This window comes from Papaver somniferum, chromosome 5 (genome assembly GCF_003573695.1).
Source record: "Papaver somniferum cultivar HN1 chromosome 5, ASM357369v1, whole genome shotgun sequence".
NCBI lineage: Eukaryota > Viridiplantae > Streptophyta > Magnoliopsida > Ranunculales > Papaveraceae > Papaver > Papaver somniferum.
The window spans coordinates 125,575,156-125,638,139 of record NC_039362.1 but is presented as its reverse complement, the minus strand read 5'-3'; the positions used below and the strand labels follow the sequence as shown (position 1 = coordinate 125,638,139).

At 37.7% G+C, this 62,984-nt stretch overlaps 4 protein-coding genes across 6 annotated transcripts; 2 read left to right on the top strand and 2 right to left on the bottom strand.

Annotated features, from left to right (window-relative positions):
• Positions 1 to 4,236: 4,236 nt before the first annotated feature.
• LOC113282619 (serine--tRNA ligase, chloroplastic/mitochondrial-like) lies at positions 4,237 to 6,494 on the top strand. Of its 2 annotated transcripts, none has more exons than XM_026531662.1 (2): positions 4,237 to 4,628; positions 4,937 to 6,494. In XM_026531662.1, exons 1-2 carry the CDS (start codon positions 4,287 to 4,289, stop codon positions 6,125 to 6,127), a joined length of 1,533 nt encoding a protein of 510 aa, XP_026387447.1. In that variant the 5' UTR covers positions 4,237 to 4,286; the 3' UTR covers positions 6,128 to 6,494. The 2 variants fall into 2 exon arrangements, with proteins under 2 accessions (XP_026387447.1, XP_026387448.1); XM_026531663.1 differs by having other exon boundaries at positions 4,501 to 4,628; positions 4,930 to 6,494.
• LOC113282621 (plastid-lipid-associated protein 6, chloroplastic-like) lies at positions 6,309 to 8,072 on the bottom strand. Its single transcript, XM_026531664.1, has 4 exons — positions 7,735 to 8,072; positions 7,380 to 7,616; positions 7,163 to 7,289; positions 6,309 to 6,721 (listed from the first exon to the last, which is right to left on the bottom strand). Exons 1-4 carry the CDS (start codon positions 7,996 to 7,998, stop codon positions 6,507 to 6,509), a joined length of 843 nt encoding a protein of 280 aa, XP_026387449.1. The 5' UTR covers positions 7,999 to 8,072; the 3' UTR covers positions 6,309 to 6,506.
• A 20,127-nt stretch (positions 8,073 to 28,199) lies between these two features.
• LOC113277775 lies at positions 28,200 to 30,744 on the bottom strand. Of its 2 annotated transcripts, none has more exons than XM_026526771.1 (3): positions 30,240 to 30,744; positions 30,056 to 30,145; positions 28,200 to 29,852 (listed from the first exon to the last, which is right to left on the bottom strand). In XM_026526771.1, exons 1-3 carry the CDS (start codon positions 30,315 to 30,317, stop codon positions 28,524 to 28,526), a joined length of 1,497 nt encoding a protein of 498 aa, XP_026382556.1. In that variant the 5' UTR covers positions 30,318 to 30,744; the 3' UTR covers positions 28,200 to 28,523. The 2 variants fall into 2 exon arrangements, with proteins under 2 accessions (XP_026382556.1, XP_026382557.1); XM_026526772.1 differs by having other exon boundaries at positions 28,200 to 29,842; positions 30,240 to 30,258.
• Positions 30,745 to 37,547: 6,803 nt separating this feature from the next.
• LOC113282618 (protein GLUTAMINE DUMPER 2-like) lies at positions 37,548 to 38,413 on the top strand. Its single transcript, XM_026531661.1, has one exon. The coding sequence runs from the start codon at positions 37,623 to 37,625 to the stop codon at positions 38,151 to 38,153; it is 531 nt and encodes a 176-aa protein (XP_026387446.1). The 5' UTR covers positions 37,548 to 37,622; the 3' UTR covers positions 38,154 to 38,413.
• Positions 38,414 to 62,984: the final 24,571 nt, after the last annotated feature.

Below are 62,984 nucleotides of genomic sequence, written 5' to 3'. Positions count from 1 at the left end.
TTTTTTTTTTTTTTTTTTTTTTTAACAGAAAATAAAATTTGGTTTTTTTGAATGGGAGCAAGCCCACTGTTGGTTTTGCGTTTGCTTTGGCTCCGCTTGGTTGAAAACTTTTGGTGGAACTGAGTCCAAAATCTCGGCCTAGAATTTGGGTACTCGGCCCACTAACGAGTTCAACTAGCGTGATCGGTTACAAGCTCAGCTGGGTTTAAAAACCCAGAATACAAAATACAAGTCCAAATTAAACAAGCTCACAAAAATTAAATATACAAGCCCACAAATTAAACAAACAAGCCCACAAATAAATTAATACAAACCCAACAGAAAATAAGAGAAGCCCAAAAATTGGCTTTAATATTACATGCCCACAATTAAAAAAAATTGGAAGCCCACAATTCGGGTTCTCTTAAATGGGTTACCTTTTAAGCACAGCCCAGCTGCTCTGATATTGTTGCAAAAACCCAGTTGGGTTTTGGTTCTTTTCCTTGGTGGCGTCCCAGCAGAGGAAAAACAGGTTCAGAACAGCAGGTCCAACAGCAAATGAAGTGAAGCAGATGCAGATGCAAATGCTATGCAGTGAAATGCAAAAATAGCTAACAAAACAACAAGAAAAACACAGCACCAATCCCCGGCAACGGCGCCAAAAACTTGGTGGGCCCGGGAACGTGTATAAATTATGAAGCGAAGAAACGCGGGCCTACAGTAATACCGCAAGTGCACGGTCGTCGGTTGTAGCTCGTGCAAGTACGGGTCGATCCACAGAGATCGGGTGTGTTTTGGAGTGTTCTAGCTATTTTGGGTTCTAGTTGTTATTGGGCTATGAAGCCTTTTGGCTTAGATTGGGCTTTGAGTACTAATGGGTTTGAATGCCCTTTGAATGAATTGGGCTCTGTAATGTGAACTGATGCTTTGGGCTCAGAGTTTTTGAAATAACAGTTATAATGGACTGGGCTTGACCTTTTGTCCTAGCAGTGAACTAGGCTTTGCCTTGAACTTAGGCTTGGGCTCAGTGTAGTGAACTGAGAATTGGAGAGGAAGCAGCAACAGCAGGGTAGCAGACAGCTGCAAGGGAAGTGGAGTGGCAGCAACAGCTGCAGAAACTCAGATGCAGGAGAAGGGAGGAAAAGGCAACAGGAGAGTTGCAGGGCAGATGGGTTGCAGCAGCAGCTGCACAAGCAGTGCACAGCAGCACAAGGCCAAGAAGACAGCAGCACAAGCAAGGAAGAAAAGCAATGCAGCAGTGCAAGGCAAGTGAGAAAGAAAAGATGGCAGTGAACAAAACAGTGAAGACAATAAAGAAAACAAGCAGAGAACAATGCAAGAACTAAACAAAGCAAATACTAGACAGCAAAGAAAGATGACAAAACAAACCAAGGCCTAAGGCCAAGGGCAGGGATGTGGAGAAGCTAACAGAGCAAAGCTAAGGCATTCTTCTAGAGTGGGAAGAGAACTAGCTTGCTCATTGTCACTAGTGAGCACTAGTTTCTCCCAATGCTCAATCAAATCAGTGCAACCTAAGCATACAAAAATGGAATGGCAAGATAATCAGCTTGCTATGAGCACTGATTTCTTCCATTACTCAATCAATTCAGTGCTTCAAAGGTTTCTAGCCTAGCATTCCATCAAACTAACAACAGTGAACTAAACATTAACATTACACAAACATCAACAGGAACATCAAGCATTAACAGTGAACAACATTAACCTAACATGATAAACTAACACTAACAGGGACTAAAACAGTGAAAGATTAAATCATTAACAAAACATGAAACAGCACACACATTGAAATTAAACATCAAAACAGGAAATTATCATACAAAAATTAAACATTAGTATCAAAACAGAATTAAAAATAAGAACATTAAATTATAAAAACCCTAAAATTGAACAGTTAAAATAAAGATTGGAATTAAACTAAAAATTGAAATTAAACCTAATTGGTAACTTGGCTAGTCCAAGAACAAGTTTTAACAGTGGCACCCAACCCTCAATTTATACCCAAACATTAAAATTAGGGTTTCCCCCAAATCCCAAAAATTAGGGTTTAACTTTCATTACCCAAAATCGAGGAATTGACTCTCTTATCTTCGACCCATTCCTCCTCTGATCTTCCTGCTTCCTCTGCTGTGTTCGATTGATGTCTAGAGCCTCATCTATTTTAGTGATTTCCAACCTAGGGTTTAGAATGGTGAGAAGTCACTAAAATAGATGGCTAGAGAGATAAAGGAACGGACTGGGGAGGTACTGATGATGTTGGTGAAGAAGTGATGGTGTTGCAGAGGTGAGGTGGTGGCTGGAAATGGTCGGGGAAGGTGGTGGCAGAGAGGTGGCTCTGCAAATGTCGGGGAAGAAGGAGCTCAGTTGATTTTGGGAGAAGGGATGCGTTTGTTTAGGGTGTATAGGGTTCCAGTACTAGGGTGTTGAGCGGTGCATCAAGATGGGTCTACCGCGAGCTGAAGCCGCGGGATGTGGAGCTGGTAGGTAGATCGGACGGTGATGCGGAGGCAAGCGAGGAGCGACCGTCGGATGAAGGGATACAACGAAACGAACGGTGCTAGATTAGGTTAGGTGTTGTAGTGTAAGGCGGAGAAATCAAACTTTGATGAACAGCAAGGGAGCAACCGTTGGATTCAACTACCATCTAATCTGAAGGCTTGGAATTTCAGCGCTGTGGTGCTTGGCAGAGACTTCAGATTTTGATGCTCTATGAAGGAGCGACCATCGGATGCTTCTGAGAACTGATTTGATGGCTGAGAACGGAGGCGTTTTTGTGTGTAGAAAATGAGGTTGTGCGCACCATTCTTCGCGGCTTCCTTGCGTGATTTCTCCCGGCTTTTCACTACTTTTATGCTCTTTTTGCTCCGCAAGTCATCCAGACTTTATTTATTACCTAAAAATGCAAAATTAAGTAAGAAAAATATTTATTCTTGAAAACAATGAAAATACAGAATATGGGATAAAATGTAGAATTAATGCGCAAAAGATGAGTTAAATGCCAACAAAAAGGGATAAATATATACAATATTTGGCACTCATCATCCGCCCAACACGATCTACAAAGAATATCACAAGGTTAAATACTAGAAAAGGAATATAATAGCAATGTTCGGCTAATTCGATAATCATATTATGTGCCGAACTATGAACATTTACAGGTTTCGGCTTATACGATATTCTCAATATGTGCCGAACCACGAACAATATTTTAACCCAAAAATTAACAAATTCATGTTCGGCTCATACGATAATCATATTATGTGCCGAACCTTGAACATTGAGAGGTTTCGGCTTATACGATATTCTCAATATATGCCGAACCAATAACAACATTTTAACCCAAAAATTAACATATTAATGTTCGGCTCATACGATTTTGAACATATTAGCCGAACCAGTAATTATTTTTATTCAGGGATATTCAGGATGTTGTTCGGCTTAATATGAAACTTTCATATAAGCCGAACTAGTGTCTAGCGAAAGGGTTGGAATTGAAAATTATAGGTACGGCGCATTCTGTAAACAGATTCGGTGAGTCGAACCGTTCATCATTTGGTTGATTCGGCTCATAGATGTGAGTTGAACTTCAACCTGGTTCGCCGAACCATGAAGCAAAAATCCAAACTTTTGATAATTTCGAGCTATAGAAGTGAGATTAAGCATAAGATAGAAGTGTACCTGTGTATTAGAAGTATTGGGTTCCTCATATATATACTCATCATCTGGATTTGCCTCATAAAAATCATCATCTTGAGTTTATGTTTGAGTTTGAGCTTGAGTTTGAGTTTGTGTAAAATCATTCTCATAATCTAAGAAATCAGTCATTTGGAATCATTGTTGTAGTTGATATGTATTTTTCTAGGTTTTTTATATGATTTATGACCCTCATCATCCTCCATTGAATCAAGAATTAAAATCTACTCACTTTCTCCTTCTTAACCAAAACTTTGATTTTTCCCCCCCAAATTTTTTCATCTAAACAACCTTTATAATTCTGAAAATTATCTTAATCACTAAACAAAATATTTAATCGCTAATCTAGATTACTAACACTAATACGTAAAGGGTAGATTTATCATTAAAAAAATTTGGGTTAAGGGGATATCTGGTTTTGTTATTTCACAATCCTTTTTTTTTTGTCTTTATTCAGTATGCCTAGAAAGATTTCAGCATGCCTAAAATGAGCGTTCACGATAAAATAAAATTTGTTTTCTGCCTCACTATCCCGAGTGTCGACCCTTGCGGTTAAATCTTTCGCTCTAGTCTAACCTCTGCTTCAAGTTGCATTCATGGCTTTCTCGTATAGAGGTGCAACACTTAGAACCCTAAAATTTTCGTCATGTTCTTCAATTTTAAGACCTCTACTATCTCCACCCTCCAAAACCCTAACTTTACATTCTCTTGATCATCACATGGCCAAAACTCATAAATTCCCTCCTTTTCTTACTAGAGCAGTTTCAGTTCCAGCGGAGAAAGAAACTGCCAAACCTTATCAATGGAAAGCTACAATTGATTTCAAATGGATTCGTGATAATAAAGATGCAGTTGGTTCCAACATTAAGAGTCGAAATTCGGTTGCTGATTTGGACCTTGTTCTTGATTTGTACGAGAGATCACTCGATCTTCAAAAGGTTAGGGTTTTTGCCTTTCTTTTCATTTCCACAAATTTGGGCTTCTTTGTTTTCATCAAAAATCTTATCTTTACTGATAATCTTGTAAAATCATTGAATATTATACCTATCGGCATTTCTTTTCAGTCCTCAAACAACAAATTGTAGGCTAATGTGTAGAATGATCTTTAATTTTCATCTTCAGTCGTATTTTTGATGCAATGCAGCTGTTTAACTGCCACCATCATATTTTTCGTCCTGCCACCAAAGATCTGAATTTGTTGGTATGGTTGAAATTATTGTACCTAATTTTTGCGCACAGATGACAGGAAGTTCAACGGCTCCGAGGGGAAAGAAATGTTGTTGCTAATAAAATGAAAGGGAAATTACAACCATTGGAACGCCAGGAACTCATTGAAGAAGGAAAAATTCTCAAGGAAGGACTTTTGACATTAGAAGAAGATCTTCTTAAACTTACAGAGAAGCTTCAGAAGGAAGCACAATGTATACCAAATATGGCACATCCAGAAGTTCCTGTAGGAGGAGAAGATTGTTCCGGACTAAGAAAAACGGTTGGTAGTCCACGCCAGTTTGACTTTCCTGTTAAAGATCATGTACAGCTTGGGAAAGAGCTAGATTTGTTTGATTTTGACGCAGCCTCTGAGGTCAGCGGGTCAAAATTTTATTATCTAAAGAATGAGGCAGTAATGCTGGAGATGGGTCTGACAAACTGGGCAATTGCTGAAACCATGAAAAGGGGTTTTACACCTCTAACTACCCCAGAGATTGTACGCTCGTCTCTTGTCGAAAAATGTGGCTTCCAACCTCGTGGATCAAATACGCAGGTTTATTCTATTCAGGACAGTGATCAATGCCTTATTGGAACTGCAGAGATTCCAGTTGGAGGTATTCATATGGATTCCATTCTTGCTGATTCTCAGTTACCCTTAAAATATGTTGCCTACTCACATTGCTTCCGTACTGAGGCTGGTGCTGCTGGTTCTGCCACAAGGGGTCTTTATCGGGTTCATCAATTCACCAAGGTAGAGATGTTCATCTTGTGCCGACCAGAGGATAGTGATTCCTTTCACCAAGAGCTTATTGAAATTGAGGAGGACCTTTTCTCGTCACTTGGACTTCATTTCAAGACTTTGGATATGGCAACAGGGGACTTGGGCGCACCTGCCTATCGCAAATTTGATGTTGAGGCGTGGATGCCAGGTCTAGGACGCTATGGAGAGATTTCGAGTGCGTCCAACTGTACAGACTATCAAAGCCGGCGTTTGGGTATTCGATTTCGACCTTCAACAGAACAAACCTCATCAAATTCTAAGAAGGGGAAGGCTAATGCAGGCACAACCCAATTTGTGCACACACTTAATGCTACAGCATGTGCAGTTCCAAGGATGATAGTATGTTTATTAGAAAATTTCCAGCAAGCAGATGGCTCTATAGTGATTCCTGAACCATTAAGACCTTTCATGGGTGGGCTCGACCAAATCAGACACAAAGGACAATGAGGTTGATTGATTGTTTTATTAGTTGAAATCTTATTCAGGGTTCCAATTCTGACATCCTCCAACAGTCAGGAGTGAAATCTTTTCTAGTCTCACTTGTTTTGAGCCGAGGTTTTGAGTCGGATCATTTATCTTTTACTTTATCGTTTTATTTTTTTCTTCTTTTTGCTCAAAACATGAGAAATCAATGGAAATTGCCAATTTGCTTAAATTTTAGGTATTTGAGTGTATATATGAAAGTTTGGGGTATATAAATTCCCCTGAATACAATGCTCTAAAGTATTGTCTTTGTAACATAGTAAAGACTTGTGTAAAAATAGTATTACTACAACAGTGAAGTGCACATTTACAAATGATATGTAATTCAAAATCGTGCTTGAAATTATGCCTTTACGAACACCCTCAGCTCACCTCTATCTCCCCTTGTGATACGAGTATCAGCATCCAGATATGTAATTTCAAATTCACCACTTCCTGTTCTGGATGAAGGCCTAAATGCATCTGGAATTCGAGGCACCTCGAGTAGTGGAAGCTGTGCTAAGTTCCCAGTAGTCTTCACCGTCGTTCTTTCGAATACTATTTTCAACTTGTTAGATCCTAGACATGACAACACATAATGTAAAGAAATGTTCCAAAAAAGTAGAAACACAGTAGTGTTTTTGCAAACAGTTCTGAATAACCCAACACAAACTTCAGTTTTTTAAACGGAGAATGGGCAATGAAACGAAAAATAAACGTCTGCTAGAGTTGACAAGAGTACAATGGCTGTATTTCACAACCCACGATGAAACCCACTTGGTGCTCATTGGGCGCGAACACAAAAGTCAGGTGAAGAGCTAAGATCCTGCACATAATCGGGGGCTGCTCTATGCAAGTCCCCCGAAGTCATGGCTTGTTTTTACCGTTTGAAGTCCGCCTCTTGTACTATATGGCCAGAGTCTTGTCTAATTTCTTTGTCTAAACTGTTCCTTTGTTTTCTCTCGTAAGCATTATGAAACAAAATCTGTTTGGTAAGATGGTTGTTGTAGAAACACTAACCTGTGAGTTCAAACTTGTGTTCCAATGTGGCTGTAGCTTCTATTGGTGGAAGCGGCCAAGGAGCACCCAATTGAAGCTCCACTATGTTATCAAAATCTTTGCTGAAGACATCAATTCTTTGGAAAACCTGCAACAGGAATAAATTAGTATAACGAGCATAACATCAATTATTTATGTTATAAGACTGTGTTATGAGAACTGATTATTACGAGCATACCTGGCCAAGTGTTATTGGTAGTAGCCTTCCAATGGGAGGCCCTGGACGGCTCCCACCAAGAGTACGCGATGAGAATCCACTGCTGTATACCAATTTCCATCTCCCTTGCAATTTCTCTTGGTCTTCTGAGATGTCAACAGTTCCTCCCGCAGCTTCGAGTTCCTTGGCAGCAGCATCTGCCTTTTCCATATCTTCTGCATTCGCAGCAAGTCCTTTATTCAGTCCTGCAACGATACTCTGCAATGATTTAAGCAAACCCACTCACTTTATGTGCAAATAAAGCCTAGTGTTAATCAAAATTCCAGAATCAGATTTGCAATTAAAGCAAAGTCAGCTACAGGTTTTAACAACTCACCAGCAATTTGACCTTAATTTCAGAGGTAGGTGTAAGTGCCTTTTCAACACCGTCAATTACTTTATCAACATCTGCTGGCAAATCATTTAGAGCCTTTTCGATACTTGCTGCTCTAAGAACCACACTTCTCTTTCTCTGAACTGTTGATTTTGAGGGTATGTTGCTAATACATGGAAGAGAACAAGAAGAAGAAGATGTTGAAGATGGTGATGATGAAGAGAATTTGGAGAGAAGAACCGAAGATTGTAATAGTGAATTAGCCATGGATGAATCTTTAGTAGTCTGAGATGAAGTAAAATGTTTTTCTAATTTTCTTGTTTTGTTTACTGTTTTTTTTTTGGTGTGTTGGGATATATAAAGGATTTGATTGGTTCACATTTTCCACGTAAACTGTGTTGTGGGGTTCCAGTACTAACTTGTGGGTAAATGGTGATCACATAAATTTTACTTGGTAAAGAGCCTTCTTGGTATATGCTGCCAATACAAGAGTCCCACCTTCTGTGTCGACATACTCGAGTTCTACATTCTTCTTTTGATAACCGAGGTGTTTGAATCAACATTGTTAAATCATTTTAGGTCTTTTTAACCTGGCGTTTTTAGGGGCCATCCCAAAGAATTTAGGGGCCATCAATTTATACCCAGCCAAAGACTCTAGTTAAGGGGTACCCTATATGATATTGAAGTTACATAAATGCCCTTCTGGTAAAACTGTATAAAAACCAAATCAAAAATAATTCTACTCATTTCAACTCTTCTTCTTCCAGTTTCATATTATCTTCCGATTGTGGAAGAAAAAAAAAATTTCCTCGTTCAACCGAAGCATCGCGGCGAATCGTAAAATCAAAACATCGTCGATTCGATTATAAAACAATGGATAAGAGAAATGAAACCCACAGACCTAGAACCAAAAATGTTGCTCGGGGTATCGATCCAAACATTGGAATTTTAGCAAGAAATAAAGAAATTCTTGCTGCAAATGAAGAAGAACGCGAAGAACGCGAAGAACAAGTACCCGGCAATGTAGTCGGTGGTGGCGATTCCGAGACTCAAACACTTCGTCAACTTCAAATGGCCCCAATTAGGTAAGAATCTATCATTTTTGGGGTTTATTTCGCTTTAATTCGACGAATCGAGAAAAAAAATTTCTAGGGTTTTCGGTTATTTATCCAGATTCGGACGATATGCATGCTCATTTACTTCCGAATGTAGTCGTGTTCTTCATTTTTCAAGAACATCGACAGTATTCGGGAGAAAGATTTGATGATTATCTGCCGAATATTGGTGGCCATATCTTCCTGGATACAAACTGCTAATAATCGGTAGTTTAATGAATTTTTTGGCTACCGAATATATTTAAGTAGACACAAACTATTCGGAAGAACACTCACTACCGAATATATATATATATATATCGAAAAAATCTCAAAATTTCTGATATAGGAAAAATCCCATTTTGGGGCCAGTATTTATTCGGAAGACAATATAATGTTTTATACCTCCGATTGTGTAGGATAAAATTTTAGAGTTTCTGAAGTCCAGTTGATGAATATTCGGTTGTAAACGTGTTTAGTTATATTCCGATTGTTTTTCATTCGGAAAAAATATGTGTCTTCTTACTTCCGAATTTGTACATTCGGGTTATAGAGGTGCACTTTTTCTTCCGATTGTGTAGGATGAAAAATTTACAGCTTCTGAACTCCAATTGATGTATATTCGGTTGCAAATATGTTTAGTTAGCTTTCGATTGTTTTGTATTCGGGAACAATATGTGTCTTCTTACGTCCGAATGTGTACATTCGGGTTATATTTTCATACTTTGTCTTCCGATTGTATAGCTTGTGAATATTGTTCCTTTCTTTGTTGTTTAGACAAAGTCGAGAAGGGAGGAAGAAAGTGACAGCTAGTGCTAGGAGGGAAAGGAGTGCCAAAGATAATTCAGGTGCTCAACAAAGCGAACAAGAACAAAGCAGTCAGCAAGGAGTGCAACCAACTGTTGAACAACAAGGCAGTGAACAAGGGGTGCGACCAAGTGTTGAACAAGCCGCTCAACAAAGTGCAGGACCAAGTGTTGAACCAGTTGATCCAGTGGCAATAGTAGAAGAAGAAGGACAACCAAGTGGTACCCAAAAAGCCAAAAAAGGAAAAGATGTTGTAAGGAAGGATATTGCTAAGAAAGCATCACATCTTGTCCCTCAGCACTTGAAGAAGAAGGGTATTCCAGCAGGCACAATCCTTGGACTACCAGCGGATGGAGGAAAATTGCTATTTGGATACAAAGACTCATGGGCCAGAGAAATATATGAAACCGAGGTAATAAAATTACTATTTTTTATTAATGTATTGTCTATGTGTTATATCGTAATACTTGTATTAAGGATTTTTTTATGTACTTTAATAGGATCATCAAGATGTGGTCCGTCTACTCAAACCTACCGCCGCACCAACAAAAATGCTTGCGTGGCCTTTATCCGGTGAATGTGAAAGGTTCAAGACAATTGTTGCCAACTCGGGGTTAGCTAATGCCGCCGAGAATTCATTGTTGGAACATGATCGTGTGGCCATATCGGCGTTCGTGGAGAGAATGTATCCTGAGACCGATACTTTCCATATGCCGTTTGGGGAGATGACGATCACCCCGGATGATGTTGTGCAGATTCTTAACCTTCCCGACCAAGGCACAGCTGTGAAGTTTAACTACACAAAGCAGTTAAGTTGGGCACAACTTTATTCTCTAACTAACAAGTGCTTAGGTTGGGATGAAGAGACAACAACAACAGAGTTTAGGAGGCATGTCAGTTATAGAACAAGACAGATCAACATTACAGCTTTGATGAATATGTTCCGAGGCACCTTGGAGAAGGAAAAGAATGGAACGTTAACTGATGAGCAAGTGAACCACGCTGCCACTGCATATCTCCTCTGTGTATTGGGATGTGTCATACTCCCCAATACTTCTGGCAACCGGATCGACGCCAACCTTATACAACTTTTGGATCCTCTCCATGAAGTCGGTGACTATTCTTGGGGCACGGCATGCCTAGCATTCTTGATGGAAGAGTTGAGAAAGGCGTCGAGGCTAGGAACCTGCCAAGTTGCCGGGAACGTGGCTCTATTGCAGGTTTTTTCTTTAACTCTATAACTCACTCTATATTTATTCGGTAGACAATACATATGATGCATATTCATAACTCCAAAGGACGCATATTCATAACTCCAAAGGACGCATATTCGGTAGGAATTGATCCATCTTATTTTCCGAATGTTTGTTATTCGGTGGCTAGGTACTTAGTTTTATTTACGATTATATATAATCGGAAATATGTTTTTGATATTACCACCGAATATACAGGCCAGAAAAACTAGAGGTTACTGAACTCCAAATGACGCATATTCGGTAGGAATTGATCCATCTTATTTTCCGAATGTTTGTTATTCGGTGGCTAGGTACTTAGTTTTATTTCCGATTATATATAATCGGAAATATTTTTTTGATATTACTACTGAATATACAGGCCAGAAAAACTATAGGTTACTGAACTCCAAATGACGCATATTCGGTAGGAAATGATCCATATCTATTTCCGAATGTTGGGTATTCGGTAGATAGGTACTCAGTTTTGTTTCCGATTATATATAATCGGAAATTATGTTTGGAAATTACTACCGAATATACACAATCTATTTACTAAAACTTGATTTCTTATGTATATAGGCATGGATCTATGACCACTTCCCTATCCTGAAGTTGGCCGGAGAGAACCCTGGGTGGTGAAAAGGTACTCCTAGAGGAACAAAGTATATATTTGAAGACAACCGTTCTAGGACAAAAGAGCAGCAGTTGATTCGCATGAGGGAGATTTTGGACCAATTGAAGGCCTCGGACGTATGCTTTGATCCATACAAGGAAGATCGAGCCAGTGTGCATATAAATTTTCGGTCGGACTTGTCCATTTATTTTGGACCATTGTGGCACCCCACAGGATATGTGATGTATAACCCCTCTAGGGTGATGCGACAACACGGGTATATACAACAACAACCTCTGGATAAAATGGGGGATTATTACAAATTGGAGTTGGAGTTGTGCTCTTCTAGTGGTGATAATCTTACAATTGTTCATACAGGCCCACCTACTGTTCTTGATAACTGGGATAAGAGGAATGACTTCATTATCGACACTGGTAGACGAACCAACCGAGGTGATGAAATTTCTCCAGACTATATGAGTTGGTATAACAAGGTATCACATCCTTTGGTTATCCGTGAAATCAAATCCAACACTACTGCGGCGGGTTCAAGTTATAATTGTATCATCAAAGACAAACCAGCTGGTTATGATAGACTGGTGCGTGTTCTTATATTTTTGTTCATTTTATATTATTCCTATAAATCTTAGGTAATTACCGTTTGATGTTATGTCATTACGTATAAAAAACAGGTGAATAGGTTCAAGCGTGTTTCCAAAATGTTAACTGCATGCTTGAAGAGCGGAGATCCCATTCCAGCTGAGAAGATCAAAGAGGCTAGAGATCTAGTTGATAATATGGATAACGAAGATTATGCTACCCAGTTTGGGGAGAAAGTCACGAAGAGGCATCATCCCAAGGTGGCAGTATCAAAGACGGGTAAAAGAACACGAGCTTCATCGAGCGCTGAAGCTGCTCCAACTGAAGATGCTCCAACTGAAGGTGCTCAAACTGAAGGTGCTCAAACCCGTGGTCGTGCAGGACTGGAAGGTAGTCACGGTCGTAAAGTAAAGAAGAGCAGATAAATGACAATGATTTTTGTTGTACATTCGGAAATTTGTTTGGGTAACTAAGTTAGACAAGTTCAAATGACAATGATTTGTGTGGTATATTCGGAAGTTTTGGTAACTAATTTAACGTCCGATTATTTCAAAGACAAAATTTGAAAAGTATAAGTTTTTCCAAATTCTGATTTTTGGGCCATCTTACATTCGGAACTTTATAAAAAACCTATCCTCCGAATATCACAAGTTCAAAACAAACCACGCCATGGCTCCAGGTGGTTCCAAGGGCCAATATTGAAGGTTAGACATCCCATATTCGGAAGTTTTGGTAACTAATTTAACGTCCGATTATTTCAAAGACAAAATTTGAAAAGTATAAGTTTTTCCAAATTCTGATTTTTGGGCCATCGTACATTCGGAACTTTATAAAAAAACCTATCCTCTGAATATCACAAGTTCAAAACAAACCACGCCATGGCTCCAGGTGGTTCCAAGGGCCAATATTGAAGGTTAGACATCCCATATTCGGAAGTTTTGGTAACTAATTTAACGTCCGATTATTTCAAAGACAAAATTTGAAAAGTATAAGTTTTTCCAAATTCTGATTTTTGGGCCATCGTACATTCGGAACTTTATAGAAAAACCTATCCTCCGAATATCACAAGTTCAAAACAAACCACGCCATGGCTCCAGGTGGTTCCAAGGGCCAATATTGAAGGTTAGACAACCCAAATTCGGAAGTTTTGGTAACTAATTTAACTTCCGATTATTTCAAAGACAAAATTTGAAAAGTATAAGTTTTTCCAAATTCTGATTTTTGGGCCATCGTACATTCGGAACTTTATAAAAAACCTATCCTCCGAATATCACAAGTTCAAAACAAACCACGCCATGGCTCCAGGTGGTTCCAAGGGCCAATATTGAAGGTTAGACATCCCATATTCGGAAGTCTTGGTAACTAATTTAACGTCCGATTATTTCAAAGACAAAATTTGAAAAGTATAAGTTTTTCCAAATTCTGATTTTTGGGCCATCGTACATTCGGAACTTTATAAAAAACCTATCCTCCGAATATCACAAGTTCAAAACAAACCACGCCATGGCTCCAGGTGGTTCCAAGGGCCAATATTGAAGGTTAGACATCCCATATTCGGAAGTTTTGGTAACTAATTTAACGTCCGATTATTTCAAAGACAAAATTTGAAAAGTATAAGTTTTTCCAAATTCTGATTTTTGGGCCATCGTACATTCGGAACTTTATAAAAAACCTATCCTCCGAATATCACAAGTTCAAAACAAACCACGCCATGGCTCCAGGTGGTTCCAATGGCCCATATTGAAGGTTAGACAACCCAAATTCAGAAGTTTTGGTAACTAATTTAACTTCCGATTATTTCAAAGACAAAATTTGAAAAGTATAAGTTTTTCCAAATTCTGATTTTTGGGCCATCGTACATTCGGAACTTTATAAAAAACCTATCCTCCGAATATCACAAGTTCAAAACAAACCACGCCATGGCTCCATGTGGTTCCAAGGGCCCATATTGAAGGTTAGACAACCCAAATTCGGAAGTTTTGGTAACTAATTTAACTTCCGATTATTTCAAAGACAAAATTTGAAAAGTATAAGTTTTTCCAAATTCTGATTTTTGGGCCATCGTACATTCGGAACTTTATAAAAAACCTATCCTCCGAATATCACAAGTTCAAAACAAACCACGCCATGGCTCCAGGTGGTTCCAAGGGCCAATATTGAAGGTTAGACATCCCATATTCGGAAGTTTTGGTAACTAATGTAACGTCCGATTATTTCAAAGACAAAATTTGAAAAGTATAAGTTTTTCCAAATTCTGATTTTTGGGCCATCGTACATTCGGAACTTTATAAAAAACCTATCCTCCGAATATCACAAGTTCAAAACAAACCACGCCATGGCTCCAGGTGGTTCCAAGGGCCCATATTGAAGGTTAGACATCCCATATTTGGAAGTTTTGGTAACTAATTTAACGTCCGATTATTTCAAAGATAAAATTTGAAAAGTATAAGTTTTTCCAAATTCTGATTTTTGGGCCATCGTACATTCGGAACTTTATAAAAAACCTATCCTCCGAATATCACAAGTTCAAAACAAACCACGCCATGGCTCCAGGTGGTTCCAAGGGCCCATATTGAAGGTTAGACAGCCCAAATTCGGAAGTTATGGTAACTAATTTAACTTCCGATTATTTCAAAGACAAAATTTGAAAAGTATAAGTTTTTCCAAATTCTGATTTTTGGGCCATCGTACATTCGGAACTTTATAAAAAACCTATCCTCCGAATATCACAAGTTCAAAACAAACCACGCCATGGCTCCAGGTGGTTCCAATGGCCAATATTGAAGGTTAGACATCCCATATTCGGAAGTTTTGGTAACTAATTTAACTTCCGATTATTTCAAAGACAAAATTTGAAAAGTATAAGTTTTTCCAAATTCTGATTTTTGGGCCATCGTACATTCGGAACTTTATAAAAAACATATCCTCCGAATATCACAAGTTCAAAACAAACCACGCCATGGCTCCAGGTGGTTCCAAGGGCCAATATTGAAGGTTAGACATCCCATATTCGGAAGTTTTGGTAACTAATTTAACGTCCGATTATTTCAAAGACAGAATTTAAAAAGTATAAGTTTTTCCAAATTCTGATTTTTGGGCCATCGTACATTCGGAACTTTATAAAAAACCTATCCTCCGAATATCACAAGTTCAAAACAAACCACGCCATGGCTCCAGGTGGTTCCAAGGGCCAATATTGAAGGTTAGACATCCCATATTCGGAAGTTTTGGTAACTAATTTAACGTCCGATTATTTCAAAGACAAAATTTGAAAAGTATAAGTTTTTCCAAATTCTGGTTTTTGGGCCATCGTACATTCGGAACTTTACAAAAAAATTATCCTCCGAATATCACAAGTACAAAAAAAATTGTTTCCTGGAACCAAACAACACCATAATCGGAAAGAAAGTTGACTCATAACATAACCGAATATTACAATCGGTAGGTTGTTTAACAAAATAATCTACCGATTTCGTATAATCGGCTAGTTTTTTTATTAATAATACTCCGATTACATCCATTACATAAAGTTCAAACGGCCTTAACCTTACAATTTCGTCAAAAGCACCTAAATCCATACTCCTAATTGACCATAAAAATATTAAAAAAGATCATAACTTCCAGTGACCATAGAAATTGTCCCTCTTGATTTTGTAGCATCCTTCATGTTCAAATCGTTTCCCGTAGAGGTCCACATACCGGCGATCCGCAAGATTTCTCTGAAATGACGAATGAGTAACAAGTTAGTACTAACTTTTGTTAATGTGAATTGGAGTTACAGAGATACTTACTCGTTTTTCATACGTCCACCAAGGAAAAGCGTTCCTAACAAACCGTTCCTCATCTTCAAGTTTGTCAATCTCCTTATCTAGCGCATTCTTTCTCATCTTAATGTCATTGGATGATCTTCGAATTCGATTACCATCTAAGGCCTCAAATACCATTAAGATACGGTTCCATATCTGCTCTTCGGATTCCGATTTGTGGAGCTTGTGAACAAGATCATGAGTAGTTACCACAACCCACGCTCTATAAATAGCACAATCTTCTTCTTCGGCAAAAGCAATATCCATGTTTTTTGTTATGAAAATTAAAACTGAAGAGAGGAAAGAGTTTGGTGCAATTGGGGTGATAGATGATATGAGTTTCTTTATATAGGTTAAGGGTCCAACGGCTCTTTTTGTTTTTCCTAAAAACTCCAACGGCTAATTTGATGAAAGTTGAATGTGGAGAAACCAATAATCGGTAGGTATTGGATTTAGCATATCTACCGATTATGGTAGCTTTCAAAATTTGAATTTGCGGCAACTTATAATCGGTAGGTTTTGTAATATATTTAACTCCCGATTAATGCTGAATACAAAACACGAACCAAGAAATACTGCACCTCGTATAATCGGAAGAATGGGAACGATTTTGGCTTCCGATTGCATTCGGAGGGTAACAATGTTATCATATCCTCCGAATATATAAGGGTAATTTCGCCATTACGAATTACGCGAGATAAGGGCTGGCTACATTTTCCCTTTGGGTGACCTTTTTTGTTTTATTGTTGGCCCCTAAATCCTTTTGAGTGGCCCCTAAAAACGCCAGGCTTTTTAACCCTCTACACTAACATTGTTAAATCATTCATTTTTTTTTTTAAAAAGAAAAACATTAACATATGAACTTTAGGATCAGAATTTCGCAGCAATAATATATCTCAGTGAAATTATTAACAACACAACACAACAGTGTCGCAGAACAATTTCAGAAATAACATAATAAATGACGTCAGCTAAATCATGAGAAAAATGTGATGATCCTGCGAAAATTAGAGAGTTTGCGAGATTAATATTTGTAAGGTTGCGAGAATGTCGCAAGCCATATCTGAAAATAAAGGACATATTAGTTGTCATCCACTATGTAAATCCCTATAAATAGTTGTTCAGTTGTAAAGGAAAAGAGAGAGATCTTTTCTGAGTGAGAAGCAAGTAAATAGGAGAGAGAAAATCTAGAGCAGTGATTATTCTTAATTCCTTTATCTTTTCTTGTAAGATTGTTCAAAGATTCATCAATAAAATTAAGATTGTTAACCTAAAATGAGTTGAATGTTAATGAAATCTTGTGAGGGGTGTAGTGTAGGATTTCCTGCAACTACATAATGGCGCTAGAAACAGGGAGGCTGAAGATTGAAAGTTGAAGATCGTTGTTGAGATTGTTCAAATCAAGAAAGTGATTAAACAAATCAGTGAACCAGTTAAAAGAAAAATGATTAGAGTCAATGAAGATGACAAAAGATTGGAATGTAATATGATAACAAAAACAATGGTTAATGAATTCCATGAAAACATCAAAGGAAGGATACATAAACGAAATTTTGAAGGAAGGAAGGTTATGGCGGTAGAAAAGACATCACCCTTGAAAGATTGGGAAAAGCAAAAAATCACATTCATGGCGACAGAAATACCAAAAGAAAATTTGAACCACACATCTTCATTGGTTATTACAGTACCTTTTACACGAAAAGAGAAGGGGACAATAACAAAATCCACGGAAGAATGGATATTGAACAGAACTTTAGTCGATACAGAGAGTTCAGTGGATATAATATTTTATCATGCGTTCAAAGGAATGGGATTCAAAGATGAAGAAATGTCTTGTGTAACATATCTTGTTCATGGGTTTGGAAAATCCACAACAAAACCTAAAGGAGAAATAGTGGTGCAAATTCCACTAGGAGAAATCGAAACACAAGTGACACTATGTGTAGTGGATATGGAATCACCATATAACATGCTATTGGGGAGGCCATGGATACACGCAATTAAAGCTGTAGCATCAACATTGCATCAATGCATCAAGTTCCCCATGCCAAATGGAGTAGGTGAGATTAGAGGAGATATTGACAATGCGAAATTATGTTATCAAGTTGAAGTAAAGCATTATGAAATACGAGCAAAAAGGCGACAATTTCGCAGAAAAATAGCAAAGGAGGCAAAGAAAGAAGAAGAATTTAGAGTGTACATGATAAGAGCAAAAGAAGGTAAAGGAATACCCAGCGAAATTTCGGAGGAAGGAGATGGACCTGCGAAGATGATAAAAGAGTCAACACCAATGGGAGAACCCAAGGCCAGTTACACTGCGGCATAACCAACAAAAGAAGTAAATGTTGGAACTATAGAAGAACCCCTAATATTGAGGATTGGAACCAAGATGGAGGCAGAAGAGGAAGAAAGAACTGTCAATCTTTTGCGGGAATATAAAGATATTTTCGCGGGGAGCATGGATGAGATACCTGGAATAGATCCGTCAATTGCATGTCATAAGTTGGAGATTAACAAGAATGTGAGACCATTTAAACAGAGAATAAGAAAAATCGCAACAACCTATCATCCTCAAATAGAAGAAGAATTACAGAAAATGCTTGAGGCAGGAATTATAAGAGAAGCTAAATACCCAGAGTGGATAGCAAACATGGTGGTTGTTCCAAAGAAAAATAAAGGGATAAGAATTTGCATAGATTTCACTGATTTAAACAAGGCTTGCCCTAAAGATAGTTTTTCATTGCCGGATATTCCTCAAATGGTTGAATCAGCAGCGGGAAATGATAGAGTATCTTCTTTAGATGGATACAAAGGTTATAACCAAATCTCCCTCGCTGAAGAAGATCAAGAACATACTGTTTTTTTCGCTCCAAGTGGTTTATACTGTTACACAAAAATGCCGTTTGGTCTGCGAAATGTAGGTTCAACGTATCAAAGAATGGTAGAGAAGGTGTTCGCAAAATGGATACACAAAACATTAGAGGTGTACATGGATGACATGTTAGTGAAGAGTAAAGAAGCTAAAGATCATGTACAATATTTGAGGGAGATTTTTGAACAGATGCGGCATTATAATATTAAACTGAACCCTGAAAAATGCATTTTGGGGGTTGCATCGGGAAAATTTTTAGGCTACATTGTATCAAAAGAAGGAATACAAGTTGATCCAGAAAAGGTACAAGCAGTTGGTGACATGCCAACACCAGCAACGGTAAAGGATGTACAAAAATTGAACGGACTTTTAGCTTCGCTAGGAAAATTCATTTCGCGATCATCAGACAAATGTAAACATTTTTTCAATATACTCAAGAAGGGTGCGAAATTCAAATGGACTGATGAATGTGAAAAAGCTTTTCAAGGGATCAAATAACACCTTATGAATACATCTATTTTACAAAAGGCAGAACCAGGAGAAGAACTATTGATCTATCTTGCGACAACATCACATGCTTTAAGCGTTGTGTTATTGCGAACAGACGAAGGAGTGGAAAAGCCCATTTATTACATCAGCAAAACATTTAATGTTGTAGAGAGGAATTATTCAAAGATTGAGAAGCTAATTTTAGCATCAGTATACGCCGCATTTAAACTTTGCATATATTTTCAAGCACACAAAATAAGGGTGCTAACAAAAATACCAATTGAATCAGTGATGAAGAATTCAAAAAGATCGGGTAGGGTGGAGAGATGGAATGCACAAATAGGAAATTTCGAAATCAAATATGAAATATTATTTTCACCAAAATCACAAGTTGTCGCAGATTTCTTAGCAGAATTTCCTTTAGAAGATAAAGCGGTGGAAGAGATGATGGATATAGAAGAAGAACATGGAGATCCAAAAGACTTATTAACAGAACCAAATAGATGGGAGATATTGGTAGATGGATCATCAAATGGGGAAGGCAATGGGGTTGGAATTGTTTTAATTTCGCCAGAAGGAACGAAGATGGATTTTTCATTCAGATTGGAATTCGCATCCACTAATAACGAAACGAAATATGAAGCTCCTTAAAGTTCGCAATAGAAATGAAACTAGAAAATGTCAGGATCACTAGTGATTCGCAGCTAGTTATTCGCCAAATAAATGGAAAGTACACTACAAATGAACCATCCTTGAAGAAATACAAGAAGCTCGTTGAAGAATTGTCAGCGAAAATCCCAAAGATAAAATGGAGGCACATTTCAAGGAAGGATAACAGACTCGCAGACGCTTTTGCTTTCATCTCAAGCATGATGACAGATCCAACTGCGAGATGCATAAAAATACAGACACTTTTGTCACCGTCAATCAATAAAGAAGAAGAAGTGAACGTGATGATAATAGACGGTGGAGAAGAAGAACAAACGAACAATATCGCAGACTGGAGAACAAAACTTCATGCATATTTGGCGAAAGGAGAAACACCAAGAAATAGATTGGAAGCACACAAGTTAAAAAGACGCGCAACAAATTATGAATTAAGAGATGGGTTGATATACCGAAAATCTTTTAATGGACCATCACTCAGATGTTTGACACGAGAAGAAGGAGAAAAGGTGCTAAAAATGTTACATAGTGGAGATGCTGGAAATCATAGCGGGGGAAATCTTTGGCACATAGAGAAAAAATGCAAGGCTATTACTGGCCATACATGCACGAAGATGCAAAACAAATATCAAGACGTTGCGAAGATTGTCAGCGGCACGGAAAGAAAATACATGCACCTGAAGCACCATTGTCATCTTCAACCAGTGTATGGCCTTTTGGAAAGTGGGGCTTAGATATTGTGGGGCCATTTTTACCAAGATCTGGACAAAGAAGATACTTAATAGTCGCAACAGATTATTTCACAAAATGGACAGAAGTAAAGGCAGTACAACATATTCGCGACAAAGATATCTTTACATTCATATTCGAAAATATCATTTGCAGATTCGGAATTCCCGCGCAGTTGGTATCTGATAATGGGAAACAGTTTGAAGGATTGAACATAGAAATGTTACTTAATGCATTTAAAATAAAATGTGGAAAGTCTACTCCTCTATATCCACAAGCTAACGGGAAGGCAGAAGCAACAAACAAAACAATTGCAAATATATTAAAGAAAAAATTAGAAGGACATCATAGAGCATGGTGCGAACAAGTACATAATGCAGTATGGGCTTATAATACAACTAGGAGAGAAGCTACTGGAATGTCACCTTTTTGTTTAACATGCGGATTTGAAGCGGTGTTACCAACAGAAGTTGTTATTCCGACAACAAAGAAAGAAGCATGGGAGAAAAATCTTAGTGCGGGTTTGATCTTAAGCAAACTTGATGAGTTAGAAGAAAAAAGAGAAAGAGCTTTACAACATATGGAGAATTATCAGCGAAGATTAGCCCGAGAATATAATAAACGTGTCAAAGTACACGAATTTCAACCAGGAGATTTAGTTCTGCGAGAGACACCAATATATCAGCGAGAAAATGGTGGAAAGTTAGCGAAAAAATGGGATGGACCTTACATCATTAAGGAGATAGTTGGGACATGAGCTTATAAATTAATGGATCCAGAAGATAGAGATGTTGGTCATAGACTTGACAGACCATGAAACATATTGTACTTAAAAAGATATTATCCATAAGAAGCTTTGAGAAGTTGTGGATTCTGAAAGAATAGTTGCGAGATTATTCATATCAAAACAAGATCATGATGTGCGAAATTTTCGAGAGATAATCATATAACAATGACATAAAAGAAAGGGGCGAACCTTTATGGCGTACACCCTTTCGCGAATAAAATTTCGCAAGAGGCAAATGTAAGACCTAAAGTACGTCATATAAGGGGGCGCCTGTTACATGAATCAGGGAAAAGGTTACACCGCCCCTGAAACCTGAGTCATGGAGATTTGGGGTCAATAAATCCCATCTGGAAGAGGCACCTTGGATTCTCAGCTTAGGCATATGACTTAGGTTGGGCGACTAAGGTAATAAGGACTCTTCCAAGGAGTGCAGAATCTGATCAAGGCGCCGAGGTACATGGTTGAGTCAAGAGTGCCAGGGGCGTCTGGAGCGTACCTTGCCATTCTTGACAAGTCTTGGTTTATACTGCACTCGGCCCGAAGAAAACCCCACTTAGGGTGCAGTCTCGTAACCATAAGCCCTATAGGCAAAAGGGATAAGAGGTTGCGAAAATAACTGGTTGTTGTTAAGACTGGATGGGAGGAGCTAACCTTGTATGGTAGAAGTATGCCTCCTTGAAGGGGAAACCAGGGGGAGATAAGGGAGGCACCCTCCATTAGGGAGCTGATAAGTGTCTTAAGACGCAAATGTCATGAGGCTTTTTACTCGCAAGGGTATTAATGCTTGTCATATTTGTGCAACAATCCTGAAGAGGCAATAATACTAGAGAAAAAGATAAGACGAGATCAATGGGTCATTACATGAAAGTGTAAAGACATCCTGCGATTTCGTCGCAAGACGGCAATGTAATGGGGCTTTATTTTCGCAAGAATATTTAGGCCTATCATATTGTCGCAACATTCCTGAAGAGGCAATAATACAAAAGAAAAAGTTAAGGCAAGATCAATGGGTTTTTGCATGAAAGTGCAAGGACGTCCTGCGATTTTGTCGCAATGACAAGAGGTGGCATAATAAGACCTTTAATTAGGAAGGAAAAATAAGACCACATGACAAAACAAAATATTTATAAGTATTCATAACAGATCATTTCTCGCAAGAAAGATAATGAGAGGCAAGTATGGGAATCAGTAAACAAGAGGCATTATCTTTCTCGCCTGCAAAATACTAAAAGAGAAAATTAATTCCAAAGTTGGTTGAAGAATATTATTCGCAAGAAATAATAAAGATGAAACAATTCAAGAAGATAGAACTAGATAAGAAGCTCATGCTTCAGTATTAATTCCAGTAGAAGGAGACAATGGACGCTCTTCGCCAATATTCTCATTATCGCCAACCTCTTCTTTATTTCGATTCTGATCTTCACCAACAATAATTCCTTTGAGAGGGACTTCTTTTTCGCCGCCACCTTGATTATCGCCAGCAATTACTTCTTTAGAAGAGATTTCTTTTTCGTTTCCATCTTGATTAGCACCAGCAGTTGCTTCCTTAGAAGGGATCTCTTCTGTATCTTCCAAAAGACTATTCTCTCCACCACTTTCATAATCATAATCACTGTCAGCAGGACGAGGAATTTCATCATCATCTACTTCCAAAGGTTCGATTGATGTAGGAGGAAGAGATTTGGACAATAAAATATCATTCACAAGAACTTCAGCCCGGAGATGAACTTGACGAAGAAGTGCTCTCTGATGATTCCTATCTTGAATATCCTTAAAGTAAGCAAGATAATCAAGTCTTCTTTATGCTCGGTCGTGAGAACCAGTAAGGACAGAGACGAGTAGTGCATTTTCTTTGCGAATTTTGGCATATTTAGCCTCCAAAATAGAAATGGAGGAATGAAGATTTTTCTCAGACTCTGCGAAAAGTAGAATACAAAATTTCAGTAAGATGAAGAACTCAAAAGGATATGACAAAGAAAAGATAGTTAAGGCAGTCAAACTATTATGACTACCTTCCTTTTGCGTAATAAGGTGTTGAATCAAGGTCAGACAACTATTCTCCCAACGGTCCATCGCATCATCAAATTTATCTCCAACTAAACCTCTAAGTCGAGACTGAAGATTTTTCTCTTTAGAAATAAGAAAGACATTTTTCTTCGCAAGAGAAGAATAAGATTCTTCTAATTTGGAATATTGTTCTTTAAGTTGGTTCTCCCTTACACTTAAAGCTATTCTAACTTGAATGAGTGTATCTCTTTCAGCGATAGATGACTCTGTTACTTCTTTAAGTTCATTTCTCAAAGAGCGAAGAGATTATTCTTCGTCATCACATACTTTCTGAAGAATGCTAAGTTGTTGCGAAGATATCGCCATCTTGTTTAAACAAATTCGCTTCTCTTGAGATAGAGTTTTATTCTCATCTGATAAAGATTTCATCCCTAGATTAGCTTTAGTTAAAGAATAAGAGAGCCGAGATATTTCATTACTTAATAAATCTTTCCTCCGAACTAATTGGGTATTTTCATTGGTAAGATTATTTATATGATCAACAGAGTATAAATAGAGGTTATCTAATTGGTTATATTGATCCGTCAAAATCTCTTTATCAACACGGGCTTCTTCAACAACAGATTCAAATTGATATCTCTCCATTTTTCGTTTCTGGTTTAAGGCTTAACATGCGAAAGAGGGATTTCAAGGATAATTAAATATGGAAAGGATAAAATCATTAGAAAGGCAAATTGAAGACACAGATAAGGAAATCATACCTCTCAGTTCATCATTCTTCTTGCGAAGATTGTCGCGATCCGGCGAAACATTCTGGAGCTTTTGATTTTCGAGACGAAGAGCATTACACTCTTTTTCCAAAGTTGTTTGCGAAGCAGCTCTGTCAGAGCCAAAATACTTACTCAGAATTTCGCAAATACCAGACTTGACAGGATCAATGGGAGACTTCTTGCCATCATCCAGGACCTCAGACAAAACTTTGAAAGCAATATCTATTCCTTCCACAGTTTCTTTCGAAAAAGGAAGAGGCTCAGGTAGAGAACTGGCAATGATAGAAGGTTGGGAAACATTATCAATAGAAGGAGAAGAAGTTTCATTCATAGAAGGATTAATAAGAGGGGTTTCAATCATTGAAAGGTCAGTTGAAGAAATGAAATCTGAGGCAACCTTTTCGCGAATTGGAGATAATGGTTTAACTTGCGAAGATGTCGCAGGAGATTTTGAAGAGATAAGTAAGTGGAATGGAACAGAGGTTTCAACGGTTTTGAGATGGCGAGATTTCTTGAGAGGTTTGTTGGAATCCTTATCATCCTGCGAATTACAATCCAGATAAGAAACAGAGGCAACAATATTGTTATTAGAAAAGAATAACGTTTCTTACTATCTTCTGATTCGCAGACTTTCTTTTGTTTACAACAATCTTATGCTGCGATCTGGGAATATTAGGGTTCTGAACCGTAAATTTGGTGTTAGAGGCGTTTTTGCTGAAATAACAACAGTATGGGAATCACATAAACAACATCATCGAATAAGGCAGTAAGCAAGACCAATTTCAGCAAAACCCATAAGAAAGAAAAAAGAAAACTAACCTCGATGAATCCATGGAAAACACCAGCAGGAAGATTAATTCGTAAAAATTAAAAAGGAAGAAGGTTACGAACAATGAAGATCTACAGAGGGAACAGTATGGAGATGAAGAAGAAATTAAAAAGATTAAAAGAAGAAGAAAGAAGAAAAAATTGCAATGACAGAATTTATGGAAGAACAATAGAGTTGCAGAGATGAGAGAGTAAAAGGAGAAGAGAAATTAAAAAGAAAATGGAAAGAAGAGTAAGAAGAATATATAGAGAAGATTTTTTTTACTCGAAGAAATAAACACCATTAATACGAAAAGACGTGAGCGGTTGAAAAGCAGCGGTTACAGAAGACGTGTCAAGAAATATATGGAAGAAAGGATACGTATGATAAATGCAGAATATGAAGAGATGGACAGCTGCGGCATTTCTCACATCGTTCTCTACTTCGCAGAGAAGATATTAGAAGAGGCAAGATGTAGGATCAGAATCTCGCAGGAATAATATCTCAGCGAAATTATTAACAACACAACACAACAGTGTCGCAGAACAATTTCAGAAATGACATAATAAACGACGTCAGCTAAATCATGAGAAAAATGTGATGATCCTGCGAAAATTAGAGAGTTTGCGAGATTAACATTTGTAAGGTTGCGAGCATGTCGCAAGCCATATCCGAAAATAAAGGACATATTAGTTGTCATCCACTATGTAAATCCCTATAAATAGTTGTTCAGTTGTAAAGGAAAAGAGAGATCTTTTCTAAGTGAGAAGCAAGTAAATAGGAGAGAGAAAATATAGAGCAGTAGTTATTCTTAATTCCTTTATCTTTTCTTGTAAGATTGTTCAAAGATTCATCAATAAAATGAAGATTGTTAACCTAAAATGAGTTGAATGTTAATGAAATCTTGTGAGGGGTGTAGTGTAGGATTTCCTGCAACTACATGAACCTTCGACTCAAAATTAATAGGTTATTAACTGTGTCTCGTTTCCACTCATGATTATCAGAATCAATAAGATTAGAGTCAAAAATGAAACTGGAAGGAGAAGAAGCAGTTGCCACAGGAACTGGTGGATTTTCTAACCCTTGTACACTGCCAATGGATCAGTACAACCTTACAGCAATTTTAAAATTAACGGTCTGCAGAGCAGAAATCTCACAACCATATAAAATTTTGAGCTCTAGTTCTTCTGCTTAGCAAGTCAAGTTTAAACACTTTTAATTCCACAACTGAATATGTCCTCCCTTACTAATGCAGTGCCATCAAGTCAGAAGAATCATCGTCGTAGCTATAAGGTTTTAAATGTAATGTAAACTGATGCACTGTCATAATACCATATAAACACTTACTTCTTGTTAAGCTTTTCAAGATACTATTTACTACCTATTTTTACTTGTTGAATCCTACTACAAGATATTTATGCACCATTAGAATGTAGCGAAGTTACTCCATGTGAATGCACAAGAGTGTGTCTTTTACTTTGTAACTGCACATAAATCTAGAACTATCTAACTATTTGGAAGAGTAGCGTCCTATGGCTTTGACCAAGGAATCAGTAACTCACCATTCTTGACTGCTGGTACCTTGAGCAGATTGTATCTATGCATCCTGAAGCTCTTTTTTCGTTGCACAGCTAGTCCGCGAAGAATCTTCTTTGCATTCTAGTTTATGACCAGCTTGCCAGCGCTGAATTTGACAATCTCGTGAGCTAAATTATAAAAGAAATTTGATTCAGCTTTAAGCTTAAAATTACACACACATAAATGAACAAAGAAAGGATGTAAAATACTTAAAACATGATGGCGCTTCCCTGCTTAAATCAGTTAACTGTTGCTTCATACTCAATTCATAAACATGTCATGCTAACTGTTTTGCTAGTTGTAGGAATGCCCATGAAACCACAAGTGTTAAGGTACAAGCACTTGAACCCGACTGCACGGATATCCTATCGCAGAACGTAATAGTCGAAAAGACCACAGTAACGTAACGGTCCTAACTCATAGATATTGAGGCATATTTTCCTATAAGAAAAAACACCAACTATTTTAGGGCATATTTTCCTATAGGATAAAACGCCATCTGATTTAAGATGCACATTTTATAGCACATTCTGAAATTCATTGCGGGGTCTTCTATTTTACTAAGATGCTCAATTCCACACCATTCCAGAATTGACGGAGGGAGGGATCTTGCTAAGTACGATACACATCAAACTGAAAGAACCTAATAAAATACATAATCATGAACCCCAGTAAAGAATACAAGAACAAAGCGAAAGTTACAGATAAGATATCAACACTAATCCTGATCACTGGAAAACCTATCATAAACACCAAGACCCTAAACTTAATGAACCTTTAAGTGTTCCGTCAACTTTTCAAGAATGGCATTTTGAAGGTGTATCATAGAAACGTGAAAGAGGGATGAACATGGCATCTTACAGGAACGGAGTTCCAAATCAAAGACTTCTACGTTAAGTGAATCCAGATGCAGCACTATGTCATCTCTCAAACACAAGGGTGAAAAGAGAATTCCTGGCCCAAGCAATTAGAACCAAACACCAAGGTAAGTGGGACATCACCATCCTAACCAAATCACTTCCTAACCTCCCAATGTTAAGAAAGACAACTATTTTAAAGCTAGTGACCATACAGAAAGAACACTTATTCTACAAACTTAACATCCATATTCACCCCCAAAATATAAAGATTGAGGAAATGCTATGCAAACGTGAAGCCTGAACAACAACAAACATTCATCTCCCTTAAAGTAGCAAAAGGACTTAATGTGGCTGACTTCTTTGCCGTGGGAGTAAATGCCAACATAGTTACTAAATCTCCTTGAGATCCATGCCCGCAAGGACAGATCAAACTAAGGTTTGATAGGTTGTGCACTCAAGACATCTCCAAACTACATATTCATAAGGTAATATCTTGCGAGATTAGAATTTTCTTACCATTTCCCAAAGACCAGCAGATAAATTTCTTGATGGATCAAATTCACTGCTAACACTTTTCCAGTTCCATGTAATATCCTTCTTACCTGCAGCATATAGAGGAGAAGAATTCTCGAAGTACTTAGCATTTAAAGGAGAGAATTAGAACCAGAGATTGTTGCTGGCAGTAAGTAAGCAAATGATACAAAGTTGAGACCACCATCAGAAGTATCCTTGCATAGACTAGACCAACAAGTCATGAACAAATGATACAAATTCCAACAGGAACAACGCAGAATATGAAAATTCGACAAGGAGGTGTGGTCACAAGCAATTGCATGAACCACCCAAATAATCTTTAATCAAACAGCAGAATAACCTATTACTCGACTCTTTTGAAGCCAACAAATCTCTGCATTTTAGGAAGACTTTGAATGACATGACAAAGTACATAGTAATCAGACAACCACTATCTATGGAATTCATACCCACAGATTGCAAAAATCATCCAACAACCAAAGATCAACTGACTGGTAGAACTTGGTGCAGACATTTACTTACAAAACATTCTCAGTGTTATTTCCTATGTCTATGTTGGCCCTTTAGCTGGGTATGCTTATTCTCAAACCCCAGTTTAAGGGGTGCCTGGCCCCTTTTATTGGGTAATCCCTGCCTTCGCAATTTGTGCCACCAATGCCGTTTTTTAGCAGTAACTTTTTCCTTACCTGTTACTGCTCTTTCTAACCGTCTGACGCCAGATGACGACGGCTTCGATTTCTTCGAACCAAAAACGTGACCGCGTACTCTTTTTGCAAGTGTTAGGAAACCTTGTTGGTGGCTTGCCTTTTCCTCAACTTTTGCTGTTTTTCTCGTTTGAATAGGCATGTGTTTCCCTTTGATTTCGTGGTGGAGCTTACCATTACCTACAGGTTTCTGAACAGAAGGATGATAATCCCGTGCACTCTTATCGTCCTTGGATGAATCCCCATGGTGATCACGACGCAACATGCCTCCAAGCTTGGTGGTTAATCTTCTGACATGTCCCATCTTCTTCTGTGGCGGATCATTCTTGGGAAATCGACTCCTCCTTGCTACTGGGTATTCCTCCTCCGGGGAACTGTTATATGAATCATATGATGTATAACTCCTGTTGCCACGTGCAACTGGGTACTCCTCCGGGGAACTATCATATGAATCATAGTTATATGCAACTGGGTATTCCTCCTCCGGGTAACTATCATATGCATCATATGATGTATAACTTCTGCTGCTACCTGAATAGCGGGATTGAGGAGATCTACTCCGAGATATGGATCTATCTCTGCGACGACGGTCTAAATGCATTGCATGTTGCGGAGGGGAGTCTGACTCTTCGCTACTAGAATACGACTCGCTGTAGTCTGCAGATGAGAAGGAGGCTTCAGATGTGGCCGAATATCCAGTAGATTCTATGTTTCGATGACTGCGGCTGTTTGCAGTCCTATCCTGATCGGGATAAGCCTCCACTCCGCTCGGCCCAAATTTCATCAATGTTGGCTGCATTACACCGTCAGTTGGCCGATACTTCTGCTCTCTTCGTGGACAAGAGATCATTTCTTCAGAACCACCAAATCCAACCTTTGGAACCAGCAAAGGTGGACTAGTTGTTCTCTGATGAGTCTGAAACTTCCTCCAAACGGCTCGACTCAGTATTTCATCCCTGTCCTGGGATAAAACTTGATTACCTCCTGCATTACACCCAGCTTTAAGCCTTCTAATGACATCGAGTTCGGTTATCACCACCGCTCCTACTGTCTTCAACTTTTTAAATTTCCCACACTTACGACATACTATATCCTCCATCTTTCCATCTTGTTGCTTTGCTCCAAAATTCAGTGAGGGAGCACTCGTGCTTTCTGCAAGTGTCTGTTTTAAATCAGAATTAAAGGGGTCAGGCTAATTTTAAAAGTCTGTTCTTAGAAAATCTCAGTGGGTGTAAAAAAATATCAACCATTATGAACAAACCATAAACTAAATCATTTCATTATTGCCGGAAAGACTAAAACAAAATCATCTAAATGATAAAGGAAAAATCCTTACGGGATGTTGAATGTCGTACTACTACGTACCTTCTTCATATGAGACTGAACCATTTTTAGTTGTGTAACGGCATTGTCCAATATCCCTTCTACGGCAACTCTTTCATTCTCGTTTAAGTCCTGATCACCAAAAGAAAAAACATGAACAGAAAACAAAAATTAGGGTTTTAAAAAACGGAATAAATCGAAATTAAGAAACGACGATGATACTTACACTCTGCTGAAGTTTCTGAAGCTTTTGGACGGTGCTTAAACCTTGTATATATGATGTCATAATTTCGATTTTGTCCATCTTAGATTCTTCAAGATTCTGCAATTGAAAACTTCTGAAGAGAAACAGAAAGATCTCTAATAGGCAGCTAAACGATGGAAAAAAAAATCCGACGGTAAACAGAAAGATACCGAATAGGCTAATATAAAACAAATGATGCAATATTGCTATTTATAGACGCGAATGTGTTGATTGATGAAACATCACAATGCTTGATGAAACATCACAATGTTTGATCAAACATTGTGATGGTTCGTCAATCATCCCGATGATTCAAGAAATAACTATATCATCTTCCCTATAATAGCTTTAAGACGCAAATACTTCATCGTCGTCTTAGCCTTTTAGGTTTTCCTCTGCTCTCTTCGATCTTCTGTAAAATTCTCTCACAAATTTCTCCGCCCCCTAAATCTAATGGCAATTTACTCTACTGCCCCTCCGTATCTTTGCCTCATCGTATATGGGTCTCTGCATCATCCAATAGTAGAAAACCCACGAGCCACGGCCCTTTCACCTAGATTTATCACCTACTACAAATTTTGAACCTAAACAGTAAACTGCTTACCATGATCCTATGACTAGTAGAGTTAAATTCAAAATGAGTAAGCCAAATCCATTAGCATCCCATGAAAGAAGCATGAGAGCTGTCACGGCATGTAGGCAGGAGCTGCCAATTAGTCATGTACTTGACGAATGTAGTCCTGAATCCTTATTTCCTACCAATCCAGAAGCTATGTTTCTTAAATTCCTTGGATCTTTTGTCAAATTCATGAATAGTAGAAATTCTCATCTGGGGTAAGTAAGTGGAACACTTTTAAGTCATTCATCGACTCTTTAAGCGTTCTTGCTCTTGTGTTGAACACAGCACCGGGGACATACACCTCTCTACTACTAGTTCCTGGAGTAGTTAAGTGCTGTCATTACCGTGACTCCAAGAACTGACCTCGCATATTATTCTCGGGGTGGTAGGGCTGGAGAAGAGAACTGCTATTTATATTTGTGTGGCCGTGAAACAAGCACAGTATCTGTTCCATGCTTTATGACGGCTAACCATCAACAGCCATTATCCCCTCCAGGCGCTCCATATCTGGACGTGGCAAAATAGCAGTCAACAAATTAACAACGAAGCATAGTTGTGACAAAAGATTCCACCTTTTTCTTTCTTTCCCCATTTTCATGACTGTTCAATAATTTTTCTTTGTTGAATAATTAGATTAAAATGGTATTTATTTAGGAATATATATATAAAAAATAAATCGGGGGACAGATTTTCTGTAGTGGAATGTATGTATTATTCATCCTCCTTATTTTATTTTTCGTTTACTGGGAGCTGAAAAGAAATCAAATGGACTGACGAGGAAACCCATATTTCACGTCTGCTTCATCACCTTTATGGAAAGGCGTTTGAGACTCCGATGAAGCATGGTTTGCTGCTGCTGCTAGGAGCAAGGGCTATGTAATAGACTTTAAAACAGTCTATCCCCTTCAAAATGAAAAGGCGTCTAGCTGAACGAGTGCAAAACCAACCGTGGGATAGAGTGATAAAAGCCTATACGGGGAACAGTTTGCCGTCTGGCAGAGAAAAACCTATCTAGGCATCAAACAAATATGGCGTCCATTTTTTATTTTTTTATTCTTTTTAAACAGCGAATTGTATGTCGTATGTTTGTAGACTATAGAGGTTAGGTTTTAATCTCGATTCTTCTTCCTGAAACTCCATCAAACTTCAGAAAATAAAAAAATGAAACTCTCTGTTTCCTTTTCACTTCTTTCAAACTTTAAAAATTGAACACTCTTTCTCAAACCCTAGCTCTCAAAGACTCAATCTCAAGTACGTCCGAGATTTCCAATCGAAAGTAAGATGATTTGAATTTCTTGTAAACAAAAATTCGTTTATCAGCAATTTCGTCTCAATTCTAATCGAGATCACAACGATTACAATTACAGGACGAAACTAAAAATCGTATGTCCAGTTATCAGCAATTTCGTCTCCTTTTACTGTGTTATTTACAGGGAAATTCAAAGGCCGTTTGAAAAGAAACCAATTTAAACGACAAACTGTTTTCATTTCACATATATACATCAAACCGTTTGTCGTTTTTTGATAATTATTTCACACGGCAAATAATCAGTCGTGTAGGGAACACTTTCAGGCACTCGTCCGATTGAAAGAGTATGTGATAGAGTTTTGGGGGAAAGGGTGTTTCCCTCTTTCCATAATATGACCTAATTTTATCAAATTTGATCAACTCTTTCATTTTGAAAGAGACTCTCAACCCCCATAGCCCTTACTCTAAGAAAAGCCGGAAAAACTAATTGACCAAGGGAAATCAAAATTTTGGTCAATGTGTTGCCTTTTTTTTTTAATAAAAGAGGAAAACTAACACAAAAATTTTCGTAACCCGGAATGAAAACCCAAAACATCCAGATTTGTTACTCTACTAGGTAATAGCCTCCGGCGTACTAGTTTGATCGGGATGAAGAGATGAAATGCAAAATTTCAGAGATCAATATGTTATGTGACCCGAAATTCACTCACCACCTAGTAGAATATGGCTACCGGTCTGTAATCTGAAATTTGCCCCGTAACCCAAAAGCTACCGGGTACTAAAATTTCAAGTGGTGAGCACAAATATACGGCAACTCAAAAGTTGTAACTACTATGCAAAAGTTTGTTACGTAACCCATAGTCTGCGCTGTGATCTACAATTTCCTACTATTTATCTTTTACTTATTTATCTTTTACTCATGCACTTGGTTTATTTATTGTGTAACTCACAGATACGCAAGATAATGCTACATAATTTATTAATTTTCGTATCATAAAACAAACTTTGGTTGGATTTGTCCTTTGGCATAGTACGTCGTCCCTTGGATAAAGCTGAGATGACGTTACTCAGCCTATTCTTAGTATACCGTCCCGCATAACTTTGTGTGGGTGGAGTGGACAATCAATGTGTCAATGACAAAGCATTGCATGTTTTTATTGGCGGAAAGGGCCCTCCCTCCCTCTGTGCTCAACCAGTTTGTTCGTTTTATAATTCTAGTGTTTGGCTTTTTCTGTTGTGTTTCTTGTTGTAAAATGATTAGTGATCTCAGTACGGCACTACTTTGTTAGTTACTAGCGATATTGATAGTGGTGGTGATGTTGGTGGCAGGCAGTGCAACAAAAACTAAAGTGATGGCCTCACCAGATGCAATCAGCAATCTGCTGCTTTGTGTTTTGGCCCACCTGATTTAACCACTTTCTTATCCATGTCAGATCTTTATCTCACCTTTGGCTTTGTGTCGAGCGAAAGCTATAACCACTATGCTGCCCATTCGTTGCTGTTGAGCCATTTTAGCTGTGACAACCATTGGAGTTTATGACTTGCTGACTAGCTAGTATTTTGATTTTTACATTCTTTTGATTTGATTTGATTTTTATTTTTGCTGGAAAGGTAAGATTAGAGCTGGCGAACCAAGCCAAAACCCGCGGGTTGGCCCGTCCCGTCCCGTGAAAACCCGCACCCATCCCGGATGGTAACTAAACAAGACGGGCGCGGGTTGTATAATTAGTGGCTTGTGAAGAAACGGGTTAACCCGGCCCGTACTGTGAAACCCGCGGGTTAACCCGTCCCGTGAAAACCCTAGCGCATCGTCTTCCTCGTTACAAAAATCAGCCATAGAGAACGCAACCAACTGGGCACAGCTCCTATCCAAAGCTTCTCTGAGTATTTTTTTCGACATCATACTCCTGATGATCGAACGAATTCCAAACATTCCTCAACTATAGAACGAAACAGCAAAGGCTCCTTGGAGAAATTTCGCCAAACCGAACATACTGATTGAGACCTAGATAAGATATCAATGACGCCTAATTTCAGAAATATTAGAGATAGAACATCAAGAGGCAATTCAAGCCAGTTTCTACTTTTGATGATGATAAACCCGGATTTTGACTGTCCATACTACACAGATGCAGAACTCCGTTCCCTAGATTAAAAAAAAAATGAAATTAGATGAATCTCTTGGGATTTCTAGGAATTTTAACAGAATACTAATCTTTGAAGACCGATTTTAAACCCTCAATATCCTGTAAGACTGATACTGATTACTTTCTTACCTTAGGCGGACTGAGAGAAATGGTGGTGCGGTGAGAATGAAAAGCCAATTGATTCCCATCTATCTTCTCTGGTCGTGGGTTCAATGAAAAATGGTGGTATGGGTTCAATGAAAAACCAGTTAACCCGTGAGCTCCCGTGAACCCGCAAGCTTTACCCGGGACGGGCGCGGGTTGGAGAAATGATCACCCGTGAAGAATTTCAACCCGCAAGCTTAGGCTTGTATTAACCCGTAATCCGCGGGTTGGTCACAAGCCAGCCCCGTCCCGCCCGTTTGCCAGCTCTAGGTAAGACGGTGTTCGGCAACCTGAAGTTGAAGTAATTCTCAGAAGTTAGAAGTAGAAGAAAATTTATTTTAGAAAAGATCGAATTATTATTCAGATGTTATTTCCAAATTAGCTTTGATTTTTTAACTTATTGGGTGTTTAGATGTATACTAAGAAGTTATTTTCCGATTTTTATTATTCGAAAAGTCAAAAGTCAGTTTGACAATAACTTTTCAGAACGACTTTTAGAAGTACAAAGTCAATTTTTTGTGAAGCAAAATAGTTTTGTTTCTGACTTGTACTTCTGGAAAAGCAGAAGCACTTCTGCTTCTATTACCCAAACACGCTATTAACTAAGTCACAAAGTAACTTTTTTTTGTAATATGTGAATGTTTTGTAAATCTTCAACTTATATCGCAAAAATAAAAATTCATGTGTCATTTTTAAAATAAAGTATAAAGTTGCCAATGATTACGTTAGCCAATCAATGAAAAATAAATAATCAATATTTTTTTTGATATTTTGTTAATATTTTGAGTAATCATGATTGTTACGGACAGATACCAAGACCTGCAGGCATAGAATTTGAGTGACCCGACAGTCAGTATCGGTAAATGTTACTTCCCCCTAGTTTTAGTACTCGTCATATAAATTTTTCTTGTAGCGCATAAGTAAAAATCATGAGTGACTAGAATGTTGTTTTTATCGAGCCTTATCGATAACGAATATCTCGACAATGCGATTGATTATTGATAGCACTATGCCACTATTTTAGATTTGGTTCACGACAAATTTTCAACATCTTCAAGGATTATTCCTAAGATTAATAAATATCTCTGCTCCCACGACAGCTTTCCTAGGAGTATTCCATTACACAAATTATGGTGTTAATGACTTTGAAGCCATTACAAATTAGCCTTGCAACTTCTTGTAAGAATATCATTTGATGCAAATCAATATCACAAACCATATAAGAGTATTATTTAAGTGTCATGACCCCATTCGCTTTTCATTTTTCTCCTGTCTAATAACACAATAATCTCTTTATTTTTGTTAAGTGCGTTTTCCCTGTGGATATAGATATCCAATGAGGGTCCTCTTCAAGATAAGTATCACAAAATTGAATAAACAAATACAAAGAAATTCCTCAAAATGAAATTAAAGGATGAAAACGTTACATCACAAACCACAAATGGATTACTTTTCATTTCTTTTTCTTTCTTCTTTTTGTTGATAGCAAAACACTTATAATATTTTACAATATCTTAAAGACATAAAATATTCTAATAATCTTTAAGCATCACATTATGATTAGAATTTGAGCATTCCCAAATTTGCAAGTTATAATGGCAGCACTCATTTAGTCATTGGGGTCAATCCGCATGGTAGAGCTGTTGTAGTAATATTATGGCTGCTAATGGGGTAACAAGATTACCGGGAAAGATATCGGAATTCGTATAAGATAAACTAAAAAGTGATTTCTCTTGTAAGGACTCTAGTATCCTCTACGTGGATCTGGTATCCCTATACGAAATATTGTACTTTACTTATTTAGTCATTGAATCATTCAACAACACGACTTAACACTAATTGGGTGTTTGGATACCATATGAATAGTAATTGTTCGGTTAAGTTAACTCTCGAAGTCGAAAAATAATTGTCTGAACCAAATTTGAAACAATTTTTAGAAGTAAAAATGTGACTTCTGAAAACCGCCTCTGCTTCTAGTCGTCAAGAAATTTCTAACTACTTTTCACGAGGTTTTCCAATGTAGGATTGCTTTGTGCTAAGACCGTATTTGGTTTCAAGGTTTTTTTAAACTTAAACCAAATGAACAATAACCATAAAATGTATCATTTTCTTATATTGCACTTTTACCACTCTTTCAAAAGTGTCTTTTTTTAATAGCAAGAGAGAGATTTAATTCGAAAAGAGGATTTACAATGGAGCTACCAGAGATAACAAGAAAGAAAAGAGAAAAAATAAAACAAAACAAAACAAAAGCAAGGTGCTACATAAAAATTGTTTCCCGTTGTTAAGCATTGAGCTTGCAAGGTTCAAATGCACTCTCTTTCCTGCAGCAACACTCTTTCGAAAGTGTCTTGAAACTATCCTTTGTCCAGCGTAAGTGTTATTAGAAGTTGCTATGAAGTAGTTTGCATCGAATCATCTAGTAAATCTCCTCGCACAAACTAAAACTTGAATCTAAATTTTTATATGCATCTCAAAAGAGTATCAATTTAGCATTAGTAGTTAATTGGTTAATTCTCAGAAGAAAGAAAAAGATAATTAGTTAATTAGACATGCAATCAATATTCATTGTGTTACTGACCTCGTGTTTCTCATTTAAAAATAACGTTAATAGCATGTTTGGATACCATCCCGAAAGTTGCTTTTTAAAGAAGTAAATATGTCAAAAATTAGTTTGGGTACGCGATTTCTGAATAAATTTTATAAACAAAAAAATTAACTTTCCGTGAAACAAAAATATTTTACTTCTAATTTCTACTTGGAGAAACATAAATTGCTTCCAGTATCCAAATAACCTATAAATATTTTCACATTGATACTTCAGGGCGTTTAGATACGGGAAGTAACTTCTCTAACTCTTAAAAGTACAAAAATATCTATTTTTATTTTTGTGAAGCTAAAAACTTCACGTCAGACTTCGTACTCCCGAAATCCATTTGCAGTACCACCATGGTCGCCAAACAAACTTTAAAATAATGAATGATTAAAACATTTTGTGAAATCCACCCCTAAAACGAAAACTAGCCTCCCTCTATCACCAGCTAAAAAGACAAAATAGCTGATAATGTTTTACACCAAAGTTCATGCCCCATCCAACCTGCTGCCCCCTATATAAATTCTCTTCACCCCATCTCCCATTTCTTCATTCCACTCAAACCCTCTTCTTCTCTCATAATACAATCTTGTGTATTCAAAATACAAGCAAAATGAGAATTGGTGTCACCATTATTCACAGATCTTTATCAACATCATCATCAGCGCAATCTTTATCTCCATCAATAGCAGCAGCACCAATCCATTCACCATGGCATTCACCAATACCTTACTTATTTGGAGGATTAGCAGCTATGTTAGGCTTAATAGCTTTTGCTTTGTTAATTCTTGCTTGTTCTTATTGGAAATTGTCTGCGTTTTTGGACAATGATAGTGAAAGATCAAGAAATGATTTAGAAAATGGTGATGGTGATGATAAATCAACTGATCAAGAAAACATTAAAGTACATGTCGTTTATGAAGAGAAAATTGTTGTGATTATGGCTGGTGATGTTAAACCTACTTATTTAGCTACACCTATTGATTATCCTAAACCAAATACAACTTCTGAAAATTCCAAAAATGAAGATGAGATGATGAACTCATTAGATGAAAAAACTAAAGAAGAAGAAAGTGATGTAAGAGTGGAAACAGAAAGTAGAGAAGCCATTCAAAACCCACATCAGCATCATCAAAACCACTAAGGTTTGGTATTTTCTTGTTTGTTTTTTTTTTTGTTTTTTTTCTCTTGTATTTCAAGAGTTGTTCTGGTGTGGGTGTTTCTCTAGAGACTGCAGGGAGGGAGAGCTTATTCTGTACTCTATGGTATATGTAGATGTAGTACAGAGATTTTGTTATAAATTTTGATCATAATCAAGGGGATTTAGTTTGAATTCCTGATTAACTACTGTGTATATGTATAATAGCCATTATAGCCTGAGTCGTTGACAATTCCGGTTGGAAATTAGTCTGCCTGAAAAAACTGCAAACTGAAAAGCAACAAACAAAATATAATGACAAAACAGGAGGAAAGTTGCTTATTGCTACAGGGGTGTTACCAATTTGCAAAGGGTGTACCAATCTCATGCTTATGGCTGTTTTGTCTTATTTGAATTTTTGTACACCCCGAGCGGTGTTGGTAAGCCCTTTAGCAATAATGGGAAAGGGGAGTATGCGTGTTGATATGGATGGGAGATGTGGAAACACGAAACGCGTAGGAATTCCGTGACTACAATAATATTCACCTGACGAGGCAAATTATTTTACCAGTTGCGATTGAATATTCGAGAAATAACACGTGATTTAATCAACAGTTACTCACAAGTCATGTGCCATTGGATGCCAATATATTCCCATCCTATTCTGCCTTTCGTGAGGAACCTGGAGATGGGTTAGGTATATGTTACTAAATAAAAAATGTTTGAGCAGCGCGTGAGTAAATTTTTTTTTCCCTGATCATCATTAAACATAAAACCCATCTAGCAAGTTGCTAGGAGAAAGAAAATAATTCTGCCATCTAACCTTGAAGCTTTATGTGTTGATTGTTGAAAAGTTCTAAGAATCCTGTTAACATGGTGTATAAGAATAAAGTTATATATTGGTAAATGGTAAATGGATCGGATTACGCATCATAGAGTAATTTCCTTGTCGAGAATAACCAACAATTAATCAGAATAATCGGCTGGGTACGCAAACGTACCGGATGCGACATGATTGGACACAGCAGGGTTGCGTCATGATCTGGAACACGATTGGACACAATTGTTTGGAACTTTGTATCACGCGGATACTTTGTGCAAAAAGGAATATCTTGCACAAGATTAAGTAGGTCCGATTTAGAACATGGTTATTTACTTGGCAAAAATGTGCCAACTCAATTGAGCTAGTAGCTTGGGCCTGTGAGACAAACAAGCTCCCCACAAACTGATTTCGGACTTTTAAACTAGACGCCAACATTAGAAGTTTTAGCTTGGAACAGAGACTCCCTCATTAATAGACTGATTGCAAGTATCGGTTAAACACAAATTTTGGATGAAAAAAATCAAAAAATCCGTATCAAACTTATACATTTTGGGTTCTTTGAATATCTATTATCACCCACAGAAATAATTGGGACCTGAATACATATATTGACTCTTCTTCTTTCTTTTTTTCATTGGGACAAAGAGAGTTGGCAACCTTTCAAATATTGCCCAATAGGTACAAGTTATTATAAACGTTAGTCACATTAGAGACAGATAATTTAAGTTGGAAATGGTTCAAGTACGCCAACGTAAGTAAGTCGCAGCAGAATTTAAGCCACAAGTCACCTAATAATTCAGAAACATAGACTCAAGTCAACTAATGATCCAAAATATGGCTACTTTTTTTTTTATAAAACTCTTCTTCTTCATCATTGATGATTCAAAGTCAAGGTTACAAAGAGTTCAAGTACATCAAATTTTAAGAACCAAATTGAAATACCATATAAAACTAGTACAACATCAAGCATTCTAACAAGAAAAGAGAAAGAATACCTAAATAAGACCAGAAACATGTATGAGTAGAGAACCGATTGAATCGGAGGAGAAATGGTTTTCGGATCAATAGTCCACCACTTTTTTTGATAATCTTCTTCTATATAAAGAGATGCTCCCAAGTATGAGTGATTTGCTTTAAGTCTTGACCGGAGTGATGAAGATTCCAACGTAATTTTCGGTCGCCGACGGTACCTAAAAACTGAAAACCCTAACAGAGAACGACCATTAAAGTCGATAGAAGAAGCTCGAAGAGCATAAAAAGAAACGTCATGAAGACGCAGGCAACTTGCTGCCGGCAAGGGAGGATAAACCTCAAAACTAAACCTAAAAAGCATTAAACCCAGGGACGGACCCAAGAAGTTTTAATTTTTTCTCAGCCTGGCTAATAGTCTTGGCCCAGTATAGCATTTCAACTTTTAGGTTGTTGGGCTGTGACGACTACCTGGGCTAAAGCCCGGGTTAGCCCAGCTGTAGGTCCGTCTGTGATTAAACCCTGACTAAATCTAAGAACTAATGAACTAGAAACTGAAAAGAAAAGAGCGTACTGTTCAGATCTACTCCAAGAGGATCAGATCTGAGCAGTTAGAGTTCGCCGGAGAAGAAAGCTAGGTCGCCTGGTTAGAGAGAGGAAAAGAGGTGGAACAAATATCGCTACCTGAAGTTACTTCGCTATGGTCTAGATAGATGCTAGACAGTGATAAATGAACCTACGCAACAAAGAAAAAAGATCAAAAAGATGTGACTAAAAATATACTCAGTGAAACACTCATACCGGGTCTATAACTTTGTATTTATATATACTCCATCCGTCCTAGTTTAGTTGCCTATTTGGAAAAAAATTTGGTCCTAATTTAGTTGCTAGGTTTCACATTTCCCCATTATCCTAATCTACCCCTATGTTGGAATCAGGTCATGGTATTGAGAATTGTGTAATTCTATTTCCTATACACAATCTTAAATAGTCCTCTATATCCTTTATTCTCTTGAGTTAAGATTTCTCTTTTTTTTTTTTGAATTCTCCAAGGAAAGACCATAAAACTACATATGTAAAGACTACACAAAATAAAGACATGTAAAATTTGATACTGTTAAAATGGACGAGAATGTAAAAATAGTCAGCATGTAAACAGTTTCATTCTACTCATTTTCAGATACTTTTTCTTATTTTTAATTTACATCAGGATGCATCCAGTTTCGTCCTCACTCTTTTTAAATTTTAAGACATGATGAATCCAGTTTCATTCTTGCTAAAAAAAAATTGTGTCCATTTCACCCATACTAATTTTTACTCGTCCATTAGAACCATGTTTTAAAAATATTTTGTCAAATGACCCATTTACTGTAAAAATTATGTATCTTAAATACTAGCTTGGGGTAATTTTGGAAAAAAATTTCCTCTCTCTGCTTTCCTTAATCTTTGTGCAAAAACCAATTTAGGCAAGTAAACTAGGACGGAGGAAGTATGACATATAATCTTAACAATTCTCAACACATATTCAAACAACATATAGATCTAATACTTGTGTAAGCCTTTCAGAGTGCGGTTAGTAGTTAAAGTTAGTCGTGAACGGTTTCGGTAACAAGAGTATGGAGTTAGCTTTTTATTTTTTGTTCTTGTACTTTGCATTGGTAGTTGTTCAACATGTAGTTCTTTCTCAAGGCTGTCTCGACATTGAGAGAACCGCTCTCCGAACTTTCAAACCCTCTCCAAGACCCATCGAATCGTCTGTCTTCATGGAAGGAAGGAAATTGCTGCAACTGGCATGGAATCAAATGTTCGAACGACTCTTTACACGTAATCTGGATAGACCTCCGGAACAGGGACTATGAGATCTTCCTCAACAAACATAGTTTCGGGTTGAGTGAACCAGATACATCACTGAGAGGTCCATTTTCTACTTATCTATTCAACATTATTCATCTCGAGTATATTGATCTTGGATTTAACAATTTTCAGGGATCACAAATACCACCAAAGATTTCAAACCTCAAAAACTCATTCATCTTGATCTCTCCAACTCGATGTTCTCGGGCTCGATTGAAACACAGTTCACTAACCTGTCTTTCATGGAGTACCTTGATGTGTCTTATCCCTGGTGGCAACTTTTTGTTTACCAGGCAGTAAGATTCATGAAATAACACCTGAATACTTCATTTTACTCATTAAATTTGCTAATGGACCTAATAACAGCTACTAGTTAGGTTGGCTTTACACGATTTAATGTGACAACTGACAAGTCAGTTGTTATTGGATGCCTATGGCCCTATTCTGCTGCCTTGTAATGACGAGGGGCAACGAACACCCCGGTGGGTGTATTCAACGTATCCAAGAAATTATAGTTGGAGTTCCAGGTCATTTGATCGACTCTCAAATAACCTTTGTATTAAAGATTCGGGTTCTTAATTATTTCGGTACAAAGCCAGGTCAACAATTCACATAATAATCGATTCAAAATTCTTTCGGTGTTAAATTTTCCAAACATTTTGATAACTACCTTACCTGTATTTCTTTAAGGTCTGGATATATATGCCAGACAATATCATGATAAATGAACCAACGCGTATAGATATAGTATTAGTGAAGATGAAGGTTTCTATAACCTAAGACAAGACAAGATAACTCAAAACAAGACGAGAAGAATAATTCAATTGTGTGATTTCATTGATAACAATGACTCCTATATAAAGGAGTTAGGGTTACAAAAATATTCTAAAAGAGGTGAATATCTTCTCAAAACAAGTAAGTGAATATATACAAATATACAAGAATATACCCAATACCCCCCTCAAGTTGGAGCATGAAGAGTCGAAATGCCCATCTTGAGAAGAAGATTTTGAAACTGCTGACGACCCAAGGCTTTAGTCAGAATATCAGCTAGTTGAGAGGTAATATGAATATAAGATGGACGGATAGTACCTCGAAGTATTTCGTCACGCACAAAGTGACAGTCAATCTCGATATGCTTCGTTCGTTCATGAAAGACAGGATTACTAGCAATATGTAACGCAGCTTGACTATCACAATGAATCGAAACTGGTTTTGTATGTCCTATACCAAAATTCCATAATAATCCTTTTAACCATATAATTTCACAAGTTGTGGAAGCCAAAGCACGATATTCTTCTTCGGCTGAGGAACGAGAAACTGTGGTTTGTTTCTTCGTTTTCCAAGATATAGGAGAACCCCCGAGAAAGATAAAGTGAGCCGTGAGTGAACGTCGACTAAGTGGACAACTAGACCAATCTGCATCACAATAAGCGTCAAGAACTAACTTGGAATCAGCACGAAGTAAAATACCTTGCCCCGGGCTAGATTTCAAATAGCGCACAACTCGAAGTGCAGCATCCCAATATGATTGAGTTGGATGTTGCAGAAACTGGGAAAGAATATGAACAGAGTAACACAGATCCGGCCGTGTAAGATTGAGATAAATCAGTCTCCCCACCAACCTTCTATAACGAGCAGGATCAGGCATAGGTGAGTCTGATGCAAGAGCCAGCCGATGATTTTCTTCCATGGGAATATTAGCTGGTTTTGAACCGAGAAGGCCTGTTTCTGTCAAGATATCTAGAGCATATTTGCGCTGACAAAGGAAAATTCCTTTGGAACTTCTAGCTACCTCAATGCCAAGAAAATATTTTAATTTCCCCAAATTCTTCATATGAAAACACCTGCCTAGATATTCCTGAAATTCGCAAATAGCAGTTGTGTTGTTACCAGCAATAACAAGATCATCCACATACACAAGAATATACATGATAATATTTCCATGACGATAAAGAAATAACGAGTGATCAGAAGCACTGGTAGAAAAACCATATGTACGCAAAGCAGTTGCTAGCTTAGCATACCAACACCGGGGAGCCTGGCGTAAACCATACAAAGACTTACGAAGTCTACAGAATTTCCAGATAATCCATTACTGAAACCATGAGGAAGTCGCATATAGACTTCTTCATTTAAATCACCATGAAGAAACGCATTGTGTACATCCATCTGAACTAACTCCCAGTTGTTTATTGCAGCAACCGCAAGAAGAGTTCGTACAGTAACCATTTTTACTGTGGGAGCGAAAGTTTCAGTGAAATTAATTCCTTCCTGTTGATGATTTCCAAAAACAACTAATCTGGCTTTGTAGCGCTCAACTGAGCCATCAGATTTTCGCTTAATGCGAAAAACCCACATGCAACCAATTGCAGACTTGTTGGCAGGCAAATCTTCAATTGTCCATGTACCATTGGAGATTAGTGCAGCAATTTCAGCCTGCATTGCCTGACGCCATCGTGGATCAGCCATTGCCTCTTTAAATGATTTGGGTTCAACATCATTTGAAATAGCTGCAACAAAAAAACGATGTGCAGTAGAAAATGCATCACAATTCACAAAATGAGTTATAGGATAGGGAGTACCTGAGGACTTGACTGGTATAGGTGAAGCTGCAGGGGAAACCAAGGTCGTGTTAGACTGTTTTAAAACACCCTGCCAGTGAACAAAATCCTTATGCCTGACGTTCTCAAATTTTGTACGTTTACCCCGGCCAAGTTCCTCGTCTGCAACTATATTATGATGATCTCGACTATCTGCATTTTCTGTGGGAGAACGAGTAACAAATTCTGTACCAGACGCAGGTACAGCAGAAGAAGAAGCATGAGAAAGTGCTGAATCAATATCCTTATCAGCAGAACATGTATCATTTACAGCAGGTGCTGTCTGAGAAAACGGCTGTGCATCATTCTCAGCAATATGTGCTGTGTGCTGTACATCATCCAGGAAGACTGACGGAATACTGGAACTAGTCTGTGGAGGTGCAGTGTCATCAGGCGAGAGAATAACAGCGGAAGAAGAACCACCAGAGACATGTGGATTATTGTATTCAGCTTCAAAATGATCGTCAGACAAATTTCTAGTAACTGATTCAGTGACCTTATCAGAATATAGTGAGTGCAGTTTCAGAAGCTCATCATTATCTGCCAACGGGAAAGTATCTTCAATAAAATGTACGTCTCGAGACTGAAAGTAATGACCTGTGTCGAGATCAAATAGATGACATGCCTTCTTTCCAAATGGATAGCCGAGAAATATGCAACGACGACTGCGACTGTCAAATTTATCACAAGGGTTGAGGTTTTTTGCGTAACAGAGACATCCAAAGACCCTGAGAGAGTGAATAGATGGAGCTGAACCATAAAGAAGATCATAAGGTGTCTTGAAGTAAAGAACACGAGAAGGGGTTCGATTAATCAAATAGGCAGCAGTAAGAACACATTCTCCCCAAAAGTCGATTAGGATGCTTGAAAACGTAGTGCACGAGCGACATTAAGAATGTGACGATGCTTTCTTTCCACCCTAGCATTTTGTTGTGGTGTCTTAACGACAGAAGTTTGATGAATAATGCCATTGTTTCGAAAATAAGAAAGGAGACCTTTGAACTCAGTTCCATTATCACTGCGTAAAGTCTTAACCTTTTGAGTAAACTGTCGGTCAACCAGTGCAAAGAAGTTTGTTAACAAGGTAGGTAACTCATCTTTGGTTTCATCAAATACACCCAAACATATCTAGAAAAATCATCAACAATGGTTAAAAAATATCTCGAGTTACAGGCACGATTTGGATGATAAGGCCCCCAAACGTCGCAATGAATTAACTCAAATAAAGCAACTGCCCTACTATTACTCAATGGAAAAGAAGTACGAGTTTGCTTGGCTCTATGACATACATCACAAGCATGAAAATTTAACTGACTATCAACACAACCAATTTGAGGTAGAGACTTCAAGGCTTGGATAGAAGGATGGCCAAGCCGTTTGTGCCATAATTCTGTAGTAATCTTCTCTAACACAACGTTGACACGAGTTGGTTTCCCCGCCATCAAGCAATACATCCCATCCATGAGCTTACCCATACCAATCCTCGTCCTCAAAGTATGGTCCTGTATAACACATTCAGAATTAGTGAATTGAACACTGATAATATTCTTCTGTGCATGATTAGCATGCGATGAAGATAAAAGTTGAGAAACGGAGAGAAGATTGCATGTGAATTGAGGAACGAACAGCACATTGTGCAATATAATAAAATCATTTAACTGCACAATTCCAATTTTGGTTGCTTGTATGCTGACACCATTAGGCAGGCCAACTTGAAGAGGACTAATATTATGACAAGATTCAAACAAATTGTCATCGCAACAAACATGATTGGAGGCTTCTGTATCAACAATCCAGATGTGACCACGCTTACCAGAGAGACGAACATGATTTGTAGTTGGAATCTCACCAACGACAGCGTTTTCCTTAGCTGCTGGTTGGTTACGGTGAGCTGGTGACTCGGTTTTGAGATTAGCTGCAGGTGGACGTCTGGGATGGCGACCATCTGGATATCCATGCTTCTCCCAACAACGATCCTCAAGATGTCCATTATGACCACAATAGGTGCACTTCAACGGAGTTTTGACAGCTCCTGATTTCGATCCTTGTGGCTTATTGCCGTGAGCGAGAAAAGCTATTGGAGAAACGATATCCTCCTTTGGCTGAGTATAAGATCGAACCTCTTCCTCTTGGATGAGACGAGAGTACACAGTGTGCAGAGACGGAAGTGGTTCGGTGCCCAAAATACTAGAACGAACATTAGCATAATAGGGTATGAGACCCATTAAAAATTCACGTACCTGATCATTGTTACGTCGAGTACGTAGAGTCACATTAAGACCACAGGTACAACCTGAGCATTGACAAGAAGGTAAGGCATCAAAGTCATTGATGTCATCCCAGAGTTTCTTCAGCTTCCCGTAATAGTCTTGTATAGACTCTCCATCTTTTTGTTTTCAACCGGCGACATCAGATTTAAGCTGAAATTTTTTTATTCCATTCCCAAGAGAAAAACGAAGCCTGATGTCTTCCCATAAATCGAATGCGGTGTCACGATAAGAAATTGAGGAACGAAGAACTGGATCAATTGTGTTAAAAATCCAGGCAACGATCATGTAGTTTATAGTCCACCAGTCATCCAGGTCAGAAGAATCAACAGAAGGTTTTGAGATTTTACCGTTAATGAAGCCCAGTTTTCGTTTCGCACCCAGAGAAATACGAAACCCTTTAGCCCATTCTTCATAGTTTGATCCTTTGAGAACTACATGTGTGATGATAGTTCCTGGTCCATCATTGGAAGCTAGAGCATATATGGAGGACTGTCTGTTTGGTGAAGAGGAAGTTGAAGTTAAAATACTAGACATTGCTACCGGACTCAAGATACCATGAAGGTTTCTATAACCTAAGACAAGACAAGATAACTCAAAACAAGACGATAAGAATAATTCAATTGTGTGATTTCATTGATAACAATGACTCCTATATAAAGGAGTTAGGGTTACAAAAATATTCTAAAAGATATTCTAAAAGAGGTGAATATCTTCTCAAAACAAGTAAGTGAATATATACAAATATACAAGAATATACCCAATAGAAGACTGTAAGCCATTCAGAGTGCAGTTAGTATAGTTACAGTTATCCATGAACGATTTCAATAAGAAGAGTATGCAGTTACCATCATTTTATCAGCTTCTTTCATTTTTGTTCCTGTTCTTTGTACTCATAGTTGTTCAACATTTAGTACTTTCTCAAGGCTGCCACGACGTCGAGAGAGCCGCTCTCCTAACCCTCAAATCCCATCTCCAAGACCCATCCAATCGTCTGTCTTCATGGCAAGAAGGCAGCGATTCTCGAAATTGCTGCAACTGGCATGGAATCAAATGTTCGAATGACTCTTTACATGTCGTCTCGATAGACCTCCGGAACATGGAGTATGAGATCTTCCTCAACAAACATAGTTTTGGGTCGAGTGAACCAGATACATCACTGAAAGGTCCATTTTCTCCTTCCCTGTTAAACCTTATTCATCTTGACTATATTGATCTCGGCTTTAACAATTTTCAGGGATCACAGATACCACCACAGATTTCAAACCTCAAAAAACTCATTCATCTTGATCTCGCCAACTCGGTGAAACACAGTTCACTAACCTGTCTTTCATAGAGTACCTTGATATCTCTTCTTCTTCTTCTTCTTCTTCTTCTTCTTCTTCTTCTTCTTCAAACTGGGTGAGAGGATTGGCCAAGCTAGAGGTACTAAAGTTGAAGGGTGCTGATCTATATGAGGCGTCAACTTCTAAAATGATTTTCATTGAACCCCTCTTGTCTCTTCATAGTCTCAAGGATCTCGACCTTTCTTACTGTAAACTACAAGGTTCAGCTCCTTATCTTCCTCAACTTGAAGTGCTTGATATAAGTGGAAATATGGACCTTCATATCCACCTTGCCTTGATGTTTGAACGTCAATGACCTAAGCTTCGAAACTTGCCAGTCTCTGAAACTAAGGTGGATGGCTCAATTCCTAGTTCAATTTTGTCAAGTGCCCCGTTGTTGGCCAGTTTAGATCTCTCTAGCAACTTCATTACAGGTTTCATTCCTTCTTCCATTTTCAATCTAAGATATCTACAAATCCTCTCCTTGTCAAAAAATCATCTGCAAGGACCCATACCAAAATCAATATGCCAGACTTCTTCTATGCAAAAACTTGATTTGAGTAGTAACAATATTAAGGGAGCGATACCAAGTTGCATAAACAAACTCCAGAACCTCCATTACTTTGACATTTCTAATAACTCCATTGGAGGTGTGGTATTATTGGTAGATTGGATCAAGAGATTGAACCTAACTACAATCAATATGAACTCGAATAACCTGACCATTGTTTTCGAACATCATCTGTCAAAGTTTAATATAGAGAGTCTGGAGCTGAGGTCATGCAATCTGACAGGATATGTCCCGACTATCATTTGCAAAATAACTCATCTTGATACAATGGATTTGTCTCATAACCACCTATCAGGACCTTTTCCTCCTTGTCTCGGCAAACTCAAAAGCATCACTCGCATAAATCTCTCTCCAAACAACCTCAGCGGAATGTTACCATATTTGCTTGATTTTGCTAATGATAAACATCCGGTTATGAAAATGAATTTCTCATACAACAATTTTCATTGTCCACTTCCTCTTCCACCTCAAGGTGTCATCATATTTGACTTATCGCAGAACAAATTCAGCGGTGAAATCTCAATAGGAATTGGAAAATTCCTATGAGAAAAGATTATCTACTTCTAAATACATCTCTTTATCTGCTAATAATCTTTCAGGTTCAATTCCCTTCTCTTTGTGTTCAAATGAGTATATGCCTAATAGTCCTGCTTCTCTTGATCTTTCCAACAACAGCCTATCCGGTGTTATACCTTCTAGTATTGGATATTGCGGTGGTCTTTTGTCTCTTAACTTAGGCCTAAACAATCTTAGTGGCAGTGTTCCAAACGAGCTTGAACATACGAAAGGTCTACGCAGTCTTCAATTAAATAACAATAATCTTAATGGGGCATTTCCAAGTTTTATCAAACAACTCAAGGACTTGGAGTTTTTAAACTTAGGGGAGAACAACTTTGAAGGTACTATATGTCAGGATTTTCTTAGGACACTGACAACCGCGGAATAACGGATCTTGAGATATTATGATGAATAATAAGTAAACCAAACACAAGCAACTATAATGATACGAGAAAGATAAATCAACTCACAAGACGCAAGATTTATAGTGGTTCGACCAATACATACAACTTGTATATATTGTCTACGTCCACTTTGAGCTGCACCAACTCAAATCCACTATGAAGAAAAACGATTACAGCGTCGTGTGAATCCCAGCAAACCCTTGGTTACACCGCAACAATTACCCGAGACGATAACCTTGTCTCTTGTTCCTCACCAATATGCTCTCACAACGAAACCCTAGCTTTAGACCTAAAAGCTATACAAGAAATCTCTCACCGATCTCTTAATCGTTTTCTACACAATGTACAAATTATACAAGGCCTAACTACCTATTTATATAGGTTACAAACTTGGCCACTAAGAATTCTAACCGGTTTAGGAAACCCCTTCCCTAAATAACCACGGCTAACTTTAGGAAATAATTAATTAGTCTTCAATAACTAACAATCTCCCACTTTGAAGACTTATTGATTGTCTTCCATTCTTCAACTTTGGATTGACGGTGCTAAAACATCTTCCTTGTTAGTGCGGCTCCCCTCCCAGATCCTCATTCTGAGAGACCAACTAAAGCCTTGCAGAGCTTTAGCTTGTCTGATGTAACTCCCTTGGTAAACATATCCGCCGGATTCTTCGAACCAAGAATCTTCTCGAGCTTCAACTCTCCTTCTTCTAAGAGATCCCGAATGAAATGATAACGGATATCTATATGCTTCGTCCTAGCATGATAGGCTGAGTTCTTGGCTAAATGTATAGCACTTTGACTGTCGCTAAACAGAACATTATCTCCTTGTTCCTTTCCCAACTCAGCTAATAATCCTTGTAACCAAATCATCTCCTTGCTCGCTTCCGTCACCGCTACGTACTCCGCTTCCGTAGTAGACAATGTCACCAACTTCTGTAACCTTGAGTTCCAACTCACTGCAGCTGACCCCATAGTATAAACATAACCGGTCGTACTTCGCCTTTTATCTACATCACCTGCGAAGTTTGCATCCACATAACCCCTCAAAATAGAACCACCTTTTCCATAGCACAATGGTACATTTGTGTTACCTCTCAAATATCTGAGAATCCACTTCACAGCTTCCCAATGTTGTTTTCCTGGGTTGCTTGCATATCTGCTCACTACTCCAACTACATGTGCAATATCCGGTCTCGTGCACACCATAGCATACATTAGACTCCCAATAGCCGAAGAATATGGTACGTTAGACATGTACTCCTTTTCTTCATTTGCCTTCGCACATTGCATACTTGAAAGACGAATTTGACTTCCAAGTGGAGAACTAACTGGTTTAGCATTCTCCATATTGAATCTTTTCAACACTCGTTCAATATATTCAGCCTGACTAAGCATAAGTACACCCTTAGATCTGTCTCTTATGATCCTCATTCTAAGAATCTGCTTTGCTTCACCAAGATCTTTCATAGCAAACTCACTTGCTAATTGTTTCTTCAAATTCTCAACTTCTTGTAGAGATGTTCCGGCAAACAACATATCATCCACATACAGTAGTAATATGATGTAGTCAGAACCATTCCTTTTGAAGTAACAACAATGATCTGCATTACACCGTGAGTAACCACTTCTATGCATGAAGTTATCAAACTTCTTGTACCACTGTCTCAGGGCTTGTTTTAAACCATACAAACTCTTCTTTAGCTTGCACACCATCTCTTCCTTGCCTTTTACTATGAATCCTTCTGGCTGCTTCATGTAAATTTCTTCATCTAGGTCACCATGAAGAAAAGCTGTCTTTACATCCAACTGTTTAAGGTAGAGATCTTCAGAAGCCACTAGACTTAACACTACTCGAATAGTAGTCATCTTCACAATTGGAGAAAACTCGTTGTAATCAACACCAGGTTTTTGCTGGAAACCTTTCACAACCAACCTCGCCTTGTAGCGAATTTCTCCATTTGCTTCAGATTTCATCTGATAAACCCACTTGTTATGCAACTCTTTCTTACCTCTTGGTAATTTTACTAACACCCAAGTGCCATTCTCATCAATTGAATTTTATCTCATCCTCCATAGCAAGTTTCCACTTGCCTGAATCATCAGCCGCTAGTGCTTCCTTAATATCTTCAGGTTCGCCTCCATCCGTAAGTAATAGATAATTCAAAGCATACCTTGGGTTTGGTTTAGGAGTTCTTGACGATCTTCGTACTTCTTGTGAAACTGTAGGAATAACTCCCACTGCAGTAGAAGTCTCTTCAACTTGTACTTCTCTGCCATTAGCAACATCATGCTCTTCTTGTTTCACACTTCTTCCAGAAACATCATCAATATCGATACACAACTCCTTATCGACGTTGCTTGACCTGACATCTTCAACTTGTGTTGTATTCATGTCCTTGTACAGCTCATTCTCATTAAAAGTGACATCTCTACTTCTAATAACTTTGTGACCCTCATAGTCCCAAAGTTTATACCCAAAAGCGTCAATTCCATAACCAAGGAATATACACTTCTTTGCTTGAGCACCTATCTTAGACCTCTCACCGGGACTAAGATGAACATAACCAACACAACCAAAAACTTTCAAATAGGAAATATTTACCTTTTTGCCAGTCCAAACCTCCTCTGGTATCTTCATATCTAATGGACTACTAGGTGTCCTGTTAATTAGATAAGCAGCCGTCTCTGTTGCATGTTCCCAGAAGGTCTCGGGAAAACCAGACTGTAACCTCATGCACCTTGCACGTGCATTCAACGTCCAATTCATACGTTCTGCTACTCCATTCTCCTGTGGCGTCCTAGGAACTGTCCTCTCCAAACGAATTCCATTAGTAGCACATAACTGTAAGAATTATGTTTTGTCATACTCACCACCGTTGTCTGACCTTAGACACTTCAACTTTAGACCAGTTTCTGTTTCAACCAAAGCTTTCCACTTCTTAAACACTTCATACACCTCGAACTTATTCTTCATGAAGTAAAGCCACACCTTTCTTGAGTGATCATCAATAAAGGTGACATAATACTGGAACCCGCTGTGAGATGCAACATCAATTGGTCCCCATACATCCGTGTGAACCAAATCAAGTTTTGCACTTCTCAAGTCTCTTCCTCCTCTGCTGAAACTAACTCGTTTTTTCTTTCCAAGAACACAGTCTTCACAAAAACTCATATCAACAGACTTCATCTTAGGTAGATATCCTCCCGAACATAGAATCTTCATGTTCTTCTCACTCATGTACCCTAATCTTCTATGCCATAAGTTAGTGTCTTCACCACTACTATCCATTGCTAAAGTAGTTCCATCTGAAGTCCGGTATAGAGTACCGACTCTAACTCCACGAGCTAACACCATAGCCCCTTTCTTTACTTTCCAATTGTGTTTCGTTAACACAACTTCACAGTCATCATCGCAAACTTGGCCCACAGACACCAAGTTCTTCTTCAAATTTGGAACGTGTCGCACATCCTTCAATTTCCATGTCGAACCATTGAATTTCAAGATCACATCACCCAAACCGATGATGTCGCATGCTTCACCGTCACCCAAGAATACTTGGCCATAGTATCCTTCTTTATAAGAGATCATAATACTCTTATCACCCGTCGCATGGAAAGAAGCTCCCGAGTCTATAATCCAAGACTCATCCTGCTTGTCCTTAGAGAGTAGTAGAAAACCTTCCGTAATCATCTTCTTGTTATCAACAAGGACCTTCACCGGTTCCGCAACTGCAACTACGTTGACCTCTTCTTGATTACCTTTGTTTCCACCATTATTAGCACCTTTGTTTTCCGGACAATCGCGCTTGAAGTGTCCTACTTTCTTACACGCCCAACACTCAACAACACCTCTAGGTCGAGATTGAGATCTTCCCCTAGACTTCCCTCTAGACTTCCATCTGGATTTGTTGTTGTTGTTGTTCCTATTCGAACTCCCGCCTCTATCTTCTTCTTGCATACTTAAGGCCGAGATTGAAAAACTAGAAACATAACCTTGTTCTATTCTTCTCTCCTCTTCAGCGATCAACCTTTGTTGCACATCATCAAGCTTCAACTTCTCGCTCCCTGCAGAATTGCTAATGGTTGTCCTTGCAGTCTCCCAACTCTTTGGTAATGACGACAACAACCGTAAAGCTTGAACTTCATCATCAAAAGTAATACTAACTTTTGAAAGCTGAGAAATAATCGATTTAAACTTCCCAAGATGTGCTGAAATCGCTTCGCCTTCTTGCATCTTCAAATTAAATAATTGTTCACACAACATAATCTTCCCCGAGGCTGATGACTTTTGATATAACTTTTCAAGTTTATCCATAAGATCCTTCGTACTAGTTTCCTCTTGTACGTTATTGTATACTTCCTCCGTTAGACATCTACGGATCACGGCTACACACTTGCGATCAAGAGTTATCCATTCATCGTCTTTGTGTGCTCCCTTTTTCGCAACTCCGCCCAATGGATCAGCAATGTCTTTCTCATATAGGTAGTCTTCCATCTGAGACTTCCAAAACGCAAAGTTCTTCCCATTAAAAACTTTAACCCTAGCTACCGTACTTTCGTTATTATCACCCATAACTCCCACTCCAATCGTACTACGATAAACCCTAAAACTCTAACCCGAGCTCTGATACCAGTTGTCATGATTTTCTTAGGGAATCACTGACAACCGCGGAATAACGGATCTTGAGATATTATGATGAATAATAAGTAAACCAAGCACAAGCAACTATAATAATACGAAAAAGATAAATCAACTCACAAGACACACGATTGATAGTGGTTCGACCAATACATACAACTTGTATATATTGTCTACGTCCACTTTGAGCCTCACCAACTCAAATACACTATGAAGAAAAACGATTACAGCATCGTGTGAATCCCAGCAAATACTTGGTTACACCGTAAAAATTACCCGAGATGATAACCTTGTCACTTGTTCCTCACCAATATGCTCTCACAACGAAACCCTAGCTTTAGACCTAAAAGCTATACAAGAAATCTCCCACGATCTCTTAATCGTTTTCTACACAATGTACAAATTCTACAAGCCCTAACTACCTATTTATATAGGTTACAAACTTGGCCACCAAGAATTCTAACCTGTTTAGGAAACCCCTTCCTTAAATAACCACGACTAACTTTAGGAAATAATTAATTAGTCTTCAATAACTAACACTATACCCAGTTTCATCGGTTCAATCTCTGGTCTTAAGGTTCTTTCTTTGAAGTCCAACAGGTTGAAAGGAAGTATCCCAACTGAAATTACTTACTTACAGGATCTCCAGATTCTAGATATGTCTAACAACAATCTCTCTAGTGTAATTCCTAGGAATATTAGCAAATTCAAGGTGTTAATTACTTCACCTCCACCTGAAGAACTTCGAACCATTTCCGATTATATGTATATTCCAAGGATGCAATTGCAACTTACGTTTAAAGGGGCCTCAATCAAATTGGAGCACTTCTACTACTACTCAACAATTGATTTATTGTGCAACCTTCTGAAAGGAAAAATCTCAGAAGAGATAGGTCTATTGATGATCTAAGCTCTCTAAATCTATCCCACGATAGCTTATGCGGTGTGATCCCAAAAACTTTTGGAAATCTAAGAGCAGATCCTATGGAATGAACAAACTATCAAGTTTGTTCATTTTGCTCCCACTATGGACTCAACAAATATGAAAAATGGATGTTCAAACCAACAAATTTGTTGGTTTGTTCATTGAGTTAGAGGATGTAGCGGGCATTTGATGATAGGCCGGGTGAACTTTCCTCAAACGCTGGAGGTTGAGACAAAAGCGCCAGCGCTTTTCTTTCCAGCGCGCATAGTAAGTCGAAACGCCAGCGTTCATATTAAAAGCGCCAACGGCTCCTTCAATCCAACGGCTGATACTCTTTTTTGTTTCCCTATAAATTCAGTTCATCTCCGGACTTAAAACCCACACCTTCTTCAGCACTACCTCAAAATTACACAATTTCATATCATCTCTGATTTTTCTGATTTTCTTCAATCTACTAGAAAAAATCTCATCTCTCCATATTTTATTTCTAACAAATATGGCATTCGCACAACAACAATCACAACAACGAGCACAACAACAAACACCACAACAATCACCACAACAATCACAACAAGAAACATAACAAAATATACAACAATCACAACCAAGAAACGCAAGAATTTGTGGTGTCAAGTATACAATGGATGAAGACGAGCCACTTTGCAGAAATTATGTATTATATACATTAGATGAAATCAATGGTATTTATCAAGAAAAAAAAAATTGATAAGATTTTTCAAATTTTTTGTGAAGAAACAATTTGAGATACCTACAGGCGGTTGTGTTGCCCATACGGATGTAGTCATCCGTGGAATCCGTTGGTATCCCGTAACATAGTATACGGAGGGCCGCAGTGACCTTTTGCTCGAGACTAAAGCCTCGTACATTTCGTGCATCATACTGATAATTAAATAAAGGTTGTACCTGACAAAGCTCGGCAATAATCCTTTGCGTCAATTTGCGGTCCCATCAGAATAGACACTATCATGATCAAAATAATCATGCATCATCTTTTCGTGGTAAAAATATCGATCTCGCCACGTCCATCTTCTAGTCGCAACTTCATATGGCTCTAAAGGCTTTGGTATGATCCAGGATTGTAATTGCAACATAAAATGTCGCCTTCTTTTATCTTGATTTGCATCTTCATCCATTTGATGTAAAAACTCCATACACATTTCCTCCTATTCTTCATACAACATTTCATCCATCTTCATATCTTCCTCAGAAGAATCAAAATCAGAATTCATGGTTGAAAGTTGAAAGAAATTGAAATTAAAAAAAGATTGATCGGATGAAAGATTATTGTGAATTCTTGAGATCAAACTCGAACCATATTTTTGGAGCTAGAAACTAGCTGTATGTTACAAATGCCAGCGTTTATTCATAGAACGCCAGAGTTTTATTCACAAGCGCTGGCGTTTTTATTACGCTCGCGATCTTAACTATTTAACGCCCAGTGCTTTACCATAATGGAAAAGCCAGTTTGGCCATCCACCTGGCTCAATAAAATTATTCATTTGGCCATTGTCATGAGAATTGCCCTACGTAGTTTAGAGTCCTTTGATTTCAGTTTCAACAGATTATGTGGAAAAATCCCAGAGTCTTTGGCATTCATTGACTCACTTTCACTTTTTAACTTATATTATAATAACTTAGGTGGCATGGTGCCAAGAGGAGTTCACTTTGACACTCTCAGTAAGACGGTTCAGCTTACAAAAAGAATAACTTAGTGTGTGGTTACCCATTAGAAGAATATCATTGGGATAGGAGCCAGAGTAGATATACAGGACACCCTCGAATTTGTGCTTACCAACCAACTGAACACTCTTGCCAGTGTGAGAGTACTTACATACTAGAGATAATCGTCAAGATGATGTAAAAGAGAAATTAGTACTTTATGCTCTTGTTGCTTCGGGGTTTGTTATTGGATTTTGGGCTCCTTGTGTTTATTATGCTTTTAAAGAAAGAGAAATGGTGGATTGGGTATTGGAGATTTATTGATTCTATTTTAACCAGAATGGATGAATTTTGTATAAGAAATTGATAGGAACTTGTTACTCCATCACCCGGTTTCTTGGAGCACTATGTAATCTTATTTTCCAACTTTGTTATTATCATTCACTCGGTAGGAAAATTTCTAGAATGGTTTCCTAATTTCATCTATGTACTGCTAGAGTAAACTCACTGAAGTATGACACACTCAACCTTATAGGGGCGATTATGGCTGCACTAGATCATTATTAGGTTGGAACGGTCCCTCTTATTCTCAATTTTGGCTATGTAGTGCAAATACTTTGTTGTACCATCTGAGATTTTGATTTTATAATGAAGAAATAAGAAATTAAACAAAATATAGTAAAAATTGATAAGAAAGAGGAAAAGTACACTCATTACATATGAGTTCAATTTTGTGCACCCTCATTTGATTAGGTCTCGTTAAGTCGGTATCAACTGATCATATTCTTACATGTTTAATATTTCATCCCTTAATTCAAAAAATACGCACAAAATTGAATACATAAAGGCCCTTCATGGAGTATGCACAAAATGGAACTAAGACAAACTTTGAATTCACGGTGCACTCATTCTCATATAAGTTTTTTCAGTGATATTCTCAAGATACATACATTCACTTGCAAGCATAAGTGATTGTCGAACTGTCTGATTCATATTCGGGTAAGCTAGCTTTTCCGTTTTGCCGTTTTGGAAATTAGTCTGGAAAGGCTGAAAAAAAAAAAAAAAAAAAAAAAAAGAAAAGAAAGTGGAGAAGACGTGTTAATTTGGCAATGGAAACCCGAGATGGCATATGAAATCCGTGACACTATTATGAGTCTTATGACACTGGTGGAAACTTTTTTTACCAGGCATTAAGATTCATCAAGTAACACGGGAATAGTCCAGGTGCTGTTGGATGCATATTCATCTTATTCTTCTTATCAGGATGAGATACTTGGCCAAGCAACGTGTTACCGTTAATTTAATGTTTACTTTTGTTAGTATTGGTTTGTTAGTATTTGAATTTCCTTGAGTCAGTGGTAAGTTGTTAGTCGTGAATATGTTTGAACCCGATCCATTTTTTCGGTACTTTCTTTTGTTTGTGCAGCTTTATCACAACCCAATCAATATTCCAATATACGGACGGATTTCAACTCCGTATTTGTTCCTTTTATTGAACAATGTTTAATTCCGAGTATTATGTTGAAATTTTAATCGAATCTGATCAATTTTCATCTTGATTTTGAATATGGTACATTAGCCGCCGAGGTGGTCCGTTAGTTACGTGCACATGGAGGTGGTCCGCCGAGGTAGTCCGTTAGCCGCCAAGATGGCCCGTTAGTTTACGTGCACATGTAATCAAGTTAGTAAATGTTACGTTCTAGGGTTTGCTAATCATATCATATCTATAAATAGGTTCACTATGTAAATGCAAAACTATTTCAGAGAAATCATCTGAAGATCAATAATATTTCACCCTGCGGGGTTTATCAGTGGACGTAGGCCATTAGTGTCGAACCACTTTAATCTTTGTCTTCTCTATTTGATTTTGGCACGTAGGTTAATTTCTTTATATTTATTTGTGTTTAACATTGATTCAATCTTAATGATGTTTATGTAATCAGTGATATTCATCTTATATTTGATCTACATATGAAAATCTAAGAGAATAAGTAAAGGAAATCTGATTTACAAATTCAGATTCAGTAAGTTAGTCATCCTAATTAGTAGGAGTTAATGTTTAGCATGGTTTAGTGGAAGTAGTTTTCCCTAGTCTTTAGGATCTAAAAGAATCGTGGGTTTATGTATCTTTATGTAAAGAGTTTTAAAAGGAATAAAAGGATATTGATTAAGTTTGTTAAAAATCCGTGTTTCTTTGAGGTTTGGATTATTAATCTACAACTTGGATGCAAGGCTCGTCTATAGCCTAAGTTATCTGAGGTTGGGTTCCTTTGTAAACCCTTATCTTTTTCTTCTCAAATATCTTTTCTACTTATTACATAGATTCTTAGTGAGATCATACACAATAATATTTGTGGGTGCACACAAATTCATAAAAACAGCCGTTTTTCTGTCCGGTATCAGATTGATCATATAAAAAAAATTCAAATAAATAATAAGTACCCCACTTTATACTTAGTCTAGCATCAGAAAAAATGCAAACAAACAACAAGTACCCCATTTTATACTAAAAATAGAAAAAATACATTTTTTTCAGTGCTTCTGGACAGACCGTGTCTTAAACTCCTCAAAAACCGTATACACGTAGATTCAGGGGATCCCATTTTTGTGTGTTGGTATGAGTGAATGGTGTTTAAAAATTTAAAGGATTTTAAAGAGTTTAAAAACACGGTTTACAAAAAAAAAATGTTTTATAATATATCTCAGCAGTTCGCTATTCCTTCCGTAGCTGGTGTCCTTATTCTTACCATATCCAGTCTTTCCTTTTACCAAAAATAAGCACAATGCGAGACCTATAACACCACCACCCCTTTGTGAAAACACTGGGGGCACCAAAATACACCACTAACTTTTTCGTAGGCAATTTGTATGGACAAACTCAACACAATTCCGAGAGTTCGACTCAATTAAGGAATAATGTCTAGAGTTATATCTCCCTCTCTCTTGCAATTAGAACGTTTACAGAACCAAGTCCGTGAACCTAATTACAAAGAAATAACTTGGACGGTACAAAGACCAATGTCTAAGAATCAATCAAGTCGTATCCAACAAACAAGAATGGTTCCAACACCTAAAGCAATCAAGCTTACTCAGAAAACAAAGGGGGGAAACTCGGGAAAACTCGGGCGAGTCGAGCTCTGCAACTCGGGCGAGTCGAGCTATGCAACTCGGGAGACTAACTCGGAGATTTTTTCATTCCAAATATAGAATTCTGCATTCAATCTTCATTACTTCAGGTGAATTCATTACTTGCATTAATGATTGGTGTTCTGTTTGGTTAACTTGGTCTGAATCTCATTGTTAGTTGCATAATCATCGAACTAGGTTCGATGGAAAATAATTTTGGATCTGGATTTTTTGATTCTCATGTTGGGTCTGTGAAAAATCATCAAGATGTATGAAGTGGAAATCAGCCTGAAATCTGTATTTCAGATGTTGATATTAATATGCGTATTGATGAATTGAGATTTAGTTTAATTGGTAGATTGGACTTCTTAAAATTTTCTTTAGAGGTTGCTGAAAAATCTCTTAGATCTCAATGAAATCTCAAGGGTAATTGCGAATTACCTTTGGGGAAAGGATTTTTTGTGATCAAACTTGAAAACGAAGAAGATAAATCCATGTTCGGTCTGGTTATTGGGAAGTAGAGAAACATAGTATGAAACTTCGTAATTGGGTACCAAATTTTAAACCAAAAAATCAAAAATATTCTACTGCATTTGTTTGGTGTCAATTTCCAGGATTGAGTATTGAATACTGGAAAGAGAAGATTGTGTTGGATATTGGCAGGGCTATTGGTAGACCTGTGAAGGTGGTGAGATAACTTTAAAAAGGAAAATTGGATACTATGCTAGTGTGTTAGTTGAAATTGATCTTACTAAATCGATTCCTGATTAAATATGGGTCAACACTAAGTATGAGGGTATTTCTCAGAGGATTCACATTCCCAAGCTACCCGAATTTTGTAATCACTGTCAGGTGGTTGGGCATTTTGTTTCTGAATGTAGAATTAAAAGGAAGGAAACTTCTCATAAGAAAGATGGTCCAACTACTAATTCTAATGAAAATAGAAGATATAGAAGAAAAAATAAGAATAAAGAAGATAATAACTTACTTATTGGATTTGATATATGTCAATCAACAAATGAGGATAACGATGTTGGAGGTTCTGGTGCAAAGCATTATCATGAAGTTGTAAATCCAAAGTTAGTATCTCATGAGGAGAATAAGGAGGAAGGTGAACTAACTTCTGGGAGATTTGAAGTGCTTAAAGAAGTGAAACCTGTACTTGATTCTATTCAAGAATTCCCACCTCTAGAGGTAAGTAGAATGTTGGAGCTTGGTATGCCATCTAATACAAATGTTGTTAAAGTTCTTTTAGCAGTTAAAGAAGTCATATTTTCCTAAAAAGGCTAAGGTACCAAAAGTCATTACAAGAAAACAGGCTTCCAAAATGTTAGTAAAAATGATAATGGGAAGAAAAGCCCTCCTATTCACAAAATTCCTTCTAAATGAGAGTTATGTTTTGCAATGTCAGAGGCTTAAGGAGAAATAAAGCCAAACACAAGTTACAACGTTTAGTTAAAAAGTTCTGCCCTTATTTGGTTTATATAGTGGAACCAAAAGTGAGAGTTACTTAAAAATATGCTAAAATGTTAAGGTTGGTAGGTATGAATAATTGTGCAATTCATAATGGTAGTGAAGAAAGGAAAGGTAACATATGGTTATGCTGGAATGCCTCTATATCTTATCCACAAGTTATTGCTATTACTCAACATGCAATAACTGTGAATATTGGGTGTATTAATTACTGGGGTTCATGGAAATAATCTTACTTGGGATAGAAAAGTCATGTGCCAGGAGTTGGAAGTAATAAGTTCTTATAATCTTCCTTGGATAGTAATTGGAGATTTTAATGTTGTAGTGTCTATGAATGAGAAAAAAAGTGGCAGGTGTCTATTAGTGGAAGCTATGCGGGACTTCAATCAATGTTTGAATGCATGTGGTTTGATAAATGCTCCAAAATCAGGTGTTGAGTTCTCTTGGTGGAATAATAGTGTGAACAGAATATTATGCAATTTGGATAGAGCACTTTATAATTCAAAGTGGTTGGACTTATATCCAAATTGGGAATATATTGTGGGTACTAAAGGGGTGTCAGACCATAGTCCTTTGAGTGGTGCTATAAACCAATTCCAAAACCCTTAAATACTCCATTTTGAGCCTTCAAGGCCTGGGTATCTCATGAAAGTTTTATGCAAGTGACTGAAGTTGAATGGAAAAAAGAAGTTCTGGGTACACCAATTTTTATTTATATGACTAAATTAAAGAATTTAAAAATTTTTAAGAAATGGAATTGGGAGATCTTTGGTGATGTAAATGAAAAGGTGTTGCAAGCTGATAAGAATGTGTTGAAAGTTGCACTTTTATCTGACAACTGCACTTTTATCTGACAGGAATTCAGAGGATAATAAATTATAGGATGATCTGGTTACAGTAAGAAGGATACAAGACTTAATGTCAGATCAACAAAGAGAAATTCTTCATCAAAATTCTAGAGTAAAACTGTTAAAGGAAGGTGCTTCCAATACTAGATTCTTTCACACCAACTTGAAGATAAGACAAGCTCAGAACTCAATTTATGAAATTGAGAATGAAAATGGTAATATTGTGTCCACTCAACAAAAAATTGCAGAAGTTCTGGTAAAGCACTTTGAGTAAAAATTCAAATTTAATGAAGTGAAAATTTCAGAAGACTTATTGAGTGTTATACCTGAAAAACTAAGTAATAGTGACACATGGCTGATTGATTCAATCCTTTGTGTCAATGAAATTAAGGCTGTTGTTAACGACTTGGATCCAGATAGTTCTCCAGGCCCTGATGGCTTTGGAGGTTGGTTCTATAGAAGATGCTGGGATACAATTGGTCATGATGTAACTCTGGCTATTCAACATTGTTGGAGAAGAGGATACTTTCCAAATGGGTTAATTTCCAATTTTTTGGTAATTCTTCCTAAAATGCAGTGTGCAAAGAAGCCAAGTCAGTTTAGACAAATTGGTCTATCAAATTTCTTCATTAAAATTTTCACTAAGATATTGACTATGAGAATTGGTATCTTGTTAAGTAAGATTATAACTCCTCAGCGAGGTGCATTTATCAAAGGAAAAACCATTCAAGAACAGAAAGTATTAGCTTCTGAGATGGTGAATGAGTTGG

Bases quoted from the DNA above. Each gene is read 5' to 3' on its own strand.
- LOC113282619 (XM_026531662.1), top strand. From the start codon at position 4,287: ATGGCTTTCTCGTATAGAGGTGCAACACTTAGAACCCTAAAATTTTCG. The intron at 4,629-4,936 runs GTTAGGGTTTTT...CACAGATGACAG, and splicing joins GATCACTCGATCTTCAAAAG to GAAGTTCAACGGCTCCGAGG.
- LOC113282621 (XM_026531664.1), bottom strand. From the start codon at position 7,998: ATGGCTAATTCACTATTACAATCTTCGGTTCTTCTCTCCAAATTCTCT. The intron at 7,290-7,379 runs GTATGCTCGTAA...TTCCTGTTGCAG, and splicing joins TACCAATAACACTTGGCCAG to GTTTTCCAAAGAATTGATGT. The intron at 6,722-7,162 runs GTTAGTGTTTCT...TGTCATGTCTAG, and splicing joins ACACAAGTTTGAACTCACAG to GATCTAACAAGTTGAAAATA.
- LOC113277775 (XM_026526771.1), bottom strand. From the start codon at position 30,317: ATGGACAAAATCGAAATTATGACATCATATATACAAGGTTTAAGCACC. The intron at 30,146-30,239 runs GTAAGTATCATC...TTTGGTGATCAG, and splicing joins TTCAGAAACTTCAGCAGAGT to GACTTAAACGAGAATGAAAG. The intron at 29,853-30,055 runs GTACGTAGTAGT...GATTTAAAACAG, and splicing joins TTCAGTCTCATATGAAGAAG to ACACTTGCAGAAAGCACGAG.
- LOC113282618 (XM_026531661.1), top strand. From the start codon at position 37,623: ATGAGAATTGGTGTCACCATTATTCACAGATCTTTATCAACATCATCA.